Source organism: Dendropsophus ebraccatus, chromosome 4 (assembly GCF_027789765.1).
Source record: "Dendropsophus ebraccatus isolate aDenEbr1 chromosome 4, aDenEbr1.pat, whole genome shotgun sequence".
Classification (NCBI taxonomy): domain Eukaryota; kingdom Metazoa; phylum Chordata; class Amphibia; order Anura; family Hylidae; genus Dendropsophus; species Dendropsophus ebraccatus.
In genome coordinates this window covers 143,256,102-143,317,049 of record NC_091457.1, presented here as the reverse complement: position 1 = coordinate 143,317,049, position 60,948 = coordinate 143,256,102, and the positions used below count along the sequence as shown (strand labels likewise).

The 60,948-nt window shown below is 44.4% G+C and overlaps 2 protein-coding genes across 7 annotated transcripts; both read left to right on the top strand.

Annotated features, from left to right (window-relative positions):
* Positions 1-986: 986 nt before the first annotated feature.
* DMC1 (DNA meiotic recombinase 1) lies at positions 987-40,804 on the top strand. Of its 3 annotated transcripts, none has more exons than XM_069967276.1 (14): positions 988-1,156; positions 4,768-4,856; positions 6,756-6,800; positions 14,661-14,807; positions 15,802-15,884; positions 17,721-17,773; positions 18,977-19,018; positions 19,817-19,889; positions 21,603-21,694; positions 22,497-22,570; positions 23,100-23,214; positions 23,489-23,549; positions 28,401-28,517; positions 40,086-40,804. In XM_069967276.1, the coding sequence occupies exons 2-14, from the start codon at positions 4,800-4,802 to the stop codon at positions 40,153-40,155; spliced, it is 1,029 nt and encodes a 342-aa protein (XP_069823377.1). In that variant the 5' UTR covers positions 988-1,156; positions 4,768-4,799; the 3' UTR covers positions 40,156-40,804. The 3 variants fall into 3 exon arrangements, with proteins under 3 accessions (XP_069823379.1, XP_069823377.1, XP_069823378.1); XM_069967277.1 differs by having other exon boundaries at positions 988-1,165; XM_069967278.1 differs by lacking the exon at positions 28,401-28,517 and having other exon boundaries at positions 987-1,156.
* A 2,907-nt stretch (positions 40,805-43,711) lies between these two features.
* Positions 43,712-59,959, top strand: DDX17 (DEAD-box helicase 17). 4 transcript variants are annotated; one of them, XR_011362664.1, is made up of 13 exons: positions 43,712-43,934; positions 48,992-49,127; positions 49,645-49,741; positions 50,441-50,574; positions 51,256-51,321; positions 51,408-51,549; positions 52,007-52,167; positions 52,550-52,722; positions 52,806-52,916; positions 53,005-53,066; positions 54,115-54,174; positions 55,065-56,220; positions 57,165-57,253. XR_011362664.1 is itself a non-coding variant. In XM_069967273.1 (13 exons), the coding sequence occupies exons 1-13, from the start codon at positions 43,900-43,902 to the stop codon at positions 59,060-59,062; spliced, it is 1,827 nt and encodes a 608-aa protein (XP_069823374.1). In that variant the 5' UTR covers positions 43,712-43,899; the 3' UTR covers positions 59,063-59,959. The 4 variants fall into 4 exon arrangements, 2 of the variants coding, with proteins under 2 accessions (XP_069823374.1, XP_069823375.1); XR_011362665.1 differs by having other exon boundaries at positions 55,065-55,181; positions 57,165-57,251; XM_069967273.1 differs by lacking the exon at positions 55,065-56,220 and adding an exon at positions 58,650-59,959 and having other exon boundaries at positions 57,165-57,401.
* The last annotated feature ends 989 nt before the right edge of the window (positions 59,960-60,948 follow it).

Genomic DNA, 60,948 nt, shown 5'->3' with positions numbered 1-60,948 from the left:
ATTCAGAATATAAAATCATTATTTTTGGGGTGTGGAACCAATTGTCTGCATTTCAATGATTTTGTATGGAAAAATTTGCTTTGCTGTAAGAGTTGATTTGGATTACAAGCACGGCCCCGGAACAAATTCCGATATATATATACATATATATATATATATATATATATATATATATATATATACAGTGCTTAGTGTTGTGCAAAGGAGGGGGGGGCCTTACTGTTTTTTTGCTATGGGGCCCCATGAATCCTAGCTACGCCCCTGCCCGGAAGGCTGTATTATTTACCTGCTACAATTCGGCAGTGGATTGGAACATAGGCAACAAAGAGGTCATTAGGGTTTACACAGGCATTGTAATTTGTAATCATACCAGAAACCACTAGAACCACAATAGACACTGGGGGGGGGGGGGGGGGGGGGACTAAACACATATTTAAAGAAACTTTATACACTACTATCTGTCCTGACAGGTGCCAGTCCCCAATGCTCTCTGCTACTCCCTGCTTCCAATGCAGGAAATGTGCACTGACAGTGGGTCCCCACCATGACCAGTGATTGGCTGAGCAGGCAGCCACTGCAATAGCTAGATGACATTTAAAGCAGGAGGAGGTGGAGACTGAGAGCTGTCAGAACCACAGATGCAGGTGATGAGTATGTTGTTTTTTTGTTTTTTTTTTTGGGGGGGGGGGGGGGGTTCATAAAAAAAGCTGCCACCAGATATATATAAATAATAAGAACTAGAGAGGAAGCCATATTTGGAGTATGCCGCAGCCAACCTATTCCTCTAGTATAAGCAATGGTTTCTTGTCGGTCTGTAATACTTTCCATTCAAAGAGAAGAACTCGGCAAAGAACATCTGCTCTTCTCTGGATGTAATACCCACAGGCGCCGCTATTCTTACAGTGTCGCTCTCTTCGTCCACGTGACGGCTCCCTGGAATCCTGAGAGAATGTCCGCGCTTTTACCTCCCGAGCGGCGTGACGTCACCAGCCGCAGACGAATCTCAGCGCTGACTGAAAAAGCGCGGGAAAACCAAGCAGTGAGGAGCGGCTTCAGTATTGGCTTCTCCTCAGAGACACAGAGGCACAGGACGGCCGCGGGCTGCCATACTGCTAGTAGTAACCACTTATCAGGCACATTAGTCAGCTCCCTTATTGTAAGTCAGGTGAGGGGAACATTATGAGGTACTGGTAACCTTACTGTAAATGATGCCGGTATAGGTCAGCTGTAGTTGGTTGTGTGAGGTTAGTATATAGTATACTTATTATAGGGCCCTTGTGTTTAGTTCTGGTCTGGACAGAGTGCCCCTCAACCGAGGGTAATGCCACAATACTCCCATATGTAATGCCAGCTACTGTGCCCCCTAGTGTAATGCCAGCTACAGTGCCCCCTAGTGTAATGCCAGCTACAGTGCCCCCCTAGTGTAATACCAGATAGATTGCCTCTATGTGTAATACTACAGTGCCCCCAAGCATAACACTAGCTAGAGTGCCCCCTTGTGTAGTGCTAACCAGAGTGCCCTATATGTAATGCCAGAATGTCCCAGTGTGATGTAATGCCAGCTAGTGTGCCACCATGTGTAGTGCCAGCCGGAGTACCCGGTGTGTGTGTGTGTGTATATATATATATATACATACATAGACACACACACACACACAGTGGTGCCTTGGATTACGAGCATACTTTGTTCCGGGACTGTGCTTGTAATTCAAATCTACTCTTAAACCGAAGCTAATTTTTCCATAATAAATCTCTGATATGTAGACAATTGGTTCCACACCCCAAAAATAATTATTTTTTTTATTCTGAATAAAAGCTGAAAATACAGCAGCAGTTTGTAGATACAGGATGGAACGGCAGATCCCCATAATGCAGTAGCGTAGTACAACAGGCTAGAATAGAGAAGCAGGGCTACTGTCAGAGGTCTGTGTGGTCACATGACAGCCATGGGGAAGGGGTGTGTACTCAGCATGGACCAATCAGGAAGTGAGAATCACAGAGCTGTGCAGGAGGACAGTGACAGAAACTTTATATACAGCAGTGTAAGTGGCTGAGTGGAAGTGCAGAAACATTATAGCAGCAGTGTGTATAGCTGAGTGTAAGTGCAGGAACATTATAGCAGCAGTATGTAGAGATTACCTCCACAGTCCTGTCCCCTGATGCAAGCCCTAGCCTGTATCTGCTATGATTCGGAAGATGATGGAGACGTCCTGGGTCAGAGTACAGGACTGTAGACCCCGCTATGCAGACCATCTCCTCCCGCCTCCACACAGTACAGGGAGCTCTTAAACCAAAGCAATGCTCTTAAACTAGGGGTACTTCAGCAAAAATGTTTTTTATTTTAAATCAAAAAGTGTTTTTATTTTAAATCAAAAAGAGAGTTGTAATTTACTTCTATTAAAATTTTTTAAGTCTTCCAGTACTTATCAGCTGCTGTATGTCCTGCATGAAATGGTGTATTCTTTCCAGTCTGGAGAGAAGAGGTTTTCTATGGGGATTTGCTACTGCTCTGAATGGTTCCTGACATAGACAAAGATGGCAGCAGAGAACGCTTCCTGCAGGACATACAACAGCTGATAAGTACTGGAACACTGAAGATTTTTAATAGAATTAAATAAAAAATCTCTGGCACTTTCTGAGACCAGTTGATTTGAAATATTTTTTACCACTGGACTACCCCTTTAAAGCGGAACTATCAACAGGTTAGTCTAAACGAACCTGCTGATATCCCTCAGCAGCTCTTTCTGTCATGTCCGCACTGATGTAAATTATTATTTCCTGTGACCTGTCGTTCCAGAGCTTTTTGAAAGAATTAAATATTTAAATCTGGTCTTAGTAGCATTGTGGGCATTAGGAGCACCCCCTAGACCCGCCCGCTCCGCTGACTATGTATATTCATATATGCATAGTAGTGGGTTTCGTGCATTTGGTTCGGGCTGCGTCATAAGTGCTCTATTTCCAGCCCAGTGTGCCTGTGATCTGCAATCTCACCTCCAGGGATCTGTGCTGCCACAGAGGGGTCTGATATCTGAGGCCTGTAATCCCGAACTTCCATGCTGGAAGTATCTCCAGTTGCCAAGGTGAACGCAGGAGGCGAGCGGACGCTTGAATGAGATGTTACCATGGTAACTGAGCGGCGACAGACCCCTCTGTGGCAGCATAGATCCTGGGAGGCGAGAACGCAGATCTCAGGCACACTGGGCTGGGGATAGAGCACTTGTAACGCAGCCCAATCCACGTGCGCAGTTTGGAGACCCACTACTATGCATATCTGAAAATGCATAGTGGGTGGAGCGATTGCATATTTTATTCTATCAAAAAACTCAGGAACGGCAGGACACAAGAAAGAATCATTGACATCACTGTGGACATGAGATAAAGAGCTGTTGGGGGATATCAGCAGATTTGTTTCCGCAAACCTGCTGGTAGATGCGCTTTAAGGCTATGTTCACACTGCGTATATGTCCGGCCGCATATTTTCGCGGCCGGACATATACGCGGTAAACTCCGGCCAGGGATTTACGCTACTTGCGGCCGGCTACGTACGGAGCGCGAACTTACGCCCGAAGTCTACTTACGCTTCTCGAAGCGCCCTACGTAGCGCTCTGACAGCGGTCTTTTACTTGGAAATCTTCGCCTAGCCCCGGACACCCCACAGAACCTTTTGGATTGGTACAAAAAGCTGGCAAAATGAAGAAATCACCACTACGTACGGGACCGCATGTTACGCTACGGGCGTAAGTTACGGCATTTTCGTCCTCAAACAATGGTCTGGTTAATTTTTTATGGCGCCGCGTACGATCCTCGCGTAAGTTCGTACGTAGTGTGAACTGTGCCGCTGTAGATCGTATACTTTCCATTGTACACAAACTACGTAAGTCTCCGGCCGCTTATTCACGGAACGCGCTACGTCCGGAGACTTACGTAGTGTGAACATAGCCTAATAGGCTGGGTTCACACTACGTATATTTCAGTCAGTATTGTGGTCCTCATATTGCAACCAAAACCAGGAGTGGATTAAAAACACAGAAAGGATCTGTTCACACAATGTTGAAATTGAGTGGATGGCCGCCATTTAATGGCAAATATTTGCTGTTATTTTAGAACAACGGCTGTTATATTGAAATAATGGCCGTTATTTACTGTTATATGGCGGCCATCCACTCAATTTCACCATTGTGTGAACAGATCCTTTCTGTGTTTTTAATCCACTCCTGGTTTTGGTTGCAATATGAGGACCACAATACTGACTGAAATATACGTAGTGTGAACCCAGCAGGCCGGGTTCACACGTAACGTATCCACAGCTGATTTCACAATATAAGTTTGCATCGAAATCTGCTGGGGATACCTCTCCTGTCATTTCCAATGTGATTACATACTTGCAGAGGGATGTAAATGCCGGACCCATTAACCTCCTGCCACTGGGAAGATACTTTTACATTTGCTCCACGATACGGACGCATGTAAGGCTCTCGGCTCACGGAGGTCCTGAGCCGCCAATCAGTGACTGCGGGATGATAATCCCGCTGCGAGTATGTAATCACATTGGAAATTACAGAAGAGGTATCCGCAGCAGATTTCGTTGCAAACTCGCTGCGGATATGTTATGTATGAATCTAGCCTAAGACCGTTGAGTAAGTTGTTAGGAGTCTGAATACATAATAAATTTGGTACTTGGCTTGTACGCCACACTTTTGGAACAATTACTGCCAAAGTCCTTGTCTGTTTTGTTTACCAAATTTCCATTATTTTTACATTGTACAGGTCTATTTAATATTTTATCTTCTATTGCCACTATGAAATCAATGGAGGATCAAGTAGTGGATGAAGAAATAGGATTTCATGATGATGAGGTAATTTTAGATTCCGTCTAGGTTTCCACTGTGTTTTTGTTTCTGTTTAACATATTCAAAGAGATACAAAGACGGTGTCAGGAGCTGGCTGGCTCCCCACATTTCTGGAGCATACCCCCAGCGGAATGGCAATAGGTGTTGGCAATTAGTGTTAACTGTCTGGCGTCCAGCACCACCAGTCAACTGTTTGATGTGTTCAGGGGCTAGAGTCTCGGCCCAAATCATGGCCATAAGTATGCTCCCCTGCATGTCTTCCTTGCCTGGGATAGAGCCTAGTTTCCTAGTGTGTCTTGACCTAGTGTTCCCTGCATTGTGTACTTGGTATTCTGACTTTCTGGCTTTTCGACTTTTGACTTCTGTTTTTGGATTACGTTTTGTTCTGCGCCGCCCTCTTGTTACACACTCAGACCCTGACCCTGATTTATTGTGTTGTGTATGTCTTGTCCGTGTTCACACTTATATAGGAATAGGGACCATCGAACAGTTGTCTGCTGCTGTTAGGGCTGTTGAGGCAAGTAGGAAGAGACAGCGGGGAGGGTGGTAGCGTCAGGGCTACACCTGTCCTTTGTTGTGCTGGTCCCATATCCTGAGAGACGGATGCTGCTGTAGGCCATACTGTTTCACATTGACCTACATTATAAAGCAATGGATTGAAACTGATCAACTTTATTTTTATGTACACAAAAATGTGGTTGATTGCATTTTTCTGTACGTTATATTCAAGGCTATGTTCACACAACATACTTTTTATGAAAAGAAAGGCCATCGTTTTTAGTTTAAACAATGGTTATTCTTTTCATACTGCAATGATTTGCATTGAAGTCAATGCAAACAACAGCCGTTGTTTCACACAATGTATTGAACAACAGCATTGTTTGCTACAGCTGTCGAAATAATGAGCATGTCAAACTATTTCCGGTCGTTGTCCATAGACAACAGTGAAACGGACGGAAAAATGCAGTGTGAACCCATCCTAAATAAGGCTGGGTTCACACTGTGTTTTTCTGTTTTCTTCACTGGTCCTGTTTTGGTATGTTTCATATTTACGTATGGAAAAATGAAGTCAATTACATTTTTGTGTAAACTGATCAATTTTAATCCATATTTTTAATAATAAGAGTTAAAGGGGTAGTTCACTCAAACATTACTTTTAATATTTCGCTGCCCATGGTGAGACCTAAAAATTCCTTCCATACTTGTTATTATCTATTCAGTCTCCTTCCCCCAGTTCTCAGCTGCTGCTTTCTGCTAAAGACACAAAAATCTGTGTGTGAGCTTTTCTCTCTGTCTCGCCCTCCTCCCCCTCCATTCTGAGACGGCTGATGTAAACAATTCCCTGGCAGCCTTTATCTGCAACATTGTAGCTTCTTTGTAATGCTGGAAGGGTTAATTTGAGGTCAAGTTGCTGATGAACTCACTGTGATTAACCCTCCAAGCATTACAAAGAAGCTAGAATGTTGCAGATAAAATCTGCCGCACACTTGTTTACATCAGCTGTCTCAGAAGGTAGGGGGAGGAGGGGGAGATAGAGAGAAAAGCTCACACAAAGATTTTTGTGTCTTCAGCAGAAAGCAGCAGCTCAGCACTGGGGGAAGGAAACTGAATAGATAATAACAAGAATGGAAAAAATTGTTTTAGAATAGAAAATGGATTCTGCAGTATGGCATGTAGCAGAAACCGTTTTCTCCTCTGTTATAGTGTCTTTGTTTTTCTTATTTAGTGTATAGATCAAAATGTAACAAGAAAGCAGTGTGTTTTTTACTTTAGGTAAAGTAGCATTTTTGAGGTATATATGGTAATTCTAATCGGTTATTTTATTTAGAAAGTTTTATCGTTATATAATAAAATATGTTTACACAGTTTAAATTTCTGACTTTCTTATACTTACAATCTATTTAGGAGTCTTTTTTTCAAGATATTGATATGTTACAGAAGCATGGCATTGTAAGTATTTGCTATTAAATCACACATTTGTAATTTAGGACTGGTTATGCAAATAAGGATATGTTCACACAACATTTTTTGACCGTGTTTTTGGACAGCTGTCATTTTGAGTCAAAAATATGTTTGTATGTAGATGATAACGGCTGTAAATAAAGAGCATGATCATGGCTGAAAAAAACATTGTGTGAACATGGTCTTAGGTTGTCTTTACAGTTTCTTTTATGGCAAAAAAAAAATCTTTTATGGCAAAATTTTAAAACATTTTTGTTCAATAGTAAAAAGTCCATACATAATTTTTACACTTGTAAAATTAAAGAGTCATTGTCGTGATTTTTTTTTTTTTTTTTGCAGATTTTAAGAAAGTTTGTAGTTGGGTTTATTAGGCAAATATGCCATTATCTGCATTTAAAAAGTCTTTACCCAGGTCCCCCCCCCCTTTCTGTCAACCGCTGCTCAGAATCAGGAAATCTCAATCAGACGCATTCCTGTCTGTTCTTTTTTTTTTTTTTTTTTTTTTAAATACTTTATTTTTAAATAAGCATCAAACAAAGCACAGCAGTGTCCAGCCACATATGCCGGAGGCAGAGAATACAAAAGGAAAAAAGAAGAACAGAAAGAAATGATCGATAACAATGAATCATCGTTAACATACATAGGCATGTAGCAACAACCGGGTACCATATAATTCCTGAGAGCTCTATAGCAAAGCTAGCAAAGTCCTGCACATATGGGGGAGGGCACGCGGCCCGTTCGACGCTTGCGTTTTCCAATTTTTCATTGTACAAGACATAACAGGTAAAGATTACATAAAACGGAGACATTACGTACAGGAAGGTGGACAGAGACATAGAGGGCAGAAGACAGGAGGGTGTGAGGACAAGAGAGGGTGGCGGAAGAGGGGGAGAGGCAGGGGGGAGGACTGGTGGCTACCGTCTGAAACAAGAACCTGCCTCGCCGTCAAATCACTTGTATGGACCCTACCTAGGGGGAGCGTAACAGTTCCCTGTAGGCATCGGTCTCCTGGAAACTGATCCACGGTAACCAAGTGGAGTGAAATTTTTTGTTAGTAGAATGTAATTCTGCAGTGAGATCCTCCATCTACATCAGGTCATTCACTTTTTTGACCCACAGTGAAAGAGAAGGAGAGCGCTGCTTCCAACGAAGCGGAATACACGCCCTGGCCGCCATCACCAGGTAACTTAGCAATGAGTGTTTGTACGCCTCCTGGGTGATCTCGCTGTGATGAATCAGGAATAGGGCCGGGCCCATGGGCATGGAAAGGCCGGTCACCGCTTTAATGGTCACTATCACTTCGGACCAAAAACCACGTAATCGTGGGCAGTCCCAGAACACATGTAAGAATGTCCCCTCGGCCTCTTCGCACCTCCAGCATACAGGGTCAACCTGAGGAATGATGGAGTGCAGAGTGGCTGGTACCCTGTACCAACGTGAGAGAATTTTATAGTTTGCTTCCTGAAATTTGGAACTGATGGAGGACTTGTGCGTCAAGTGGAGGATTTTAGATCTCTGTGCATCCGTCAGGGCAAGGCCCAAGTCGGTTTCCCACTTAAGGAGGAAGGGGGGTGGGGGGTCGTCGGGGGCAGTCTGAAGAAGTTGGTAGGTAATGGATAGGGTGTGCCGCAGCGGTTCCCGCTGGTTACATAACTGTTCAAAATCCGTGAGCGCTCGGGTAAATTGAGTCGCCGGTGGCAAAGAAGACAGATAATGTCTTAGTTGCATCACCCTCCAGTGCCCTAGGGAGCAAGGGTCAGTCAATGCCAGCAAGTCAGCCGCGGACACCCACGCATTGTCCTGTATATAAGATTTGGCCCTAAAGGCTCCGTTCGCTGTCCATTCCTGGAACACTTTGTCTGTCAGGCTTGGAGTAAACCCCGGATTTCCCAGAATGGTGGTCATACTGGAGGTGCATGGTAGAAACTTTCGTCTTATTACCTTGTCTGCGCACGCTGCCACAACAGGTCCAATGGTAGGGTGGTATTTCACATCAGTAAGATGGTCTCCCGACAGCCACGCCAACCCACCCAGAGGTATCCCTGTGTACGATTGTTCTATCGCCACCCATGGTTTCCTGCTGCTATTTCTACACCAGTCAACAATGTGTGTGAGCTGAGTGGCCAAGTAATATTTTTTCACGTCAGGGAGCCCGATTCCGCCGCGTTCTTTCGGACAGGTGAGTAACGCTTTACGGATGCGTGCCGGTTTGTCCCCCCATATGAATTTCGTTTGGATAGACGCCATGGAGCGGAAGAATGCTGTCGGAATGCGGATGGGAAGGCATTGAAAAAGTAATAAAATCCTAGGCAAGATGTTCATTTTGTATATGGCGCACCGCCCAAACCAAGTATGGAGACCTTTAACCCAACGCGTGCAGTCTGCTTTCACAGCGTTCAGTAACGGCAAGTAGTTGCGCTGGTATAGTGTGCTGAGATTGGGCGCTAGGTGGACACAGATATTTAATGGCCTCTGAGGCCCAGGTGAAACTGAAAGAGGAACGCAGCTGGTTGGCCATTGCCGTGGGCAAGGAGATGTTCAAGGCCTCCGATTTCTTGAAGTTTATTTTGAAATTTGAGAGTCTGGCATAGGTAGTGAATTCGGTCATTAAATTGGGTAAAGCGATACCGGGATTGGTGAGGAAAAACAACAGATCGTCTGCGTAAGCCGCTATTTTGTACTGTGTACGCTGTGTCTTCATCCCCATAATATTTGGGTTCGCCCTGACGCGGCACAAGAACGGTTCCAGGGTTAAAATAAAAATAAGGGGGGACAGGGGGCAGCCTTGCCTGGTGCCATTACGTATAGGGAAATTGTCTGATAGAATGCCATTCGCTTTGAATTGCGCACTGGGTGAGGAATATAAGGATGTAACCCAAGCCAGGAAAGAGGGGCCCATCCCCAGGTGTTTAAGCGTTTCCACCATGAAGGACCAATTAACCCGATCGAAGGCTTTCTCCGCGTCCGTCGAAAGCAACATAAGGGGAGACTCCGACAGATTGGCCTTGTGGATCAGATTAATGGCCTTCATGGTGTTGTCCCGGGCTTCCCTGCCGGGCATAAAGCCCACTTGATCTGGGTGGATGATTGGGTCCAATCGGGATACCAAACGTGAGGCCAATATCTTAGCGAACAGTTTTAAATCGACGTTTAATAATAAATAATAATAATAATAAATTTATTTGTATAGCGCCAACAGATTCCGCAGCGCTTTTTTTTCTATGCATAGAGTACAGAGGTACATAATACGCAGTTAAATTGGAATAAATAAGTACATAGTTAATAAAAATAACAAAAAATACAAAATACAGAGTATAGACGAGACCTGCTCGTTGGAGCTTACAGACTAATTTTCATAGACACCAGGCATAAGTGCTTTATTTGTCCATGGTCCAGCCATTGTACATAATTAGAATTACAGGATGAGCCAGTAACAAAGCCAATGTCTGATGCAGGTAAACATATAAAGTGCAGGAACAGTCAGAGAAATAGAGCAAGGGAAACAGAAGGGGGAAATACTTTAGGGAACGTTATAAGCGAGCCTGAAGAGATGAGTCTTCAGGGCACGCTTGAAACTGTGGGTATTGGGTATGAGTCTGATGTGTTTGGGTAGGGCATTCCAGAAAATTGGTGCAGCACGAGAGAAGTCTTGGAGGCGGGAATGAGAGGTTCTGATTATGGAAGATGTTAAGGTTAGATCATTTGCAGAGCGCAGAGCACGGGAAGGATGGTAGGTGGAGATGAGGGAGGAGATGTATGGAGGGGCAGAGTTGTGGAGAGCTTTATGGGTGAGGGTGAGGAGCTTGAAGTGGATTCTGGATTTGATGGGTAACCAGTGCAGTGACTGGCACAGAGGAGAGACATCGGTATAGCGGCTGGAGAGGAAGATGAGTCTGGCTGCTGCATTCAGGATAGACTGGAGAGGGGAGAGCTTAGACAGAGGAAGACCGATTAGTAGGGAGTTACAGTAGTCAAGACGGGAGTGGATCAGGGCGACAGTCAGAGTCTGAGCAGTGTCAGTGGTGAGGAATGGGCGGATTCTGGAGATGTTTTTGAGATGGAGATGACAGGAGCGTGTAAGAGCTTGGATATAGGGAGTAAAGGATAGATTGGAGTCCAACAAAACCCCCAGACATCGAGCCTGATGCACAGGAGTGATGCTAGTACCACAGACTGAGAGGGAGATGTCGGGTTTAGGTTTGTTAGAGGGAGGAAATACAAGAAATTCAGTTTTAGAGAGATTAAGTTTGAGAAACAGAGAGGTCATAGTGTTAGAGAGAGCGGATAGGCAGTCACTAGTATTTTGCAGGAAGGTAGGGGAGACGTCACGGGAAGAAGTGTATAACTGGGTGTCATCAGCATAGAGATGGTATTGGAAACCAAACCTGCTGATGGTCTGTCCGATGGGGGCTGTATAGAGGGAGAAGAGGAGGGGACCCAGGACTGACCCCTGGGGAACCCCAACAGAGAGAGGTAGGGGACTGGAACTAGAGCCAGAGAAGGATACACTGAAGGAGCGGTCAGAGAGGTAGGAAGAGAACCAAGAGAGAGCAGAGTCCTTGAGGCCAAGAGAGCTGAGCATGGAGAGGAGAAGCTGGTGGTCCACAGTGTCAAACGCTGCTGAGAGATCCAGGAGAATCAGCAAGGAGTAGTTTCCTTGTGACTTGGCCTTCAGGAGGTCGTTTAGCAAAGATATTGGTCTGTAATTAGCGCAAAGGGAGCTGTCCCTTCCTGGCTTGGGAATGACTGTAACATGTGCGCGAGTAGCATCAATCGGCATCCTGTCTGTTCTATGAAGAGAGGAGGGGGGAAAAGAGACAGGAAAAATGTCAGAAGCAGAAAACGGAGAACAAAGGATTCCTCAGCGGGGTGGGGGTGGGGGGCGGAGCTATTCAGAGTGATATTCAGAGGTCAGATAGGTCAGTGGTGACATCAGAGCAGAGAGGACAGAGGGTAATGTAGCTTTTAATTAACTCTTTGTTGTCCTTTTTTGGTGTCTCTTTTCCCTCTCTCCATAGGAGAACAATGAAGACAGGGGGAGAGCTTCAAACTGCTTTTTCATGATAAAAATTCATTTTTCGGCTAATAAACCCAATAACAAAGTTTCTTAAAATCTCCTGGACTATTGATTTCTGCAAAAAAAAATTCACAATAGTGACTCTTTAAAGGAGAAGTCCGGCCAAAATTTATTTTTTATATGTTATTACTAATGGAAAGTTATACAATTTTCTAATGTACATTAATTATGGGAAATGCTCATATACTGCTATTTCCCTTAATTTAGTGTATCAGGAAGTGTTAGAATTATCTCTGAAGCAGTGACGTCACGACGAATGGTGTAATTCCTATGGAGTGTCCAGCAGGGGGTGCACTATATATAGAAGTCAATAAATACCATTGACTTCTATATATAGTGCGCCCCTGCTGGACACTCCATTGGAATTACAATGGATGTGTATGTAAATGTAGTATACAGTGTTTTTGATTGAATACATTTATGAAATACCTTGGGGAGCAAGTGTCCTTGCTCCCCAAAGTATTCCATAAATGTAAGCAATTAGTACATAACAGTAAGCCCGCCGAATCGCCCCTGCCCGCCCGCCGCTCTGGACTACTGAACTACTACTCTCCCCACCTGCTCATAGCATGAGCAGGTGATGGGAGAGTAGTAGCTGGGTTATGTCTCCGAGATCGCCGCCGCCGCCGCTGATGCCGCGCAGGGGAGCCTCTCATCACTGCAGCCATCATCCCCCTCTGCTGCTTCCTTACACTATCTCAGAGATATAATCCGGCTACTACTCTCCCATCACCTGCGCATGCTATGAGCAGGTGGGGAGAGTAGTAGTTGAGATCGCCGCCGCCGCTGATGCTGCCGTGCAGGGGAGCCGCTCATCACTGCAGCCATTATCCCCCTCCGCTCCCCCCTCCTGCTGCTTCCTTACTCTATCTGATGGCTGACTCCCCGCCCGGCTGCCGGCACGTGTGATCGGAGAGCGGCGGCGGGGATTCAGCCATCAGATAGTGTAAGGAAGCAGCAGGAGGGGGGAGCGGAGGGGATGACGGCTGCAGTGATGTGCGGCTCCCCTGCACGGCAGCACCAGCGGCGGCGGCGAACTACTACTCTCCCCACCTGCTCATAGCATGCACAGGTGATGGGAGAGTAGTAGCTGGATTATATCTCTGAGATAGTGTAAGGAAGCAGCAGGAGGGGGATGATGGCTACAGTGATGAGCGGCTCCCCTGCACGGCAGCATCAGCGGCGGCGGCGGCAATCTCGGAAATATAACCAAGCTACTACTCTCCCATCACCTGCGCATGCTATGAGCAGGTGGGGAGAGTAGTAGTTCAGTAGTCCAGAGCGGCGGGCGTTCGGTAGCGGCGGGCGGGGGCGATTCGGCAGGCTTACTGTTATGTACTGATTGCTTACATTTATGGAATACTTTGGGGAGCAAGGACACTTGCTCCCCAAAGTATTTCATAAATGTATTTAATCACAAACACTGTATACTACTTTACATACACATCCATTGTAATTCCAATGGAGTGTCCAGCAGGGGCGCACTATATATAGAAGTCAATGGTATTTATTGACTTCTATATATAGTCCGCCCCCTGCTGGACACTCCATAGGAATTACACCATTCGTCGTGACGTCACTGCTTCAGAGAAAATTCTAACACTTCCTGATACACTAAATTAAGGGAAATAGCAGTATATGAGCATTTCCCATAATTATTGTACATTAGAAAATTGTATAACTTTCCATCAGTAATAACATATAAAAAATAAATTTTGGCCGGACTTCTTTAAGGGAGATGGCCAAAAACTTCAGAAAAATTTCAGCTATTTTTAAAGGCTGAAAATCTAACTAAATTGTGTTTATAGCCTTAGGATAGCTTCACACACTGCAGCTTTTAATGCAGAAATCTCTGTGATGATCCAATTCGTCTATGTGGAGCTTGCATAAATTAATGTGCTTGTTGGCAAAACAACCCCAGTCAAATGAATGAAACTCATTTTCAGTGGTAGTAATTTTTGCAACAATTCTGGTGTGAATCTACCTTTTAGACACAAAGATTTATTGGCGGTGAGTGAGGGCTCATTTGCTGTGCCTTTACACGGCATGAGAAATCAAGCAGATGGGCTGCATGAATGATCCTTGTATTGTTCATGCAGTCCTGGAAACTGACAGCACAGATATGTATGAGTTTCCAGATCACAAATCGTCTATTCCTACCAACCATGCTGCTTGTGATCCGTGTCTTGCTTTCCGGTCCTCGCGTTGGCCATGTCTTCTGGCTCCGCCTTCTGCGACTGTCATTCTGGAGGAGGTGGCAGCCTGAAGTTACAGCAGAGGTCAGAAGACTGGAGAAGCCAGATGCTGGTACAGAATGCTTGTGATCTGGAAACTGATAGCATGTATATATACACATCTGTGCTTTCAGTTTCCCTTTATATTTCTCTGCCACAAAAACCCTGTTTACACACAGGGAGATGTGCGGACGCTAAAGATAAATTTTAAAATAGGCTCACAAGAAGCAATCAGCCAATAATCGGGTCTCCAGCTGAACGCTGTTACTTTTACACGGGCTGATTATTGGCTGCAGGAGTGTTTCTAGCGACTCTCCTGGCCAATAATTGGCCCATGTAAAAGGAACCTTACACATAAAATCTATTCTGTGTGTACATTACTAGAGTTGAGAAACTATTTCTTAAAGTATTTATCACCTCTATAGTGTCTGGTCTTGAGTCAGTCTTTATGTCAGGTTTTGCGGTCTCTATTATATGTACTGTATTATCTATTTTTAGGTTTTAGAAAATGTTATAATAATGCCTTTTGTTTCTTAGAATGTTGCTGATATTAAGAAGCTAAAATCTGTAGGAATATGCACTGTGAAGGGGATTCAGATGACAACGAAAAAAGCCTTGTGTAACATTAAGGGGCTGTCTGAAGCTAAAGTTGACAAAATAAAAGAGGCAGCAAACAAATTAATAGTGAGTTGTGCCATTATAAAAATAACAAAGATCCAGATTTATCAGTCTGTGTGAAAACTGGTGTAATTTGCTCATGGAAACCAATCACATCTCAGCTTTTATTTCACCAAAGCTTACATACGAGTGCATACGAACATACGAGATTTTTGTTTTACACAGATTGATAGGTATCAGATTGTCTACATGTCTTACCTACAATGTGTGTTTTCAATGTCCACATTAGTTTCTATTTGCTGTATTCTTAAAATGATATTGTAAATGTTTTAAGGTTTGGCTGATTTAGCTCCCCTCACCTTTCTGTGGTTTTTGATCGAAATGGACACATTTTTACAGCTAAGACCCATTTATAGCGATTACAGCCCAAATGAACATTGGTTTCCGAATATTACATGTGAAAGACCTTGTGTTTACCTGCTGAAAGGAAAACGACACCCCATACAGCCGTGTAGGTGAAAAATTAAAACCGTTATAAGCGTCACAATAGGCCCATTTTATTAATAATTAATTGCAAAAAAAAAAGGATTTCATAAAAAAAAATATATATAACATTAGAGAATCTGTGTAAACCTGCATATGGTTGTGTTCGGACTGACCTATAGAATAATGGTATCATGTCGCTTTTACCATATAGTGCATTACGTAGACACAGGAACCCTACAAATGTTACAATATTGCATTCTTTTTTAAGATTTCACCAATTTATATTTTCATAAATGATATTTTTGGGGTTGAGTCATACATGTTATGGTAGAATGAAAGACGCCATTACAAAGTACACCTATTCCTGAAAAAAACAAGCCCTTACATGGCCCTGTAAATAGAAAAATGAAAGTGCTAGAGCTCTTAGAGGGGGAGGAGGAAAAAACGTAAACGCAAAATTTAAAATTGGCGCGGTCCACTGGGTCATTTTGGGCTTGGTCTTCAAAGGGTTAAAATTGAGAGATAAGTAGTATTAATACATAACACAATACTATTTTTTATGTATATTCTTTAGGAACCTGGTTTTCTTACTGCCTTTGAATATAGCATGAAGAGGAAGATGGTGTTTCATATATCGACTGGAAGCCAAGAACTTGAGTAATCATTTAGTTACTTCAAGGGGGTTTGGGGGTTTTCTATTGTTTTTTATCTATTTCTGCAGGCCAAACATTTTTTTTTTCTTTTGGTATCTGGTGAACTGAGAGAAAATGCTCATAAACATTGCAGCAGTGCTGAAGTCCATACACGTCCCCAGTATAGTCCTTGGTTTTCTGTGTAAGAGGCTCTCTACTCTGCACTTTCACGGCACGATAATGAGGGAAAGTGAGCGCAAACCAGTCAGATCAGTGCTCGCTTCCCCCTCGCTCCCTATTTACTGCAGGGAGGGACTGCATGGACGATCCTTTGATTGTTCAGGCTGCCAATTGAAGTCAGTGGCGGACTGCTGCCACCGCTCCTATTGCAAAGAACAACAAGCAGCAGTCCGTGTCTGGCATGATTGGCATTTTTCAACCTGTTCAAAGATCCCAATCAGCCGACGGTGCATGTCGGCTGATTGTGGTCTTTTACCATCACACCAAACGATTATCGGACAGAATGGCAGGTAATTTGCCAAGTATAGCCGATAATTGTTTGGTGTAATAAGGACTTCAGAAAGCCTGTTTTTTTTTTTTCTAGAGATTTTTCTTTCTAGAGATTTTTTTTTTCTACAAATATGCTGATTGGGCTCCCAGAACGGCTGCACAAACCTTGCTGCCAGGTCTCCTATGGTGTTGTATGTTCCGGGCCCCGTAAGCTTCATGTTGGGTAAAATCCAGCGCACGAGGCAGTGAGAGAGCGTGAACTAGTCTTCTAGGCTGTGACTAGTCAAGGCTCTCTGTCCTATCAGTGTATTCTGTGGTGTGATTGATAGGGACGTAGGCCTGTTAGCGGCCGCTAATGGGCCTCTTTGCCTGTCAATTACCCCACAGAGGTTTGTGCAGCCATTCTGGAAGATTTTTATAACCCAAAACACTCCACAAAGCAGTTTATGTGAAGGAAGGCTGGATACCACTTTTGGTTTTTGATACAGTTTGAAATGCAATTTTTGGTGCTTTTCTTTCCAGGCAAAGTAAGTTGGTTTTAAACATAGCGTTCTTCCATTAAAATGCAGAAAACAAACTCCATGGGTGAATTCCATGTGGCCTTCTTACTGACGGAGGGAGTCAGTAAGGAGATATGAAACACCATAGCTACAGTTTTAGTTCTGGTATTTTTTTTCTCTCCCTTTAGTGGTATATGTTGGGTCAGGGTCAGTTTTTTCCCTTAAATATAGGATGCTATATGGTATGCTCTGACGTGTGGTTTGTCTGTCTGATGCCTAATGGCAGCCCAGTTACATCAGAAAACAACCCTGAGGATGTGACAGGTGTATAGAAGGCAGAAACAGTAGTCCTCTGTGCAGTCGCCATTTGGGCAGATAGGTACATAAAGCGAGTAATACCTGTCTTTTAGCTGGTGACTGTTTGAAAAGTGATAAAATCATGTTTTCTTTCCAAACTCTAGAATATGCTGAGCTGGAGCATGTGTGCCTCCTACCCAGCCTACCCTCCCACCACCCCTGTCTAGTTGCATTATAATGTACAAGGCTCTGTGTTGGAAGCCAAACCCTGTACACCAGTCATGCAGAGCAGGGAGTGGTGAAGGATGAAGGAAGCCTGAATGCTGCAGCTCAGCCAGGCCTTTGTGGCACTTTAATTTGAAAGAGATATATGATTTTATAACTTTGCAAACAATCAGCTAACAGACAGATATAATTTGTTTTACCTTCCAGTCATATGCCTGCCCTTGTCTGCATCTCTGAGCATTATATAGAGATGACAGATTCCCTTTAACAGCTATTATCTTGTCTTCTCAGAGCTTTATGTACAGTCATAAGTGTATATTTTCTTTCAGCAAGCTATTAGGAGGGGGTGTTGAAAGCATGGCAATAACAGAAACATTTGGAGGTAAAGATTTTTTTTCATATTAAATACATACCTAGATACTTTCATAGTAAGTAAATGTGTCTCATTATCTGAGAAGACTTGTGGTTTATGTATATCAGGCATGGGGAACCTTCAGCTCTCCAGATGTTGGAAAACTACAATTCCTATAATGCCTGGACAGCCAAAGCTGGTTTGAGTCGATCCGAACCCGAACAATCGGCATTTGATTAGCGGTGGCTGCTGAAGTTGGATAAAGCCCTAAGGCTATGTGGGAAACATGGATATAGTCATTGGCTGTATCCATGTTTTCCAGACAACCTTAGAGCTTTATCCAAGTTCAGCAGCCCCCACTAATCAAATGCCGATTGTTCGGATTCGGATCGACTCTAACCCGAACCCGGTTCGCTCATCTCTAGCAATTACCAATAGAAGATGAGGAAAATCCCTGAAGAGCAACCTTCTCCATCTCCATTTTGTTGTCTGGCTGGATAACCCCTTTAACTATAGTTTTTGAAACGTTAATCATGATTTCTTTAGGCCCAGACCTATAATCATCGGCCACCAACCGTGCATTGTTGCATGTAATTGTGATGCGCAGCTGACCGCCAACGATTAAACAAAGATACATTACCTTTACACGCTCCTGGGGTCCTCCTGCCTTCTGTTCTCTTCCCAACACTGCATGCAGCAGCCTCTCTGAGCTGACAGACCGCTCAGCCAATCACTGGCTGCGGCAGTCCCGGCCACTGTTTAGGGCAAGGGCTGCGAGGACATCGCTAACGATGTCTGTACAACCCTTGCTAAATAATAATTAAGCCATATAATAGGCTCAGAAAATGAGCACCGATCTAGCAGATGGGTGTTCGTTTACATTGTTGATCAGGCTGCCATTTCCCCATCTAATAGGACCCTTACACTCAAATTGGTTTGTTTGGTTCTTTATTTTAACTTTAACTTTACGTAAAAGCTGGGCTGAAAAGTGTATTCATCTTCTCCCATCATCTATTGCTGCCATTGTGACAGTACCTGATCCCACTGTTCAGGAGTCCCTGGACTCTGTCTGGACCCAAGGAAGTTCCCCATTACCCATTTATTGCCAGGCAAAATAAAGCGCTGGGCAACCCATCTAAGTATTAAAAATACTTTTATAATAGCATTAAATTATACTATTCAAATTTAACAATGCAACTGTTCTTTTTTTGTTTCTCTCTTGTAACTATTTAGAATTCCGAACAGGGAAAACTCAGCTGTCTCATACACTTTGTGGTATGTTTTCTTTGGATTCAAATTTTTCGAATGAGTGTATATACTATAAAAGTTATCCTTTAAAAAGTAGCCAGCATAGAGGGAATACATAGAAACTTGATGGTCTTCATGAAAGGAGCTTTACTTTAGGATGTGCCAAATCCATTAAGAGATGCAAGCTTCTTAATATATTTGAAGCAACTTTCATTGTCTGTGTGCCATTGGTTGAAATCTATACCAGCAATCACAGATGGGATTACAATGCAAGGATACAATTATATATATAGGATCCACCATTCACAATAGAGATGGTTACAGCTCCCCTTCTTCTTCTCTGTGCGCAATGACCTCTGCAATGAAAAGTCTCCCACAGAAGGCAGCTTCAACATGTTACTTCTTATGCTCCATGCGGCTGATGTAAAGCGTATCTTTAAATCCTGTAAATGGAGCAGAACAGAAGCTTGAATCGTGTTTTAGTATCAGCCAAAAATTCTACATAATACATTCCTTTAAAAAAAACAAAACAAAAACAATAGTAAATTTGATACTTAGTTTTGGTATACATTGGCCCTATAGAAACCTACAGAAATGATAGCTTGTATATGAATTTTGGAAAGGCAAACATATACTGTACATCGGACATGTCTAACCTTGCAGATGTGTTACCTATGTAAATGATAGGAAACAGTGAGAACCTAGCCTAACTCTGTACTAAACATATTTTTGACTTGTCCAAGCAGGATATGAAGCAAAGCTTAAAATATGCCTAGAACCTTTAAGTTACTGTATATACTAAATGTTTTATTTCATTACTTCCAGTCACCGCCCAGCTTACTGGACACAATGGATACTCTGGTGGGAAGGTCATATTTGTGGACACTGAAAATACATTGTATCCTTTCTAGCAGTGGAATTATCTTGTTGTGTACAGCAAACCGCAAAATGGTATACAATACATCTACACAAAATAGACATGTAAAAGAGAACAATCATAAAAACCTGCATGATAGTCATCCTTGAGTTGACTCACTCACCATTGCTCACGCTTCGTTCGATTGTTGTCATTATTACACGGGACGTTATTTTCCCTGATTAGGCAGATAATCGGTCCGTGTAATAGGGCCCTAAGTGTTCAGACCATAAGTTATCAAGAGAATAAGTTGGGAGAAGTCTGTGCCCAGCTTGTTCTCTCCTGATTTTGTGACAACTGCATAATGTGAGTTTGTGCCTGTCTCGCTCACAGAACGGGGAGAGAGGTGTGCAGCAGTGCATCTTTCTTCTGCTCCTTCTCCTGAACAGTCATGTTATGAAAGCACAGACTCTGACTGATACAAATTGAACACATCTTTGTAGCGTGTCAAAGTTTTTTTTTAATGATGACAGGTACGCTTTATAAGAACACTTCAGTGAAAAGATAAAATATAATGTTATGTCTAGCACAGTACATGATGTGGTGGTTCATTACTCAGTAACTCTTTGTTTGTTTTTCCACCATTAAGACTTATCTTCTGTCCACAAGATGTGGATGACTGTATGATCGCCACGAGTCTGACCTAAAAAAATGGAGGTCCTGAAGCTCCTGTTGGAATGGAGCAGCAGGTTTACACTGTCTATAGGAGCTACTGGAAATAGCAGAGCACTGTACTTAGCTATCTTTGTCAGTCCCATAGACAAATATTGGATTGGTGGTGTGCATGTGTGACCACTGATTTATTCTAAAAGTTTTAGTATTCCCCTTCTCGTGATCATGGGGCTGCTCAGTTGTTGGCTTGCCTAGTGCCAGCCTATGAGGACAGTACCAGACCCAGAAATTCAGAGGACACCAAAGGAAAGAATCCCTGTGTCTGGCACCATCCTCTCATATCTTGCACAAGACATAACAATGCATTAAGACAGTGCAGATGTTATGATTCGTACCAGAGTTTTTTTTATGACATCTTAGCATAGTGTTTGTGCCTTCTTATACAAATTTTTCCTACCAAAATATTTGTAGTATTGGCAGAATTCCATGCATCCTACAGATGTGTGAGCAAACGTTTATTATAATATTTATTACAGTCTGTTCACACAACGTCAAAAATAGAGAAAAGGTGGCCTCTTTTGCAATTTAAATAACGTCCATTTTTGCAGCGATTTAATTGACTGCAATGGCAATGTATTGAAGTCAATGGAAAGACGGAAGTCCAATGCACACAATGTATTGAATAACAGATGTTATTGCTGCGGACGTCAAAATAATGTTCATGTTCATTATTTTCGGACGTCTTTTGCAAACAGCGGAAGTTTTTTATTAGTTGTTCACACACAGTTTTCCTTTTGTCACTGTTCTCTCTCTGTTTTACTATTAAATTCAATGGATTTTTTAATTAAGCCACACCCAAAGGCCAATCAATAATCCCAAACTAGAATAATGTACCAGAAGCCGTCATTGCACTAAGGGGAGGCCAGACAGCTAAACGACGTCCATTATTTTACACTCAAACTGACGGACATAATTTTAAACGGAGCTGAAAAAACAAACGTTGTGTGAACATAGCCTTATTCTAATCCTGTTGCATTTTGTATTATACCGATAATTAGAAACATTCCTTAACAATTACTTTAGTCGTCCAGATCGTCTCAGAGATATAGCTGATAGATTTGGCGTAGACCATGATGCAATGCTCGACAATGTGCTATATGCTCGGGCTTATACAAGTAAGAGACAATTGACCAATTGCTAACAGGGTATACGGTATGCTCAGTATCCATCTATACCACAAAATCCCATTGTTTTGAATGGGAATTTCACAGCCATGTCCAGTGCACACATTGTATTTTTCACACAGAATTTTTACGATAGTGATTCAAATTCTGTTTTAAGAATTAACATCCCAATTCTTAATGTAAAGTCTGTGTGGAATCTTACTATTGCCCTAAATTTTCTGCTCCAAATCAGTTTTAATGCAGATTTAGAATGGAATTGACACAGATTTTGATAAGAATTTTCTTGTCAATTCTTGAAAAAAGTCGGGCTGCTAATGTATGTCTAGGGAACCTAACTCACTAAAGCCCCTATTACACTTGGCGATTGTGAGGAGCAAACGAGCACTATGAGCACTTATTTGCTCCTCGTTCTTGAGAGCCGGAGGGGCTGCCCGGGTGATCGCTTGATTGTCAGGGCAGCCCATAGTATATAGCCGCGGAGCTACGGCAGACGTTTGAAAGACAAACGACTATAACAATCAGCCGACATTGTTCATGTCGGCTGATCATTGTGTCCTGTTACACAGGATGATATTGGCCACATACGCCCGATTATCTTCCGTGTAATAGGGCCTTTACACAGAGCGGGAAAGGAGGAAAATAAAATGTTCAGCCATCAGGTATTAAATGTGTAAGGCCACCTTTAATTTAAACTGTGTGAACGTACCCTAGTGATGTATTTTCACAGAGCTAACCCCCCTCCCCCCACTGCAAACCCTTAGTGGATTATCTTGCGTTGTTGTTTTTCCCTCAGGTGAACACCAAATGGAGCTTTTGGACTATGTAGCAGCTAAATTTCATGAAGAACCTGGTGTTTTTAAGCTTTTGGTAAACATTACTATCTGCTGTATGTGTTTGCTATCTATCTGTCTGCTTTATGGTATTACCACATTCAACATTTTTATTAAAAACAACAGATTTTTCAATAATTTTTGGGTACTTTTTTGTGTAGTTAAATGTTCTACTAAAGTCTATAGAGAAATATGAGACAAATTAAAAGCAATGTTCTTTGGTGGCATTCTTTGTTTTTTTTTTTTTTTTTAAATGCTGCATGGGTTGTACAATCTTGGGTTGTATAAGCCAGTATACTCAAATTTCATAAGTATACATAAATATACTAGAGCAGGTGTAGATTTTTGTGCAAGTCCTGCGACAGGCGCCAGCAAGCTTTACTAAAAGGCATGCGCCTCTTTGTAAATCTGGCCGGGTAATTCCAGGGGGGGGGGGGGAAGGGGCAGGAGGTGTTATTTAAGACTGGGGTATAAGTACGCCAGTCTTAAGAGATGTCCTTCTGATAGTGATGTCCTTCTGATTCTGATGCCTAAATACATGAATATACATTTTCTGATTTTGTTAGATTATTGATTCTATAATGGCTCTCTTCCGAGTGGACTTCAGTGGACGTGGTGAGCTGGCTGAAAGACAGCAGAAACTAGCTCAGATGTTGTCCAGACTCCAGAAAATTTCTGAAGGTAAGAATTTTTCTAAACAATTACTGACTATGTCATCTTTTCATTGTGAGCCACATCAACCACCTCAAACAGCACCTTGCTAAATTCTGTATTAGTTTATGGACAGAATCAGTGAGTCCTCAGACACATGTTGGTTTTATGGCTTTGTTTAGTGCCTATTGTGCAGCACACTCTGTATTGCGAATCTGTTCCGCCTTTCTGTGTTCCTACACAGACCCCGTGCACGTCTTTGCAGTGTACATGAGAGTGTACATTTTCCCTTATATTTCTTTAGAGTACAACGTTGCTGTATTTATTACAAATCAAATGACTGCTGATCCAGGAGCTACAATGACGTAAGTTACAATAACAATTTTAATTTCTAGAAATCACAACTTTTTATGGGATTCTAAGGGGGCATTCACATGTTTCATAAAACATGAAACCTACGGACAGTGAGCTGTGTAGTGGAGTGAATCGCCGCCTGGCATCATGTATCAGTATGATGCCGGAAGTGGTGAAATTGTTTGAATCTTTGTGCCACTTTAATAACATAGCCGAGCAGCTGTGCCATTACAGTCCAGTGAACGGAACATGTGACTGCCCCCTAAGGTGTTTAGATAAATAAGTCACACAATAGCTGTGAAAAATTATAGTTTACTGTAGTAATAAGGACAAATACAAAGCAAGAGGTAGTACAAAGATGTTAACAACAGCAACAACAAGACATGCTATACTATTGGGCCAGTTTCAGAGGCCCCCATTGAGCTTTGTGTATATTTTTTTAAACACTTTGGGGGGGAGGTGGGATTTATCAAGGCCGACGTACAAGTATACCCTACACCCATGCACCCCATTGGAAACGCATGCCTCTTAGTAAATCTGGGTGCAGGGATCTACATCTGCTCCTCTCCACCTTGCCCCCTGCCCACCTTTTTTCTGGTGTATGCCTCCTTTCTCTAAACCCCTCTCAAACTCTACAGAAATGCAGACCAGTAGTCTAATATGTACTTGTCTAAAGTTATAAACCATCCAATAGTCACTTCCCAAATGGTTCCCAAGTAATAAAATATCCAGCAGCTAAACTTTAGACCAAGATAAGGAGGGAGACAACAAAAAAAGACCTTGAAGGATGTCTAGAAACTAACAAAGCAAGCTTAGTTATAACAATAGTAAACCTTCAATATACATTTCTTCCATGGTAACTGTGTTTTATCACCTGAAGGATGAAACTACACATTCCATGGCGAGACTAAAACCACTGGTTGTGGACTTGTGCTTGCACAAGTAAAATTAAATGGTGACTTTCTGCTGTACTGCTGCCATTATAAATTTAAATAACAAGTGTGAAGAGGTATTAGTTATCACCAAGGGCACAACTATAGAAGGTGCAGAGGCAACAGTTGCACCTGGACCTTCATGCCTAAAGCCCCTATTCCACGGGCCAACTTTGAAGAGCAAACGAATGCTGTCCTTGTTCCCCGCTCGCTGCCACTGTCACAACACGCGGCGGCAGCGAGCGGGTGAGTGCGGGAGGGGCCGCGGGGAGCTGCGTGTGGGTCTCCCAGGTGATTACTAGATTGTCTGGGCAGCCCATAGGGGATAGTGGCAGTCTGCTGCCGCTGCTCGTATTCCACGGCGACGGCAGCAGATCGCTGCTATCACAGTCCTTTGTTTTTCAACATGGTTGAAAGACAAACGACTGCAACGATCAGCCGACATAAACAATGTCGGCTGATCATTGCCTTCTATTCCACGGGCCGATTATCGGTCGTAACGGCGGATATCGGCCAAATGCGGCCGATAATCGTTTGTGGAATAGGGCCTTAAGGGGCCCCAATGGCCACACTGCCTCTTAAGGAAATACTAATATAGTAAACAGGACATGGGCCCTGTTACAGATTCTGCATTAGGACCCAGCAGCCTCAAGTTACGCCCCCATACCTTTTCTGGAGCATCTCAGAGATATGAGAAAGATAACATCCTCAAAAGAAATCTTGCAAACTTGGTAGCCTTCAACAACTGTCCACTGAACACTCGCTCAGTTGTCAGTTATCTCTCCCATCCTTTCCACATACAAGAACGTTTGGCATGGGGTGGGGAAGGTTAGGCTGCTGCCCGAGAGCTCTGGCAGCAGCTTATTTTTCCCAGAAAAATAAGTAGGGCAGTGATTTTCCATCACGCCTGACCCCTTTTCCAACCAATATCACCTGTCGGGAGAGCCCCATACACCTTGGACTGACAGCTGAGTATATATAGGTGTATGTTGACCTTAAGACCCCACTCCTGCCAAAGGCAGCTGTACAGTGAGCAAGCCGAAATGGCACTTATTCCTAAGAGGTTGCCTTTATGTCTTAGGTTTGCTCATAGGTTTTATTCTTGATATTATAACATAAGGTGAAGCATCACCAGTTATATTGTGTTACCTCCTATAACTGCCACAGACACACAATAAGAGGAAGGTTACTATCCTTTTTTTTGGAAAGAGCAAGACAGAGGTGCTGGATAGCTGGTCTCTTGACCTTCATGCTTTAAGTATATATAAAGTACACCCTCAGAGATTACTTTAGATTTTCTCCTGTTTCTTGCCACAAGCCTTTTCTGTAATATATATATATATATATATATATATATATATATATATATATACACACATATTCATATATTAGAAAATGTACCTGGCGCTGCCCGGGTATAAAGTGTCAGTGTGTTAATTAAATTTGCTTCAAGGTTGCCCAGGAGGCAAATCTATGCCCTTGTTTTTTTTTTATTTAAGGGGGAATCGCCAGGAGCCCTATATACCCCTTTATACACTATATACCCCGACAGTTCTGCACTGTTTATGTAAATTGTAGCTTATGCACATTAAATAAACTAAAAACTTTAAACATCCTAAATACCTAATAGCCAAACCGAGATGTCATGTGATCAGACTGTATACAGAGCCTGGTTATATACAACATTGGCAGTTATATATACAGAGCCTGGTATATACAACATTGGCAGGGTTATATACAGGCTGGTTATATACAACATTGGCAGTGTTATATACAGCCTGGTTATATACAACATTGGCAGTGTTATATACAGAGCCTGGTTATATACAACATTGGCAGTGTTATACAGTGAACAGCCTGGTTATATGCAACATTCTCACTGTAATATACAGCCTTGTTATATGCAACATTGGCAGTGTTATATACAGCCTGGTTATATGCAACATTGGCAGTGTTATACAGTATACAGCCTGGTTATGTACAACATTGGTAGTGTTATGCTGAGCCTGGTTATATACAACATCGGCAGTGTTATACAGTATACAGCCTGGTATACAACATTTACAGTGTTATACGGAGCCTGGTTATATACAACATTGGCAGTGTTATATACAGCCTGGTTATATACAACATTGGCAGTGTTATATACAGCCTGGTTATGTATAATATTGGTAGTGTTATGCTGAGCCTGGTTATATACAACACTGACAGTGTTAGTGGAGGTCCTGTATACCTGTAGTATATAGTTGGTGGAGGTCCTGTATACCTGTAGTGTATAGTTCTGGGGTCCTGTATACCTGTAGTGTGTAGTTTGCCCCACCCACCGCCGACTGCAGACCATAAGTAAGGTGTGTGTGCAGAAAACCTGCAGCTTATAATAATAAGTGCATACACAATCCTGCATCATCATAATCTGGCCCTCTTAGGCACTACCTTTCATCCTTGGTGAGGACAACACAGAAGAGGTTTCAAAGTTTCTAATACAGTACACCCCCCCCCCCCCCTGCAGGTAGCCCCTGTACTGTATACACTCCCCCCCTCTTACTCCTATACTATATATTCTCCCTCCCTGCAGGTAGCCCCCGTATTGTATACACTCCCGTCCGCAGGTAGCCCCCATACTGTATACACCCCCACCCCCGCAGGTATCCCCCATACTCTATACACTCCCCCCCCTTGCAGGTAGCCCCCATACTCTATACACCCCTCTGCAGGTAGTCCCTATACTGCCGCTGCGAGTTTGTCAGCAGCCCACCCCGTTAACCCCCCCCCCCCCCCCCCCCAGGCGCAGAAGTGTATACATCACCTGGACCCCGCTCCGGCTTGCTTCGGGGATTCCCGCGCTCTGATTGGCTGAGTGGAACGTGGAGACACCGGGAGGCCCAAAGCAAGCCGGAGCGGGGGACCCGATGATATATATGCTCCAGTTGCAGGGGGTTAATGGGACGGGCTGCTGACAAACTCGCAGCGGGATGTCCATCCTGCTGCGAGTTTGTCTGCCCATAGAGTGTACAGGGTAGGGTCGAATTCGCATAGAGAAATCCGCTGTGGATACGCCCAGTGTGTTTGTACCCTTAGGGTCAGTTCACACTGAGTAAACACCGTGCTCAGTGTGCTGCTGTAAGCGAATGAGAGGGCGCACGCTCCTCCGCTGCCACCGCTCTCCGCCCAAAGAAGTAACATGTTACTTCTTTGAGCGGAGAGGGAGCAGACGAGCGCGTGCCCTTTCATTCACTTACAGCAGCACACTGAGCACGGTGGGGGGGAGAGGTCCGCCGCAGAATTACGCCGTGTTTACACTTAGCCTTTACTCTTGGCCCTTAGGGTGCATTCACATGTACAGGATCCGCAGCAGATCCGCACCAGATTTGATGCTGTGTTCAGTTATTTAGATGAAATCTGCTGCGGATCCGTCCAATACTGTATTTATTTCTGTGGATCTATTGTGAGGCACTTGGCCCTAGCAACCAATCAGATTCCAGCTCCCTGTGAAAATGAAAGTAGTAATCCTATTGGTTGCTAAGGCTTACAACTGCCACTGGGCAGAGCTGCAGCACTAATTATATCACCTGTGTGTGCAGTGTGGAGATTCTCCCATTCATCTCTATTGGGCGATCTTCCCCCTCCTCCTCCCTCTCCTCTCCTGTACATCTGGCAAGGACAGGACCTTCGCTCTTACCTTTCAGGCACCCAATATATCTGTGGGCCAAATTTGGGGTCAAACAGTTCAGGCGTTTGGAAGTCTATAGAGGACAGACAGACTTTCATTTTTATTATTTATATATATATATATATATATATATATATATATATATATAATTTTGCTACAAAAATAAGTAAGCTTGAGCTTTTTCAAGTGAAAATGATGTATAGTAAGTAATGATTATGCTTATCTTTCAAATGCTTGTTCCTTTTTATGCTTTGCTGTAGCTTTCAGGCAGATCCAAAAAAGCCTATTGGAGGCCACATACTTGCACATGCTTCAACAACAAGAATCAGCTTAAGAAAAGGAAGAGGCGAGCTCCGTATTGCTAAAATATATGACAGGTGATGTCAGAGGTGTTATATATATATATATATATATATATATATATATCATCAGCAAAATACCTAGATGTATTACCTAGTTCTTGCATTGATTACTAGTAACATGACTAGTCTTCAGACAGTATAGTATAAGGCTGCATTCACACGTTCCGGGAAGTTGTCCGTGCTCACGGATCCGTGTACACGGACAATTTTACAGTCCATTGCTTTCTATTGGGCTATTCAGATGTTCCGTGATTTCACGGATCCGTGATCCGTTCCGTTAAAAAATAGGACATGTCATTACTCGGAACGGATGCACGGAAAGGATTCCCCATAGAAATCAATGAGATCCGTGTTTTTCACGGATGTACATGGATGTGACATCCGTGTTCATCCGTGAAAAACACGGATGTGAAGTAATCAATGTAATTTAAAATGCTTTAACACAGATCCGAAAAAACGGACACGGATGCAAAACGGATGAAAAACTGACTGTTTTGCATGGATCACGGAGGTAGCTGCCGATCCACATTCATGGACCGGAAAAAACACTGAATGTGTGAATGCAGCCTAAGGCTAGTAGTCAAACAGTATAGTATAAGGCTATGTTCAGTATATAAGTACAGTATAAGGCTATGTTCACACTACGTAAAAGTACAGGTGAACAATGCCTATTGTTCTATGGGATCCCGGCCAGAGCGTATACACATCGTATGCGCACCAGCTGGGATCCTGCACGGGGCCGCAAATAACTGACATGTCAGTTCTCTGCGGCCGCAATTCAGTGAATTGCGGCCGTAGGCAACCTGTCAGTTCACATAATGAAGCGAGCGGCTCCGGCCGCTTGCTTCATTGTGTGCAGGGGGAAGTTCTGATGCGCGCCCACGCTGATGCGCCCGAATCAGAACCCTGCAGCCGAAAGATCATTCGGCCAGTACTGCAGTACCGGCTAGGATGATCCATGCAGAGACCGGCCATTCCGTGACCCGGCCGGGTTACGGAACGGCCGGTCTCTATACGTAGTGTGAACATAGCCTAACAACACAAAAACACACAATTGTACTGTTCATATTTTTATTGAGTAAGCATCCACAGTGCAGGGGGGAAAACTGAGATAACCTCTGTCAGTCAGTATGTGCTGCAGACAAATGGACCAATTCATGTAATAGAAACCTATTACAAACAAGCTTAACCTCTTAAGGACAGAGCCAATTTTCCTTTCTCGTGCGTCTTATTGGGGGACACAGACACCATGGGTATAGGCTGCTGCCACTAGGAGGCTGACACTAAGAAAAAACAAACTAAGTCGGCCCCTCCCAGCAGGCTATACTCGCCCACTGGCACTGAGCTAATTCAGTTTAGCTTAGTGTCAGTAGGAGGCAGACGCAGGTCTGGTTACTCCAGACCAGTTTCTGCTTGTTTTTTCTTTGAATTGTTTAATTTTTCTTCCTAACAGGTTGGGGCACGGTGGGTCACTAAAGACTCGCCCTGATCCCCCCCTTATGCAACCAGGGCACAGAACCTAACTGGAAAGGGGCTGTTTACCCTAGGTTGCCACCGGCCAGACCCAGCACCCAGGACACAGACTAGCCCTGCTGTCTGTTTGATCCTTCATGCGGACTTGCTCCGCCAGCCCCTGCCCGCCCAGCCTCCCAAAGTTGCGCGCGGCAGCGCGGCACAGTGCCGGCAGAAGATCCGTGGGACAGGTCAGTCAGCATCAGGGGTAAGTATATGCCTCCCCTGCTCTCTCTCTCTCCCCCTCCCATGGGCTATTCGGTCCCCCGGTCCCCTCCTGCGGCCTGTCTATCTCCCGCCGCCCCTTCCCCATGCACCTCCAGCTCCCGGGTCCCCCGCGCCTTTTCTTCCCCTGCTGCGTTCCGGTCCTCCTGCCGTCACGCATGCGGGGGGTCGGGAACTGGGATGCCGGTTGTTAGGCGCCGGGTGCGGGGCCCCCCTTTTTCTACGGACCGCGACTTCCGGGGTCCGGCCCGTGACTTCCGGTTCGCGGCCTCTTCTCCATGCGCGCGCCGCTCCTTCCTCTCCTCCTTGTTTTTTGTATTTCCCGCGCGCGGTCTTCTTCTCCCGCGCGGGCCAACGCCTGACGTCACTCCGCACGTGACGCGTCACTCCGCACGTGACGCGGCTTCTGTGCGGCCCGGTAGGTACGGCAGACTGCGCAGCTCCACGGTCGGCAAGAGACCTCAGTCCGTGGGACTATAACCCCCAGCCTGCTTTCCTGGCCAGATTTCTTCTGCCCATCCTGCCCTCAGCAGCCGTCCTGTGCCCTGACCGGACCTCTGCCATTTTCCGGATTTGTTTTCCTGGTAAGGTCTCTCTGGGACTATATGCCTGTTTTTCTTCTATTACTGTTCTGAGTTCTCACTGTGTGTATTCTGTTATTTCTGCAGGCTTTGGTTACTTCTCAGCCTTCAACAGCTGCCTGCCTGAAGGAATACACTAGCTGGCTGTGTTTTTTCTTACTAATATATATATACTTAATTTTTTTCATTATGTCTGACTCAAGATCTGAATCCACACGCCGCCAGCATCCTCCTCCTTCCTCTGTTACCTACTATTTCTGTACGTCTTGTAACACTAAATCTGCTTCTGGCCACTCTCAGCCTATCTGCGCTGCTTGTTCCATGCAGTCCTGTTCGTCTCTGTCCCCTGCTCAGGACCCCCCACCGGAGTCTGAGGAGTCTGCCCCTGCCTGGGCGCGCTCCCTCTGCCAGTCAGTGTCCATATCACCCTGGATACGCTCTCACGTTTCGGTTGGCTGCTCAACCGCCCCAAGTCCTCCCTGATCCCTGCCCAGTCCATTGTTTTTCTGGGAATGCGTTTGGATTCAGCGCAGGCCCGCGTTTTCCTTCCAGAGAAAAAAGTTGCAGTCCCTTCAGGTCGACATCAGAGCTCTTTGCAGCCACCGCCCTGTTTCCATACGTTCCTGTATGAGGGTTCTGGGGAAGATGGTGGCGTCTATGGAGGCGATCCCTTTTGCCCAGTTTCATTCCCGTCCCCTGCAGCTCTTCCTGCTGTCACGGTGGGACAAGTCACTTCCCTCTCTAGATCGGAGGGTGACACTACCGGCTCGCCTCCGTCGAGACCTTCAGTGGTGGCTGCGGTCTCCGAGCCTCTCTCTGGGTCTCTCCTTTCTTCCCATTCATTGGCAGATCGTGACCACCGATGCCAGCCTGCGGGGCTGGGGAGGGGTTTGGAACGATCTGACGGTTCAGGGAACCTGGTCGTCCAAGGAAGCTTGCCTCCCCATCAACATCTTCGAGCTGCGGGCGATTCGTCTCTCCCTTCTGCACTGGCAGACACAGCTCTGCGGTCTCCCCGTTCGGGTGCAGGCAGACAGACAACGCCACTGCAGTGGCTTATGTGAATCATCAGGGCGAGACCCGCAGCAAGGCCGCCATGATGGAAGTGGCGCTGATCCTCTCCTGGGCGGAGGAAACCGTGCTTGCCTTGTCCGCTGTTCACATCCCGGGTGTGGACAATTGGATGGCCGACTATCTGAGTCGTGCACGTGTGGATCCAGGGGAATGGACCCTGCATCCCGAGGTGTTCTCCCAGATCTGTCGCAGGTGGGGGACACCAGATGTGGATCTGATGGCGTCTCGCTTCAACCACAGACTGCCGAAGTTCGTCTGCCGGACGCGGGATCCTCTGGCTCTGGCCTCGGACGCCTTGGTGATTCCCTGGCATCGGTTCAGCCTCCCTTACATCTTTCCTCCTCTCCCGCTTCTGCCGCGGGTGGTGAGAAAAATAAAGTCGGAAGGAGTTCCGGTAATCCTCGTGGCCCCGGACTGGCCACGGCGCGCCTGGTACACGGATCTCGTGAACCTCGCCGCCGACGTCCCCTGGCGTCTACCAGACCGGCCAGATCTTCTCACTCAAGGACCACTCTGCCACCCGCGTTTAGCCACGCTACGTTTGACGGCGTGGCTATTGAAACCTGGATTCTGAAATCACGCGGTTTCTCTGATGCGGTCATCAGGACCATGATCAGGGCCCGGAAGCCTGCATCGGCGAAGATTTATTATCGTTGTTGGAGGGCCTACCTCCATCATTGTGAGGCCTGTTCTGCGTCACCACTTCCCTTTTCTCTGGCGCGACTCCTTGCCTTCCTCCAGGCAGGCCTGGACGCTGGCTTATCCCTGAGCTCTCTTAAGGGCCAGGTCTCTGCCCTTTCAGTTTTCTTCCAGAGACCCTTGGCGTCAGTTCCCCAGGTCAGGACCTTTCTCCAGGGGGTGGCGCGCATTGCACCTCCTTATCGGCACCCAGTTCCCCCGTGTGATCTGAACCTTGTCCAGGATGCTCTGCAGTCTCCTCCGTTTGAGCCCCTCCGAGATGTACCTTTGGCCATCTTTTCTCTTAAGGTGGTTTTCCTGGTGGCGGTTACGTCTGTCCGGCGGATTTCGGAATTGGCAGCTCTTTCCTGCCGTCCTCCCCTGCTGGTGTTGCACCAGGACAAGGCGGTTCTTAGGCCCGTGGCTTCCTTCCAGCCCAAGGTGGTTTCCCCTTTCCACCTCAACGAAGATATTGTTCTTCCCTCTTTCTGCCCGGCCCCCTCTCATCCAAGGGAGCGCGCGCTCCACAAGCTGGATGTGGTTCGCGCCCTGCGCATCTATCTCTCCAGGACAAAGTCTCTTCGGCGCTCGGACTCACTCTTCGTCATCCCTGAAGGTCCTCGAAAGGGGTCAGCGGCGTCTAAGGTGACCCTGGCCCGCTGGGTCCGCTCCGCCATCGCTCAGGCTTACCGGAGTAAGGGTAAGTCGCCCCCGTTCCGGATTGCAGCTCACTCGACTCGTTCGGTTGGGGCTTCCTGGGCCATCCGTCATGGGGCCTCAGCTCTTCAAATCTGCAAAGCCGCCACGTGGTCCTCGCTGCACACCTTTTCGAGGTTTTACCGTGTGGACACTTTTGCATCGGCCGATGCGAGTCTGGGCCGCATGGTCTTGCAGGCGGCAGTGGCTTCTTCCTCTTCTTAGCTCCACTCTGTCTCTTCCCACCCAAGGGACTGCTTTTGGACGTCCCATGGTGTCTGTGTCCCCCAATAAGACGCACGAGAAAGGAGGAGTTTTTACTCACCGTAAACTCTCTTTCTCGTAGTCTTCATTGGGGGACACAGCACCCACCCTCTGTTGTCTGTTTTAAGGTTGCCTGTTGGCCTGTGTTTTTCAGATTTTGAGTGTGGACTGTTTTCTTTCTGTTTGTTTCGGCTCCTCCTACTGCTTTTTCACTACTGAATTAGCTCAGTGCCAGTGGGCGGGTATAGCCTGCTGGGAGGGGCCGACTTAGTTTGTTTTTTCTTAGTGTCAGCCTCCTAGTGGCAGCAGCCTATACCCATGGTGTCTGTGTCCCCCAATGAAGACTACGAGAAAGAGAGTTTACGGTGAGTAAAAACTCCTCCTTTTTGGCGTTTTAGTTTTTTCCTCCTTGTGTTTAAAAGGCCATAGCACTTTTAACCCTTAAAGGACGGGGCCAATTTTCATTTTTGCGTTTTCGGTTTTTCCTCCTTGTGTTTTAAAGGCCATAGCACTTGCATTTTTCCACCTAGAAACCCACATGAGCCAATGACAGGCTGAATTTTTGAATAAAGTACACTGCGAAACCAGGAAAAATTTCAATGTGTGGTGAAATAAAAAAAAAAAACGCATTTCTTTTATTTGGGGGGAATGTGTTTTTACGCCATTCGCCCTGGGGTAAAACTGACTTGTTATGCATGTTCCTCAAGTCGTTACGATTACAATGATATATAACATTTATAACTTTTATATTACGAGATGGCCTGTAAAAAAAATCAAACCATTGTTAACAAATATACGTTCCTTAAAACCGCTCCATTCCCAGGCTTATAGCGCTTTTATCCTTTGGTTTATGGGGCTGTGTCAGGTGTCATTTTTTGCGCCATGATGTGTTCTTTCTATCGGTACCTTGATTGCGCATATACGACTTTTTGATCGTTTTTTATTACATTTTTTCTGGATTTGATCCGACCAAAAATGCGCAATTTTGCACTTTGTTGTTTTTTTTGGCACTGACGCCGTTTACCGTACGAGATCAGGAATGTGATTAATTAATAGTTCAGGCGATTATGCACACGGCGATACCAAACATGTTTGTTTATTTACTTTTATTTAAAACCTGGGGAAAGGGGGGTGATTCAAACTTTTATAAGCATTTCCTGTAATAAGTGTATATTGGTGATTTGTATAACTTTTAGGGGGGGCAATACAATACTTTAACCCCTTAGGGACCAAGCCTATTTGGGCCTTAATGACCAGGCTCATTTTTCAAAATCTGACCTGTCTCACTTTATGCGCTTATAGCTCAGTGATGCTTTAACGTATGCTAGCGATTCTGAGATTGTTTTTTCCTAACACATGATACTTTATATTAGCGGCAAAATTTTGGTCACTGTCTTTGTTTTTTTTTGTGAAAAACATCAAAATATCATGAAAAATTTTAAAAATTTGCACTTTACGAACTTTGAAATTCTTTGCTTCTAAAAAAAGAAAGTCACATGACAAAAATTAGTTAGTAAGTCACATTATGAATATGTCCTCTTTATTCTGGCTTTATTTCGTAAACATATTTCACTTTCTTAGGGTGTTATGGGGCTTAGAAATGTATCAGAAAATTAAGAAATTTTCATGAAATTTCCAAAACTGATTTTTTTTAGGCACCAGTTCTTTTTTTAAGTTGATTTAGGAGGCTTGTATATTGTAAACCCCCATAAGTGACCCCATTTTGGAAACTAGACACCTTACAGAATTAATCTAGGGGTATAATGAGCATTTTAACCCTACAGGGGCTGGAGGAAAGTATTCACAATTAGGCCGGAAAAAAATGGAAAATAGAAATTTTCCAATAATATATTTGTTAAGATTAAAGTATCTCATTTTCATAAATAACATGAGAGAAAATGCACCCCAACGTTTGTAACGCAGGTTCTCCTGAGTAGAACGGTACCCCATATGTGGACGTAAACCACTGTATGGGCACACAGCGGGGCTCAAAAGGGAAGAAGCGCCAATTAGCATTTCCAGTTCAGATTTTGCTGAAGAAGTTTCTGAGCGCCAGGTGCGTTTGCAGAGCCCTTGTAGTGTCAGTAGAATAGAACCCCCGCAAAAGTCACCCCATTTTGGAAAGTACACCCCGCAAAGAATACATCTTAGGGTGTGGGGACCATTTTGACCCCATAGGTATTAGAGGAAAGTATTCAAAAGAAGACAGTAAAAATGAAAAAAATAGAATTTCCCCAAACATATGTTTCTTTAGTTTGAAATTTCTCAATTTCACGAGGAACAGGGGGAAAAAACTCACCCCAATATATGTAACGCAGGTTCTCCTGAGTAGAACGGTACCCCATACGTGGGCATAAACCACTGTATGGGCACACAGCAGGCCTCAGAAGGGAAGGAGTGTCATTTTAGTTACAGGTAATATGTGGGTGTTTACTGGCTATCTGGGGTGGTAATGGACAATCTCGGGGTGTTTACTAGCTATCTGAGGTTGCGAAAGGGAATCTGGTGTGGTTATGGGCAATCTGGGGTGGTTAAGGGCAATCTGTGGTGGTTACGGGCAATCAGGGGGTGTTTACTGGCTATATGGGGGGTACGGGCAATCTGGGGGTGTTAACTGGCTATCTGGGTTGGTTACGGGCAATCTGGGGGTGTTTACTAGCTATCTGGGGGTGTTTACTGGCTATCTGGGAGTGTTCACTGACTATCTGGGGTGGTGACGTGCAATCTGGTGGTGTTCACTGGCTATCTGGGGTGGTGACGGGCAATCTGGTGGTGTTCACTGGTGATCTGGGTTGGCGACGGGCAATCTGGGGTGGCGACGGGCAATCTGGGGTGGTTACGGGCAATCTGTGGTGGTTAAGGGCTGTCTGCGATGGTTACGGGCTGTCTGGGGGGATTACGGGCAATCGGGGGGGTTACGGGCAATCTGGGGAGGTGACGGGCAATCTGGGGTGGTTACAGGCAATCTGGGGTGGTAACGGGTAATCTGGGGTGGTTACAGGTAATCTGGGGTGGTTACGGGTAATCTTGAGTGGTTACAGTTTATCCGGGGCGGCTTTTGACTTTGGTGACGGGTAAAAAAGTGCTGACACCATTTGGAACAAGCAATCAGTGGTATATAGTATGTACCTCTGATCGCTTGTACAGGGACTACACCGGGTGGTCCCCGATCATTGCCCCATGCTCTCTGCCACCTCCGGTGGTGGAGAAAATGGAGCTTTGATCATTTTTAGGAATTCATCAATGTGAACAGAGTCTGTTCACAGTGATGGCGGCGGCCATCTTGGATCAGATGGCCGCTCAAGGAGGGGAGGGTCAGTGACCAGGTCACTAGGGTTAATTCTGGGGACAGGGGGGGGGACATGTTTTCATCTCCTCCCACTGTGGATTCACGGTGAGAAGAGATGAAAGCGTTCAGCTGCGCTGGCAATGTCCGTTACCGGTGGCCGCCGTTATACTGATAATAACGGCGATCGCCGGTGAGGGGACTTGCCGGGACTGACCCCACACTCTGCCCCAACCCCTCAGCTACCTCCGATAGCTGAGAGGAGGGGGCTGCGGGCATTACCAGCGCCACTGCACTATTCTGCGCCATCGCCATAAAGAGCTGATGGCAGCAGAATAGAGCCCATTAGTGATCGCCGTAAAAATCTGTATCCGCGGTCACTAATAACATAATACATGTATTCTCTGGGTCACTACGGTTACGCCGATACCACATTTGTGTAGGTTTTTTTTAACTATTACCACTTTGGCGCAATAAAAACTATCTTCCTACCAAAAACCCATAAAAACTGTTGCCGCATTGCAAGATCCATAGCGTTCTCATCTTTTGCGCGACAGAGCTGGTTTTGGGCTTATTTTTTGCGGGAAGATCTGTAGTTTCTATTGATACCAAGTTTTATATGTATATGACTTTTTGATCTCTTTTATAACGTATTTTCTAAAGCAGATTGATAAAATACTGCTATTCTGGTACTGTTTTTTTAATTTTTTTTTACAGCGTGTGTCGTGCGGTGTAATTATTGATATAGTTTTATAGATTGGGTCGTTATGGACGTAACGATACCAAATATGTATATGATTTGTGTTTTTGATCACTTTTATGTCACGTTTTATTGGGTATAGGGAATGTAATGCATCTTTATTATTGGGGGGGGGCTGGGGGGGCTGTGTTGTGTTTGGTGCACACTTTTTTTCACTTTTTTTTTACTTTTACACTAGTGTACATTACTGTACACTAGTGTAAAATACTTTGATCACTGATACAATACATTGCAGTACCTGATGTACTGCAGTGTATTGTATCATGCCTCATGCTGACAGGCAATAGCCACAGCCACCCCTGTCAGCATGAGGCATCTCCATGGTGACCCCGGGGACCTTCATTAGGACCCCGGGATCACCATGGAGACATCGGGACCCCGGACGGCGCTGCGGGACATCGCGATCGCGTAAGTGACCCACGGCGCCGTCCGGGATCCACCGGGACCCGTTAGATGTCATGGTTTGACAGCGGCATTTAACGGGTTAAACTGCCCGGAGCGTACGCATCGGAATAAAGCCCATTAGTGGCCGCCGTGAATATGCGTGCGGCGGTCACTAAGGGGTTAATAAAAATTTTCGCCGCACTTCTCCTTTAGGGGTTATCCAGTGCTACAAAAACATGGCCACTTTTCCCCCTCTCTTGTCTCCAGTTCAGGTGTGGTTTGCAATTAAATGGAACCTGTCACCCTGTGGCCCCAGGCAGAAACCCTGCAATAAAGCTCAATATACTTACCACATCGATCCCGGTCCCATCCCGGTTTCCGCTGTTGACACCGAGAAATTGCCGAATCTTCTTCTCGTGCCCATTATGGTAATGAGCGTTGCTGGGCCCAAAGTCCAGCCTTCTCAACGCCTCCAACAGTTTTTTGACACCGGTCTTCTTCCTCGTCTTCTGTCTTCTCGCCGGATCCCGCACAGGCGCCATGATGGACGTTCTTGGCGCATGCGCAGTTCACAATTTAATCCGCTCCACAGCTTCACTGTTTACCGCGCATGCGCAGAAGAAGTGGCGAGACCTTTACAACAGTGCCTGCCTGACTTTGTGAGAAGACTAAAGATGTCAATCAAGTTCCAGGAGGCGTTGATGGGCAGCAACGAGAAGAGGACCTCATGAATAAGCTGGACTCATCCGTCAAGTCCTATGGACGTTGGACTCATCTCGGCGCATTACCATAATGGGCGTGAGAAGAAGATTCAGCAAATTTCTCTGTGTCAACAGCGGGATCCGGGACGGGACCGGGACCGATGTGGTAAGTATATTGAGCTTTATTGCAGGGTATGTCCGTTTCTGCCTGGGGCCACAGGGTGACAGGTTCCTTTTAAGCTTTATTTACTTCAATGGAACTGAGTTTGAAACCCCACCCAATCTGGAGACAAGAGAGGGGGAAAAGTGGCCATGTTTTTGTAGCGCTGGATAACCCCTTTAGGTTAGGGTGGGACTTGAAAAGGGTTAAATCTTTCTTAACAGTAACCGGAGTTCCTCTTTAATTACTTCTATGGGGCTGCTTTACTGGATGAATGACTGAAGGATCAACAAATTTAAAGGTGTATCAGAATATTTGTGCAGGAGAACATAAGGGCAATAAGACTCTACAATTCCGTACACTGTACAATTCTGTTCTCTGTTCTCAGAGGACAGCTGAGCAACAAAAAACAGCAAAGTTCTCAGCTAAACACTTCCACCCTAAGGCTATGTTCACACAACGTAAGTTAAGTATTAATCACGGCCGTTGTTGCTGATTTGCAACAATAGCCGTGATTAATACTTAACTTATGTTGTACTTCCGTCTATGGAATCACGGACGGAGTTGTATACACATAGGGGACCATTTATCAAACTAATTGCGCCTGTTTTTAGTCTAATATATCTAGTTTGCGCTCAAAATAAGTCTAATATGAATTTTCTGAAGCTTTTTTAGACAAAACTTTCCAAATTAGATGCGACTTTTTGAATTAGATTTTTTGTTGTTAATTAGATCGAAAGTGCGCCAGAATTCTTTTTTAGCTAAATTTATTAACTGCACAATTTTTTTAAAAGCTGCATATACTGGTGCATCGCTACGTCTGCTCCGAACCAGGTGAATTTATTAGACTAATTGAAAGACCATTATTTTTAAGACACATTTACTATGCTATTAGACAGTTTACATAAATTTGACTAAACACATTAGATTGGAAATTATGCCAAAACATCTTTGAGAAAATCGTGTTTTTAGATTTGTTAGTAAATATCCCTCATAGTCCTTATGGTGCGTTTACACAGAGATTTATCTGGCAGATTTTTGAACAGCCTATAAACAGAGAACAGGTCATAAGGGCAAGACTGAGATTTCTCCTCTTCTCAAATCCATTCCTAAACCCATCATAAGTGTTAGCAATCGTGGTGGTTAAGCACCTAGCCCTGATGGTATAAACTTATAGATGCCCTTTAAATTTATAACTCGTCAAAGTATGTTTAATTCTGAAATATAATAATATATATTTTTACTTTTTTTTTTTTTTGCAGCCCTGAAATGCCTGAAAACGAAGCAACATTTGCAATCACAGCGGGTGGTATTAATGATGCTAAAGAGTGATACCTTATGAGACACATGATGTTTAGTGTCTATTAGTAGTTCTGTAGCATTTTATTAATATTTATAACTACTGCATACATGTTTTAATATATTTTTATGGGCTTTGTTCCCACTGGGTAAATATAACATAGCCATGAATTGGTTTATTTATTTGTTTTAGAAAAGGGTTTCTACTAGAGATGAGCGAATCTACAGTAGGATTGAAGCAAAGTCCTTTGTTCCTATTGAGATTCTGCTCATCAGGCTGCAGGACTTTAACGTTTGCTCTGCTCAGTGCCGCTCCTCCCGGGGTGCTGGAAAAAGATGAATCCGGGAGTTTCCCAGGACTGGATCCATCTTTTCCCAGCACCCAGTTAAGAGCAGCACGGAGCGGGGCAGACTTCAAAGTCCGCACCCCGATGAGCAGAATCTTGATGATGACAAAGCACTTTGCTTCGCTGCTACTGTAGATTCGCTCATCTCTAGTTTCTACTTTTAAAGTAGTATGATGACCTCAGAATTCTTCAGTGTTCCAATGCTTTTTGTTAGCTTTTTACCTGTTTGTGCACTGTGTAGTATTACGGCTCATATTTGTTAAATGGACTAATGTTGTTACTTCTGTGGCCCTAAAGGAGCGATGACCTTTAATAATAAAAAAATCACAATGTTATTTTCTGCGTGTTGGAGTTTGTGTCACCAGTAATGGTAACTTCACATATGGTATGGGTCATACCTTTACTATATACATTGGCATACCTGTGTATTATGTTCAGTCTATTTCATAGTGTATACTGTACGTTTGTAGGACTCAAAAGGATGGCCATCTCTGGAGTCCCACAAAATGAAAGTGTATGCTCAGAAATGTGCTTATCAAGTTTATAGAAGATTTAGAGCCGGGATGAGGAACTGGCCACCCAGCTATTGCCAAACTATTCCCTAACAGATAAAGTTTTTAAAAGTACAGCAAACATAGTTAAAGTATCCTAACTGGGGAGCCTAAGGATTCCCCAGTTACAGTGGGAAACTGCAGAAAACATTGAAGCGTTAATGCCCAATAGGGTCTTTTCTGACTTTAAAGGGGTATTCCCCCCCAGGAGCTAAATAATTAAATGCTGCCAAACCCAGTTGGTCTTACTCACAAAGTCCCCCCGAGTATTTTGAGTCATCTCTCGTCTTTCTAGCTGTGCTGTCGCTGTTCCTGAGTTACAAGTCTTTCTAAAACATGGTCTATATCCAAGATGGCGCAGCTGGGAAACTTCATTTTGCATCATGCATTGCTTCTGCCTGATTGGTCTATGATGTAGCAGAGCAGATACCCACATGATACAGCAGAGTTGAGGTAGTAGAGGTGAGATAGTGAGGTAGTAGAGGTGAGATAGTGAGGTAGCAGAGGTGAGATAGTAAGGTAGCAGAGGTGAGTCAGTAAACAGCAGAGGTGAGTCAGTGAAGTAGCAGAGGTGAATCAGTGAAGTAGCAGAAGTGAGTCAGTCAAGTAGAAGAGTTGAGGTAGGGGGCAGGTTGGAAAGTGCTGATGTCAGGGGGGGGGGGGTCAGGGGATGCTGCAGGCTGCGGGGGATGATGTCCAGGGAGGGACGGATTGCTGCGGACAGCAGGGGATGATGTCTGTGGAGGAGGACAGTAAGGGGATGCTGCAGGTGGTGGGGGATGATGTCAGAGGGAAGAGGCCAGTCAGAGGATGCTGTGGGCAGCAGGGGAAGATGTCTAGAGGGGAGGCTGCAGGCGGGAGGGGATGATGTCTGGGGGAGGAGGATAGTCAGGGGAGGCTGCGGGCAGTGGGGGGATGATGTTCGAAGGGAAGGGGGGGGCAGTCCGGGTGCGATCTTGGCATTTCTGGGGCCCCAAGCGAAGTTATGTCTGCCCCCCCCCCCCTCCCCGACATGCCCTCCACAACAATAGAACGCTGTGTGCTGCCCCAGTAGTATATACCCCTTGTGTGCTGCCCCCAATAGTATATACACCTTGTGTGCTGCCCCCAGTAGTATATAGCCCCCCTGTGTGATCCTCCCATTTATATAGACCCCCGCTGTGTGCTCCCCCTCCCATATAGTATATAGCACAATAAAACACTCACCTGGGTCCGGGCGTATCCTCTTCTCTTCACTCTTGTGGCCGCAGGAAGGGTTTTCCCTGCAATCACAAGAGGCCGCACTCCCCTTGTCCTGGCGCCGATGCTCCAGTGATGTCAATGGAGCGCTGGCACCACAAGGACAAAGCGGCCACTTGTGACCGCAGGGAAAACATTTTCTGCAGCCACAAGAGTGACTGACAGGAAGGGAGCCAATGGCTACCGCCCTGTCAGTGCTGCTGCTGTATGTAACTATGAGCGCTCATTGCGAGTGCTCATAGTTACATTTTAAATTGCAGCAGTGAGCGGGGCAGTGGCCCTGTCCAGCGGTCTTAAGCACAAGAGCTGGGCATGGGGGCCCCCCTGGATGTTGGGGGCCCCAAGCGATCGCTTGGAGTGCTTGGTGCCAAAGACCGCCACTGGGGGCAGTCAGGGGAGGCGGGGGGAGGGGAAGAGTCAGGGAAGACTGTGGTGGGGCGGGGGATGATGTTTTGGGGGAAATTGCTGCGGTTGCTGCAGGATGAGGTTGGGAGGGGGGGGTTGCTGTGGCGGCCGGTGGCTGAGGTGGTGCTGATGTCCCGGAGGGGGGTGACAGTTGGGGGGGGGGCAAGGAATGATGTCTGGGGGGAAATTGAGGGGGTAAGGAGACAAAGGGGGATGTGAGCTTCATGATTCCCATAGTTACATTACAATCCGGAACAACTGGGTTCTGCTTTTGTGTGTGTGCAGAGGGTGCTCACTGTAACTGGAAGCAGGCACACTAATAGGTCACACGTCCTCCCTCTCCAACTTTACTGTACAAAGAATTTGTTTTTCCAATTCGCCGTGCATTTCTTGGTAAAATAAAAGTTGTCATCACAAATTAAATTTTGTTTCGCAAAAATATGTCCTCATATGACTTTTTTGATAAAAAAGAAATGAGTTTTAGAATGCGAGGAGCGAAAGTGCAAAAATAAAAAATCTGTGTCCCCAATGGGTTAAACACGCTGTGTGAACATAGCCTCATGGTTATGACTGTATAAAATACAGACGTTTTATGCTTCAAAATTTACTTCAATAAACTATGGCCATGGCCTAAATCTCAGGATATCCCCTACAAACTAGTACCATAGAGTTGGAGGAAAAGCAATAAGGGCTGAAGTGTTAAAGTTTTTCTCCCACTCCTCAGTATTCCCATTACCACAAGCAATAATGCGGCTTTTATTACAGGCTTCCTACACCGCACAACGCGGCAACTCAGGTCCCAGGTTACATAAGCCTTCCCGCCTTCCCAGCACGTGACCCCTGTCCTCAGTCCACATCGTGCGCCGCTGCCAGCTGATTGGTAACTGTTGCCAAAGACACGCCCACTTTATAAAAACAATAGTGAAGAGTGACGTCACTAAGGAGGTTGGCCCCTATTCTACAACTCATTTACGCATTCCACCGAAAGAGCTTTCATACACATCCGTCCGCACTACGTCACGTAAACAGCGTAGCTCCATTTCGGGTTAACGACAGAGGAAAGAGAAGACGGTGGCGGCCATTTTGTGCTAGCGCGTCTGAGGAGCTCTTCGGTTGTTCGGCGGTCTACCTCCTCCATACAGCGGATACTGAAGGATAACGGCTCCTTAGGCCCTCAGATTCTCATATACTACTAACCAAACACCGCCATCATTTCGTTATTCGGCGCCGGCAACATGAGGGGGAGCTTTATGGATCGCGACCGCGGCGGGTGAGGACAGTAGATGACGCGTTGTTGTTGTTGTTCGTGTGTTATTTATCGGGATTGTAGGTTTGTTTATTAGCTCGGACCAGTTATACAGTGGGGCCCTCCTATCCTTGGTCCTAGAGACCAATGCGGTAACGCTTCAGCGTCATTCGAGTCCGGAGTAAACGTCTTTGTGACCTGACGTGAATGCACTTGTAATAGGTATAGACGTGTGGCGATTGTTCTTATGCCAGATGGCCGACATTGAGGCGTTGTACCTTACGGGCGGTCACTGTTTCGTAGGATTGGCGGAGATAGCCGAGTGTGGTACTCGGCTGTTTCCGTTAGTTCTGTAGATGAGAGCAGAGCGCATGCGCGACCACAGATGTGTTATAAATCGTTTTGTCGTGCAGAGAGGACTGGCAGGAACACATTACCTGCTCTGTGTATAGGTGATCATTGTTTTTGGTGAACCAAAACGTATGGTGGGAAGTGTGTGTAGCTGCATACACAAGCACAGTTGGAAGGTGACACCATGGGGGAGACTTATCAAACGTGTTAAGTGAAACTGGCTCAGTTGCCCCTAGCAACCAATCAGATTCCACCTTTCATTGCTCACAGACTCTTTGGAAAATGAAAGGTGGAATTGTTTGCTAGGGGCAACTGAGCCGGTTTCACTTTACACCATGTTAAGTCTCACTCCATGTCTTTAAAGGGGTCTTCCAGTTTAAAACATTTGTCCCCCATCCACAGGATAGGGGATAAGTTAGAGGTTGCGGGGGTCCAACCTTCGTACCCACTGGTGATTTCTGTATCAATCCCAGGCTTTGTTTTGTATAGAGCTGCGGGTACCGGACACGATTTGTGGTTCTATGAAGCCGTCAGAAAGAGCTGAGTGCTTTAGGCTTTATGCACACGTTAGGTAAATCCATAAATTTCTCCCACTATTCACCTGTATAATCAGCTAAAAATTATGAATTGGGCATAGGTAGTGCATCCGAATTTATGTAAATCCTTTTTTTTTTTTTTACATGTCAATTATAACTCACACGTATTTTTATTTTTTTTTCCACCCGGAAATACGGATGCCAAACAGGTTACAATCTGTATAAAATAGCGGATCCCATTGATTTCTATGAGAGGATCCGTAAAAAAAAAAATCTGGGTCTGTGCTAGGACGTGTCTTTTTTTTTTTAATTTTTTTTTATCCAGCATTGGTTTGCATCCTTGTAATTTACTGATCGTGTAAATAGCCTAATAGACAGCAATGTGCACTAACTTGAATACGGAAATACGGATCCCTAGATTACGGGACATGTGAATAAGGCCTAACTGCTTTTTCCTGTGCCTCCATAGAGAATGAATGGAGCTGTGGGTCACATGCTGTAAACGTGGCTCAAAACAAAGCAGCTGGGCCCTGATATGGAGATTGCTGGGGGGTACAGTGGTCGGACCCCCTGTGATCTCTTATTTGTCCCCTGTCCTGTGGATAGGGGACAAGTTAGATTTGTTAGAACACCCCTTTAATGTTTTAGATATATATTTATTTTTTGTATATAAGTTGCTAAGCTGCTGTGACTTAGCACAGTATCTATACAAAGGACTGAGCTCTCTGCTGATCAGCAGCATGTTGGACCCTCACCAATCAGATATGGATAGCCTATCCATAGAATAGGCTATCACTCCTGTAAAGCTCCTTTAAATGGGCACTGTCATTTCCTTTCCAAATGTCATAGCGGCGTTAAAAGTTTTGATTGGTTGACTAATCAGGAGAATGAGTTAGAAGTGTGTGCTTAGTGCGTTCTGTCCCAGCTCCATGTCACGTGATTGAAATGGACCCACAATATAGGTTTATGGGACTGTCTCGCTCACATGGAGGTAAACGGCATCTTGTTCTCCTGATTTATCACGGTCTGAACACTTAGACCCTGACCATTTAAAACCTTTACTAGGACATGTCAGTAGTTTTTCTTTAAAATGGTAAGTACACTAAAAGGGTACAAACACACTGTGCGAATCAGTAGCGGATTTCCCGCTGCAGATCCCTGCCTTGTGCACTCAATGGCAGACAAACTCACAGTAGGAGGGACACCACCTATCCATCACCTTCTCCCTGCTCCGGTTTGCTTCGGGGCTCCTGGCATCTTCATGTCTCACTCAACCAATCAGTGTGCTGCGGCGGGGCAGCGTACTGATTGGCCGAGCAGGACCTGCCGGGAACCCCTGAAGCAAGCTGGAGTGGGAAGCAGGTGATGTATACTCTCCTGCGGCGGGGGGTTAACAGGGCAGGCTGCTGACAAACTCGCAGCTGGATGTCTATCCTGCTGCAAGTTTGTTTGCCATTGAGTGCACAGGACAGGGATCCGCAGCGGGTCTCGCTGCAAATTTGCCCAGTGTGTTTGTACCCTAAGGCTAGTTTCACTTCTGCATTCTTATTTCCATTGTCCTGCAACGTCTTATGAGCAGAACAGTAAAAATACAGACATTATAAATGTGCAGAACACTAGACACTAAGGGCCACATGTATCATCCGGCGAACGGATGATTTTTGGCGGAAAGTGCCGATTTGCGTATTTTTTTATACGCAAATGGCCGATTTGCGAATAAAATATTCGCAAATCGGCACTTTCCGCCGAGTACGCCAGGGGGCGGGAAGTGGGCGGAATGGAGGGCGCGGACTCAGTCCGCGCGATTTATCATCCGTTCCGCCCAAATGTACGCCGAAAACCTACTCCAGTCCTCAGCTGGCGTAGGTTTTCGGCGGTGCGCACCGGCGCGCACAGGATTTATGTACAGGCAGTCCGCCTCTACATAAATCCCCGTACCGCCGGAGCTGCGGGGGCATTTTTAAGTCCGGCGTAAAAAACGCCGGACTTAATAAATGCCTCCCTAACAGTATCGTACACTGGTACATTTCTAGTTTGTAAAACTCACTGTACAGTTGGCTAGTTAAAAGGGACACTTTGGGGAAAAAAATGTGTTCAAATCAGCTGGTGTCAGAAAGTTATATAGATTTGTAATTTACTTCTATTAAAAGCAAATGTACTGTCAGGTTGAAACCGCCCACTTCCCATGCTTGGCGCCATTTTCTTCTTATGCACTGGCCCGCTCTATGCAGTTGAGATAACCTCTCCCTTGGTGACTCGCTCATGCTTGATTCTAATGAAGGGGCGTCACAGAGGGGAGGGGATATCGTTACACTGGGGGGCGCCATGCAGGCCTCTACTGCATAGAGCTGGGCCAGTGCTCAAGAAGAAAACAACGCTGAATGCGGGAACCGAGCAGCATCTTGAATAAAACAACCAGGATCCCTGTGCCGATAGGGCGCTGTAAAAATATATTTTTTCACTCTGCCTGATTGTACATTGTACTTATCAGCTGCTGTAGGTCTTCTCTCCAGTCTGACACAGTGCTCTCTGCTGCCACCTCTGTCCATGTCAGGAACTGTCCATAGCAGCAGCAAATACTCATAGAAAACCTCTCCTGTTCTGGAGAACATTGACTTGAGTATATATTTATTATGTGGTGGTATCATATGTTTACATTTTCTGATTAATATTTCTATCAGGTGCTGCTGACCCTGGCATAACGCTGGAATACAAATAAGAGGGCTGAGTGGTGACCTATTTAGGCCCCGTTCCCACTGAGGAAAGGTAGCGGAATTCCGCGACGAAATTGTCCGCCGCGGAATGCCGTTAGCCTCCCGCTCATAATGGGAGTCTATGGGAGGCGTGCGCTCCTGCTCTGTACGCGCTGAAGAATGAACATGTTCATTCTTCAGCGCGGACAGGGCAGGAGCACGCGCCTCCCATAGACTCCCACTATGAGCGGGAGGCTAACGGCATTCGGCGGGGGACAATTCCGTCGCGGAATTCCGCTACCTTTCCTCAGTGGGAACAGGGCCTAACTGTGTACTAATATATCAGTGGTCAGCACGAAGATCTCTTCCATGACCTATTCCTACCCAGGGCTGTATGTATAACAAGAGGACATCCTCTATGCCTAGAGAGGAAAAAAAAGAGTAAAGGAATTTAATACATAGAAACTGCAGAAGCCAAAATATTAAACTTTTGAAAACCTGTTATAGGAATGTTCTTTTCCCCAAAATATTTATTTAAAAAAATCCCCTCAAAGGCATCCCTAGTGTTTGTTTATGCTGCTTTCACACTGTGATCTGTAGTGTCCTCCTAGATATGTCAGGATACCTTTTTCTGTCTATAGGCGATAGTATATGTACTGTATTTTCCGGCGTATAAGACAACTTTTTAACCCTGAAAAATCTTGTCAGAAGTCAGGGGTCGTCTTATACACTGGATATGGTTGCCCCATACGGTGGGGGGGCTCAAAAATGTCCCGCATCCCCACCGTATGGGGTGACCATTTAAAAAAACAAAAAAAAACCCAGTTAACTCACCCGGGCCCGTTCCCGGCCTCCCCGCGTCTTCTTCTCCGCTCCCGTTGCCAGCGCAGCCAGTGTTACGTACACTGACTGCGCCGGGGATGCCCGAAGCTCAGCCGAGCGTCTAATCGGAGACGCTCGGCTGCTCGGGAGAGTTTCGGGAGAATGACGGAGGCTTCGGGAGGCTCTGGAAGTACCGGAAGCCTCTGTCATTCTTCCGAAGCTCCCCAGAGCAGCCGAGCGTCTCTGATTAGATGCTCGGCTGCTCGGGAGAGCTTCGGGCATCCCTGGCGCAGTCAGTGTACGTCACACTGGTAGATCCGGCAACGGAAAAGAAGAAGCGCAGAGGCCGGGAACGGGCCCGGGTGAGTTAACTGTTTGTTTTTTTCATTAGTTTAGATGCAGTTAACCCCTGCTTGACCACAGCAGGGCCTGCGGTCAGGCAGGGGTTAACATTTTCCGGCGTATAAGGCGAATCCCTGACAATCTGATTAAGTCAGGGGTTTTCTTATACGCCCAGTCGCCTTATACACCAGAAAATACGGTATATAGTAGAGTCTGTGAAAATGTCATGGTATATGCCTCCAACAATGGACATTCTGACAAACAATACAAATTTGTGCCATTAGATGTTTGTTCCTAAATACAATCTGTGTTTTATTTTATTTTTCTGCTTATCTAGGGCCGGCGGCTCTCGCTTCCCAAAATTTGGTAACCCTGGAGAACGTCTCCGTAAGAAGCGCTGGGATTTAAATGAGCTTCCAAAATTTGAGAAGAACTTTTACTCAGAACATCCTGAAGTAGCTCACATGACAATGGTAAGAAGAAACCCTTTAGGCTTTTTTGGATGTGTAGATGCAAAAGTCCAGGTCAGGAGCATGTGGTGACATTAGGAAGTATATAATTGGTCTTGTATGGATGAAGTAATAGATGTATGCAAACATTATAAACAGTGACAACCTGGAAGCTCATGGCAAAACCGCTGCTGCAGTGGAGGTAACTGGTCTCCATACACCTGAACAGCAGTCATTATTGGCCAGGGCATTCTCTGACAAAAGGGGTAGGAGCAAGACAAACGGCTAGACAAGACTAACAAAGGAAAAAAGAACAAGACCTGTAATATATAGGGCATGAGGCAGTGCTTCAGGCCATCCAGGGTGGCCAAGTGGCATCAGATTTATCCTAGGACTTGTCCATAAGGTGGCTTGGGGAAGAAGAAGCTGTGACAAATATATTCAATGTAAGGCGTTTTTGTGATGTCATTGTTTCAATAAGTTCATGTAACACTTGGCAGACTTTATTCTGTATAAGTAATTAGCCTTCCTTCTATTGCAGCATGAAGTTGAAGAACTGCGCAGAAAGAAAGAGATTACTGTCCGAGGGGTGAACTGCCCAAAACCCGTCACTTCTTTCTTACAGGCTAATTTTCCACGTAAGTTGCTTGACTTCGCCCCTTATTTATCCTTTCCTTTGAGTGCCTCTTAAAGAGGACCTGTCACCCCCCGCGCCGGGATGACAGGCTCTCGACCCCCAGCTAGATCCCCTTATAGTTACCGCATGTCGCCGAGTCCTGCTGCCGGAGCCGGTCCCGGGACGGAGATATCTCGGTGAGAAGCCGGCGCGCGCTCTGTGGAGATGGGTCCAGCGTCCATAGAGAATGAATGGAGCCGGACTCATCTCTGCTGCGCGCCCACGGCTCCATTCATTCTCTATGGACGCAGGACCCATCTCCACAGCGCGCGCGCCGGCTTCTCACCGGGATATCTCTGTCCCGGGACCGGCTCCGGCAGCAGGACTCGGCGACATGCGGTAACTATAAGGGGATCTAGCTGGGGGTCGGGAGCCTGTCACCCCGACGCGGGGGGTGACAGGTCTCCTTTAATCTTTAAATATTGATGGTATATCTCTAGCATATGCTACCAATATGTGTTTGATGGGGGTCAATTCAAGACAATTATAGGGTTGCTGCATTTAAGATATACACAGCACAAAATGTGAAATGGTTGCTGGCATCTTCATTTTTGCGGTCTCATTGATTGGGCCACCACTTGTTGAATATTTTAACCTGTTATCAATCTTGCTTTTTCCCAAAAAATACCTATGCTTCATATTTGTTTTTCTTACACTACAGAATACGTTATAGATGTTCTCATTGATCAACGATTTAAGGAGCCTACCCCCATCCAGTGCCAGGGATTTCCCCTTGCGTTGAGTGGAAGAGATATGGTTGGGATTGCGCAGACTGGATCTGGCAAGACACTTGCGGTATTTAATCTTTCTTCTAGATTTGATTGTTTAAACGCATTAATAATTGATAAGATAACAGATTGAATAGAAGCAACTTAACCTTAACCTTTTATTTAAATTTAACCGCTTGACATGTTAGCAACAAAGCAGTTGTCTCTATTTTAGAGAATCTAATGTAACCATTTAATAATGAGACAGTACAGAGTTTGGTGGTGGATCATCTACACCACGATTTTCATCATGCCTGCACAGCCAAAACTGATGCTTTGGCTTCGCAGGCATGATGAGTATTGTAGTTCTTCAAAAGTTAGAGCTCCACAAGTAGAAATAAGCGAACCCACAGACCTGATCTTTTGGCATTTAAATCCCGCAGCCTGGAGAGAATGGATGCAAATAGCTCATTTAACACCCCTCATCTAGACAAAGCTGTTGGGATCGGGCTCACTAATGGTATGTTTACACAGACAGATTTATCTGACAGATTCCTGAAGCCAAAGCCAGGAATGGATCGGAAAAGAGGAAAAATCACAGTCTTTCCTTTATGATCTGTTCTCTGTTTATAGTCTGTTCCTGGCTTTGGCTTCAAAAATCTGTCAGATAAAACTCTGTGTAAACACACCATAAGGGGCAAATGTTGTAGATCTTATGGCAGCATTGACTGTTTTCTCAGCCCTTAACTAGTTTTGTTTGTTTCTGTAGTATCTTCTGCCTGCAATGGTGCACATTAACCACCAGCCTTACTTGGAGAGAGGAGATGGACCTATTGTAAGTACTGAATACTTTTAAAATAAGTCTTTGATCAGCATGATGCAGTTACAGAATATCCCTTTAAGAATTTTCTTTTTGTGCAGTGTTTGGTCCTTGCTCCAACTAGAGAATTGGCTCAGCAAGTACAGCAAGTAGCTGATGAATATGGAAAGTCCTCTCGACTGAAAAGTACATGCATTTATGGTGGCGCTCCGAAGGGTCCACAGATTCGTGATCTCGAAAGAGGTAACATTAAAAGTAATAGCTAAAATAGTATGTATTTATTTTGGGGCAGCAATCTTTCCTGAGCTGCTGTGATGAGCATGTTGTAGAGAATCTCTACATGGATCTGGTGTAGGAAGAGGTTTTATTGACCTCTATAAGAAAGTGTTCTGGGCATGGTTTGTGACTTCGGACACATTTATAAAGCAGCCGCAATACTTTGCCTTTTTTTATACTTTAAAAAAAAGTTATACAATAGGCCATTTTCTGAAGTTACATTTCCTTTTTAAGTAGCATGGAAGAACTTTATGACAACCTGTGCAAGGACAAATGTGTCTCCTTCAAGATCAAACCAATTATTGGCTTTATTTTTCTCTATTACTTTTTCACCGCCATTTAAACTTTATGTATACAGATTGCATAATTAACTTATTGCAATACATATACTAATTGTTTTTATTTTTCTCTCTCCTCTGTCCAGGTGTGGAGATTTGCATTGCCACTCCAGGAAGGCTCATTGACTTTCTGGAAGCTGGGAAAACCAATTTGCGGCGCTGTACTTACTTGGTGCTAGATGAAGCTGACAGAATGCTTGATATGGGTTTTGAGCCGCAAATCCGCAAAATTGTGGACCAAATCAGGGTACTTGCATTTATAACTTTTTTGTATCTGTTTTTTCCCCCCCTTGGTCATAATTATATCAGTATTACAGGGGTATTCCAGGGAGATAATATCTTAATGAGGTATGGCCATGCCCATAGTTACTATGTGCCCTCCCTCAGAAGCTGTGTACAGCTCTGTCGGTCTGTTTTGTACCCCTGCCTGCTCTTGTTACTTTCTGGATTTCACACATTTCTACAGCTCAGCCTTGCTATATATGTACACTGAGCCTCCTGAGCTGAATGATTGACTTATGCTCTTAAAGGGAGGGCAAGGGGGAATGATTTAACTCCATTGTTATATCTTTTTTTTTTTTTTTTTAACATGTTTAGTATGTCACATGCACTAATTAAACCCAATTTAGCCTGACAGACAAACGTTAATGTGGAGTGCCACGTGGCCAAAAGAAGTGCGTCAGCTAGCAGAGGACTTCTTGAGGGATTATGTGCAGATCAACGTGGGAAATTTGGAGCTCGCTGCCAATCATAACATCCTCCAGATTGTTGATGTTTGCATGGAGAGTGAGAAGGATCACAAGTAGGTTTAATTTCAACTGTTTGGGATATTTTTTTTTCATCTTGTTACTTCCTATCTTAAAGTTTGTGTGTGCACCTTCTCAGGCTTATCCAGCTTATGGAAGAAATAATGGCTGAAAAGGAAAACAAAACTATTATTTTTGTAGAAACAAAACGTCGCTGTGATGATCTCACTCGCAGAATGAGGCGTGATGGGTAAGGCACAAATTACTGACTGTTTTACTTCTTATCCTTTGTGTTCTCTCTCCTCCGTAATTTCTAACGTTATTTCATATACTTATAGCTGGCCCGCAATGTGTATCCATGGTGACAAGAGTCAGCAGGAGCGAGACTGGGTCTTGAATGGTAAGTTACTCATTTAGGCCTGAAAACATCTCACAGCTTCATTTTCATAACCTCAAAATGTTTAATCTTGGCAACTGATGATTGATGTATCCTTATGGAATGCATCATGTGCCAGACTGGGTCCCATCTGACATTGCAAGGATTTATAGAAAGGAGGATAAAGTTCACCAGGATTAGATTATGCTTCTACAACATATGTACTGTGGACGTTGTGGCTGAGTTCTGAGGCAGTACTGTGTATTTCACTCTTGCCAGGGTTTTGAATACTGATAAGCCCTATTCAATGGGGCTGACCTACATCCTGGTTACCTGATGCTATAAAACAAAGCTATACTTATATCCAGGTCCAGTCTCCGGAAGGCAGCTTTTTATTTTTGTGCTAGTTGGAAAAAAAAAAGAGAGGCTACATATGTGAAGTCCCGGCCAGTACGGATGCTTCCATCAGTCACATGACTTCTCTGTGAGCGTTCAGATGACCTGGGAAACACGGGACTTCCTGTGTAGACTCTTGGGGGGAAGTCAGAACACAGGAAGTTTAGTGTTTTCTATAATAAAAAGAAAAAATTAATGAATGTTAATTGCAAACTATGTTAAATTGCAAATTGTAATTTGAAAGTAGTAGCGACTGTGACACTTTATGGAAAAAAAAATGCATATCACAGTTGTTTGTAAACGGCTGCACATATTCCCATTGCAGAGAGTGGGAAGCATGTCGCATTTAGTTTTCATTAGCATAGGAGCTTGCTGGATACATGTTTATCATTGGGTTGACTGGTCAAGTGCAGTATAAAGCCATAAGTGTACGGCTGATCACCACTTCCTCAGCTTGTCTACACAGGAAGTTTCCTCTCAGCTACTGCAGCTACTGGTTTACTGAGAAAGTGTTCCCTTGTCTTGAGATGAAGACCAGGAGGTGTTGATCCTTTTTACATAAAATCTTGTAAACTGTAGATCTGAATGGGTTAAAGCTCTTTTCATGATTTAAATGACAATGTCTAGGTTAATGTGTGTATATATTTTTAACTGTTCAATTGTCTTATTTTTACAGAATTTCGGTCTGGAAAAGCACCAATCCTTATTGCTACAGACGTTGCCTCGCGAGGTCTAGGTTTGTAACTTTACAGGTTAAATACAGCTCATCTACTCTAACAGGGAATGTTTTATAGAGCTGAGGCATTTAAATGACTGATTTAAACCCAGTAAAGTCTGATCATCTCAGTCTTTAATTTTTTTTCTAATATTAATAGGGGGATTTGTTAAAAAAAAAAAAAAAAAGGGCAGTCATAAGTATTTTTAAATGTGAATATGTTATACAGCACCGGAAGCCTATTTTGATCTGCCTATCCTAATTTTATATACTTTTTATTTTCACTGGGTTTTCTTTTTGGTCTTTTTGTAGTAGTCTTTTTGGTAGTCCCTACTTTTCTGGTCAGTGCCCAGTCTATGCTTTCATTATGAAAAAAGTAAATCAGTTGGTTTTATGTTACTTAAAGACTTTATACTTTTAATTTTTTATTTTGTATAATTAACTTTTTGACTTTCTGGAGGGATGAGCCTGATTTTTAGCATGTTTTATTGTGTTACTATGGGTTGCAAAGCTGGCTCCTGGTGGAAGATCACCATTGGCTAACTAACAAAACAATATCATGTACAGAAAACTTCCTGGTCTCCTTCTCCCCAATGGAAAGGTGGTTCACTAGTGTGGGATAGTATGTATTTTTACAGTGGTTTACCATAAGTACTGTGTGGACAGCGCCTTCCGTATAGTACAAATGCTTGGGCCAGTTACTTGGTTATACTTTTTAATAATACACGAGAACCTATAAATGCATGGCTATCTGCTGTGCATGCAATTTGTATTAGATGACAGGTAAGTTCTTATTGGTTAATGAAATCATTCTGCTCACTTTAGGGATCTTATATATAAAGTATACATATATAACATTTAAAAGTAGTTTGTAATATTAAATCTTATCTTTTTTTGTTTGTTTTTGACAGAAGCTGCAGATCACTCTCAGTACAGGGCCGGCTGCCTGTCGAAAATAGAGGGGAGATGAACACTGGAAGCTGCCCCGCTAAAAGGGCACTGGCTTCTTACACTCTTCCCTCGCAAAGGTCTTGTACTGAAGAGGCAGTTTTTGGGTCTGCATCTCCATCCCCCTAACTTTCCCACTCTACATCGGGGTGCAAAATGTGTGCTTTCCACCCTGACAGCTGGGATGGGTCTACACCCCCTTACCCTTTATGGCTGCTGGTATGATGCCATATTGAATAGAAGGACCACCTTTCTAGAAGGGAGATCACCTGGTGCTTCCCACTGTGCTATCTGCTGAGCAGCTGTGGGAAAGTTCCAAGCCAAGGAAGGCTCGGGAAGTCTCTTGGCTTTCGAGGCAGAAGAATAGCCCCTTCTGCTGTATTTCTACAGACTCCTGTGACTTCCTCCATTTCCAAATGTATTAGCCCTTCTCTCTATCTTAAAATGAGCTAGAATGCTGCAAGGTATGTTTCAACGTCTGATTTTATTTTAGTGGCCATAACAAAAAAAAAAGTGCCTGTTTTATATTGACTTTTTCCTTATTTTTTATCTTCCCAACCTAAAGAAGCCCCATATTCCCTTTCCCAATCTACTGTGCAGATTGTACTGGATTTCTTTCCTGCGCAAAACTAAATACCCCTGAAGCTGAAATAACCTGCAGCACTTGTAAATGATCTTCCTGTAATAAGAGGCCACCATTTTATTATGTCTCACAATTGTGGGGTGGGCATATGAAACTTGGGGGCTTCCAACTTCAAAGTTTTGTTAACCATTTACAACACATGAGTGGTGGAGGATGGGTTGTCTCTTCGCATATTAACAGGCTCGCTGGAGTTGGAGCTGGAGCTAGTGGTTCAGCCACAGAAGCATCTAGCCAAGCCAGTGCACGGGATGGGACCTCTTGCTGCGCCTGGACCACTGATGCATGCTCCCTGCTCCGGTGGCCCTGTGTCCGTGGATGAAGGCGGTCGGACCGCTAAATGCCAAAAGGATGGGATTAGCAACAGCTGGTTCCCCACCTCACCGAGGGAGTGTGCATCGGTCCGGACAAAAGCACACCCGAGGATGAATCCCATGGAATAATTCAACTTCCACTCCATAATAAGGAACCAGATGATTGTGCGCATCTAAATAAATTGCTGTATTCATTTCTTATAAAAGGTTTTAGTTTTAGCATATTAGCTTTAAAATTGAGGGACTGTGTGGTAAAGATTGCATAAACTTTATTCCTTCACTAGACTACAGTTGTTAAAGAGTTTTTTTGAATGATGAAACCATTTTTTCTGCTGTCTAATAAATTAACATGTATCGGTAAAGTTATTGTACTACCTTTTATGCTTTCTCTCTGCTTCTGATGCTGAGTTGCTGCTCTGTTTTCATTCTCACTTTCTGTTTAATGTACATCCTGTAATGAATATGAGATTGCTCCTGTACACTCTAGGTTGGAGTTCAGCCAACATACCCTCTTGACAGTATCTCCACCCACAGAAGACCCCAATATAATAGAAGGGAGATAGAATTGGCTGAATTCTGAGCTACAGTGTCCAGCAGAAATAGGAAGTGAAGACAACAGCAGACACAGGAGCAGACAGAAAGCATGAAAGATCCCAGATAGGTAGTAAAATTATTTAGTAATATATGATCGGTTTCATCATCATCAGCCACTATAGGTCTGAACTTATATAGCTTTTTCTTAGAAACCAGTCATTTTACTAAAGCTGGACATTTGTCCCTTGCAGTTACAGTACAAGTTTAATCAAATGTTTTATTAGAAATATAGCAATATGCCTAGGAAACTGTGATTATGTTTGACTATAAGGGGCTACTCCTAAAATGTTAGCGCCCCCTAAATTTTTGTATTATAGTCAGAGTAAAAGGTCTCATTGTCAATTTCTTGATATTATTTAATTTTTTCCCCTCTTGCCTTTTTTTCCCTCTCACCTTTGTAATTGTTTGTTTTCTGAGTGTTATATTAGGTTTGCTTCACGATTTTCTAACTTTCTATTTTTGTCCCTCTCCTCGATTTTGTATTTTATTTTTTTTTTAACCTGATCACTGAACAGACGTGGAAGATGTCAAGTTCGTCATTAACTATGATTATCCAAATAGCTCAGAGGATTACGTGCACCGTATTGGACGCACAGCCCGTAGCACAAACAAAGGCACAGCGTACACTTTCTTCACTCCTGGGAACCTGAAACAAGCTCGAGAGCTGGTCAAGGTGCTTCAAGAAGCTAACCAGACTATCAATCCTAAACTCATGCAGCTGGTAGATCATCGTGGTGGTGGTGGTGGTGGAGGTGAGGGCTTTTTATGTGTGTGCTTAGTCTTTGTGATCCCACATTTTCCGAAAATTTGCTATTTATTTTAGGCTGACAGTGACACAGAGGGGGGGGTCAATGACTCTGTTTTACTTCCCTCCGCTCTCTGACCAACACTGTCTCTTGAGGCTGCTCTGACAAGATTGATTGGCAGCTGGCTTTGCTGGCTGTCATATCATTCCCGATGGGGGCAGCCTGGAGACACAGTGGGGGCTGGAGAGCAGGGTGGGCGCAAACAGTGTTCATGATGGTGGAGCCTGCAGCATGACAGAAGGGCCGGCTCAGCAGTGATGTCAGTGTTCAGAGAAAGATATGGGCTAGCCCCTCTGTGATGCTGCAGGCTCCTGCATCACAAATTACGCCCAGACAGGTGCGATTACAGATTATGCCTGCCAGCTGTGACTGATTTGGCGCAGAGAAGCACCCAAATGCCTTGATAAGTGTTTACATACAGCATGGGAATTGAACAAAGTGCTTTTTCAGGGGGTGCAAGTAAAGGTGATAGGGATTAGATACATTTGAACACAGTGCTCGAAGCTTTATTAGGCTATGTTCAGACAATGTAAAAAACAGCAGCTGGGGTTCATAACAATGGGTCGTTGTGCATAAAAACGGTCGTTCTTTTGGACTCACCGGATGTTGTTTGCATAACAATGGCTGCTGTTATGAAATACGCCCATTGTTTTGTTTTGACATACTGTGAACATAGCCTTATACTCAATTTAGTGGTTGAAGGGGTACTCCAGCGATTTAATTATTTTATTTATTTTTTTTTTTCAGATCAACTAGTTTCAGAAAGTTATATAGATTTGTAATTTACTTCTATTTTGAAATGGCCATTCATCCCCTACTTATCAGCTGCTGTATACCCTGCAGGAAATGGTGTATTCTTCCCAGTCTGGCATAGTGCTCTCTGCTGCCATTTCTGAGACACAAACTGTTCAGAGCAGTACCAGATCCTCATAGAAAACCTCTCCTGCTCTGGACAGTTCTTGTCTCTAACAGAGATGTCAGCAAAGAGCACTGTGTCAGACTGAGAAGAAAATACCACTTCCTGCAGGACATACAGCAGCTGGAGGAGTACTAGAAGACTTGAGATTATTGAAAAGAGGTAAATTACAAATCTAATTAAAGAAAAAATAATTTCACCTGAGTACCCCATTTAATATACCATTTTGTCGTGAATTGTTCCTTTTTAAATAAAATATCTGACTTATTTATCCATAGGTGGCCGTTCTAGGTACCGCAGTATTCCAACCAGCAATAATCCAAACATGATGTACCAAGAGGAATGTGAGAGGAGAATGCGTGGCAAAGATGGTGGCAGACGTGACGGACGAATTCCACGTGATATTGGAATTGCTAGCAATGGAACTGGAAGAGACCAGGGTCGTCAGGGATATGGCTATGCAGGGCAGAATTCCAACTTCCAGCCTAGCCAGTATGGCTACGGGCAGGGCGCATTTACAGCAGGGGCAGCAGGCAGCTATGGTGCAGCAGCATATGGTCAAGCACCACAGCCGCTGATGTCCCAGCAGTTCGCCCCGCCTGGTACTCCTTTGTTGAACTACATGAGTCAAGCAGCTAGTTACCAGTACCCACCCCCTCCCCCACCTCCACCACCGCCAGCTCGAAAGTGAGCCTGTAATTAGGTCCATGTTTTTTTAGCTGGTTTCAGTTTTGTAAGATACTTTATTTTTCAAGTTATTTTCCGTCACATTTGTTTTGTCAAGTGCAAGAAATTGAACTTGAGAAACAAGCCTTTTTTTTTTTTTTTTTTTAACTATACCTCATGTTCAATTTCAGTACTGCTGACATAAGTTCAGGACCACGCTTTTTTAGCTTTTTTTTTTTTTTGTCCCCGTGGAGGTTTTTGGATCAGGGAGACCATCCTGGATAAGGCGGGTAGTTGGTGGTTTTCTTTCACATGTAAAGTCATCCCATTTTACCTCTATGTATCTATTTCCACCAATTACACATTCAGACGTTTGTTGCTGTATTATTGATGTTTTGTACAAGAGACGTTTTGCTGTTTTTAAAGTTTTTTTGTTTTTTTTTTCCAGGTAGGTAAAATATTCAGTATGAGCATATGTGACCCCCCCCCTTCCTTCAGCTTTTCATCTTAAATGTAACCATTTTCATAGTTCATATGTACATTTGCCCAGTTCACCCATCTTATTGCTATACCAAGGATGCCCATTATTTGGCTAGGTCAGTTTTTTTCTTTTCTTTTTTTTTGAGCTACTGCCATAGAAAAGCTGCCTTCACCAAAGTCTCAGGTGATGAAGGGGTGTGGGTTTTGGAGGTCAAATTTTTGAAGGTAGGTTCCTTCTCCCTAGTGTGGTTTTACATCATTAGTAAAAGTTGACCCTACTTTCAAGATTTTTTTTTTTTCCCCCCTCACTACAAAGTGACTCATAGCATAGTCATATTGCCAGTGCAGTCTCTTTAATGTTGCTATGAAGAGCAGCTTCTCCCTTATCTTTAATTCCACAATTGGTTCCATTTTGTTTTTGTAAATAAAAATGTCTGAAATAGTTTTGATGTTTGCCTTTTCTTTGTAAAATGTCAGCTGTCTAAATCATGTTAGAATGGTCTATCCGGCATTTAAAGGGGTTATCCAGCGCTACAAAAACATGGCCACTTTCCCCCTACTGTTGTTCCCAGTTCAGGTGTGGTTTGCAATTAAGCTCCATTTACTTCAATGGAACTGAGTTTCAAAACCCCGCCCAATCTGGAGACAACAGTAGGGGGAAAGTGGCCATGTTTTTGTAGCGCTGGATAGATAACCCCTTTAAGGGGTTGTCCAGCAACAATATTTTTATTTCAAATTAACTGGTGTCAGAAAGTTATCTAGATTTGTAATTTACTTCTATTTTAAAAATCTGAAGTCTTCCCATATTTAAGAGCTGCTGTATGTCATGCAGGATTTTTTTTTTCCTCAGTATGACAGTGCTTTCTGCTGACATCTTTGGCCAAGACAGGAACTGTCCAGAGCAGGAAAGTTTGGCAGCCAGAGATGTCAGCAGAGAGCGCTGTGTCAGACTGAAAATAAAACATTTCTTGCATGACATACAGCAGCAGATAAGTATGGGAAGACTTGAGATTTTTTTTTTTTTTTATAGAAGTAAAATACAAATCTATATTCTTTTTTGACACCAGTTGATTGGAAAGAGATTTTCGCTGGACAACCCCTTTAGGGTAGCTTCACACAGACCGTATCGCAGCGGATCCGCAGCTGATTTGATCTAAATCACTGAACACAGCATCAAATCTTCTGCGAATCTGGTGTGTGTGAAGGCACCCTTAAAGAATTTAGCAAGGATCAGTCACATTTTAGAAATACCTAGGTTCCCAAAGTAGCTGAGACTTACACAACGCAACAAATGGCACAGTATGCCATTATCTTAGTAGTATGTGGAAAACAATGCGGGCGACGCAAGATTGAAAATCACCTTTTGCGTTCATGCTTTAGGCATGGTACCACTTGGTGTATCACAGGATGCTGCCTCCCCCTCTCCAGGGT

Coding starts and splice junctions, on each gene's coding strand:
- DMC1 (XM_069967276.1), top strand. CDS start 4,800: ATGAAATCAATGGAGGATCAAGTAGTGGATGAAGAAATAGGATTTCAT. Junction 23,215..23,488: donor ACTCCAGAAAATTTCTGAAG/GTAAGAATTTTT, acceptor ATATTTCTTTAG/AGTACAACGTTGCTGTATTT. Junction 23,550..28,400: donor GATCCAGGAGCTACAATGAC/GTAAGTTACAAT, acceptor GCTTTGCTGTAG/CTTTCAGGCAGATCCAAAAA.
- DDX17 (XM_069967273.1), top strand. CDS start 43,900: ATGAGGGGGAGCTTTATGGATCGCGACCGCGGCGG. Junction 49,742..50,440: donor CTTACAGGCTAATTTTCCAC/GTAAGTTGCTTG, acceptor CTTACACTACAG/AATACGTTATAGATGTTCTC. Junction 57,402..58,649: donor TGGTGGTGGTGGTGGTGGAG/GTGAGGGCTTTT, acceptor ATTTATCCATAG/GTGGCCGTTCTAGGTACCGC.